The sequence below is a fragment of the Tachyglossus aculeatus genome, chromosome 1 (genome assembly GCF_015852505.1).
Source record: "Tachyglossus aculeatus isolate mTacAcu1 chromosome 1, mTacAcu1.pri, whole genome shotgun sequence".
Taxonomy (NCBI): domain Eukaryota; kingdom Metazoa; phylum Chordata; class Mammalia; order Monotremata; family Tachyglossidae; genus Tachyglossus; species Tachyglossus aculeatus.
The window spans coordinates 8330803-8402891 of NC_052066.1; the positions used below are offsets into that span (position 1 = coordinate 8330803).

General features: G+C 47.6%; 1 protein-coding gene across 1 annotated transcript; it reads left to right on the forward strand.

Annotated features, from left to right (window-relative positions):
• The first annotated feature begins 4388 nt into the window (after positions 1-4388).
• CFAP65 (cilia and flagella associated protein 65) lies at positions 4389-37821 on the forward strand. The gene is made up of 7 exons (XM_038754224.1): positions 4389-4508; positions 6551-6610; positions 9005-9219; positions 16851-16979; positions 26256-26642; positions 33992-34138; positions 37579-37821. Exons 1-7 carry the CDS (start codon positions 4389-4391, stop codon positions 37628-37630), a joined length of 1110 nt encoding a protein of 369 aa, XP_038610152.1. The 3' UTR covers positions 37631-37821.
• Positions 37822-72089: the final 34268 nt, after the last annotated feature.

Sequence of the window (72089 nt, forward strand, 5' to 3'; positions counted from 1 at the left end):
CCAATTGTCAGCTGTGTGACATTCATTCATTCATTCAGTCGTATTTATTGAGCGCTTACTGTGTGCAGAGCACTGGACTAAGCGCTTGGGAAGTCCAAGTCGGCAACATCTAGAGACAGTCCCTACCTGACAGCGGTCTCACAGTCTAGAAGGGGGAGACAGAGAACAAAACCAAACATATTAACAAATTAACAAAATAAAATAAATAGAATAAATATGTACAAATAAAATAAAATAAAATAAAATTTTCCCTTCTCTGTGCCTCATCTGTAAAGTGGAGATTGACTGTGAGCCCCCCGTGGGACAACCTGATCACCTTGTAACCTCCCCAGAGCTTAGAACAGTGCTTTGCACGTAGTAAGCACTTAATAAATGCCATTATTATTATTATTATTATTCATTCAATCATATTTATTGAGCACTTACTGTGTGCAGAGCACTGTACTAAGTGCTTGGAAAGTCCAAGTTGGCAACATATAGAGACAGTCCCTACCCGACAGTGGGCTCACAGTCTAGAAGGGGGAGACAGAGAACAAAACCAAACATATTAACAAATTAACAAAATAAATAGAATAAATATGTACAAATAAAATAAAATAAAATAAAATTTTCCCTTCTCTGTGCCTCGGTGACCTCATCTGTAAAATAGGGATTGACTGTGAGCCCCCTGTGGGACAACCTGATCACCTTGTAACCTCCCCAATGCTTAGAACAGTGCTTTGCACATAGTAAGCGCTTAATAAATGCCATCATTATTATTATTATTCATTCAATTGTATTTATTGAGTGCTTACTGTGTGCAGAGCACTGTACTAAGCGCTTGAGAAGTACAAGTTGGCAACACATAGAGACAGTCCCTACCCGACAGTGGGCTCACAGTCTAGAAGGGGAAGACAGAGAACAAAACAAAACATATTAACAACTTAACAAAATAAATAGAATAAATATGTACAAATAAAAGAAAATAAAATTTTCCCTTCTCTGTGCCTCAGTGACCTTATCTGTAAAATGGGATTGACTGTGAGCCCCCCGTGGGACAACCTGATCACCTTGTAACCTCCCCAGCGCTTAGAGCAGTGCTTTGCACATAGTAAGTGCTTAATAAATGCCATCATTATTATTATTATCATCATTCATTCAGTCGTATTTATTGAGCGCTTACTGTGTGCAGAGCACTGGACTAAGCGCTTGGGAAGTCCAAGTCGGCAACATCTAGAGACGGTCCCTACCCGACAAGGGGCTCACAGTCTAGAAGGGGGAGACGGACAACAAAACAAAACATGGAGACAGGTGACAAAATCGCCAGAACAAATAGAATTAAAGCTAGATGCACATCATTAACAAAGTAAATAGCATAGTAAATATGTACAAATAAAATAAATAGAGTGATAAATCGGTACAAATATATATATACAGGTGCGGTGGGGAGGGGAAGGAGGTAGGGGATGGGGAGGAGGAGAGGAAAAGGGGGGCTCAGTCTGGGAAGGCCTCCTGGAGGAGGCCCCCTCCCTCGTCTTACCTCCTTCCCCTCCCCATAGCACCTGTATATATGTATATATTTTTGTAGGTATTTATTACTCTTCATTTATTTTATTTGTACATATTTATTCTATTTATTTTATTTTGTCAATATGTGTTATTTTGTTCTCTGTCTCCCCCTTCTAGACTGTGAACCCACTGCTGGGTAGGGACCGTCTCTAGATGTTGCCAACTTGTACTTCCCAAGCGCTTAGTCCAGTGCTCTGCACACAGTAAGTGCTCCATAAATACGATTGAATGAATGAGAGAAGCAGCGTGGCTCAGTGGAAAAGAGCACAGGCTTTGGAGTCAGAGGTCATGGGTTCGAATGCTGGCTCCGCCCCATGTCTGCTGGGTGACCTTGGGCAAGTCACTCAACTTCTCTGAGCCTCAGTCACCTCATCTGTCAAATGGGGATTAAGACTGTGAGCCCCACGTAGGACAACCTGATCACCTCGTATCCCCCCAGCGCTTAGAACAGTGCTTCGCACATAGTAGGTGCTTAACAAATACCAACATGATTATTATTATTATTCAGTGCCTAGAACAGTGCTTTGCACATAGTAGGAGCTTAACAAATACCAAAATTATTATTATTATTATTATTATACAGTGCTTTGCACATAGTAAGTGCCTAATAAATACCATCATTATTATCATTATTACTATTGAATAATAATAATGAGCATTGAGCATTCAATTACTATTGAATAATGAGCACGGGCTTTGGAGTCAGAGGTCATGGGTTCAAATCCCGGCTCTGCCACTTGTCAGCTGGGTGACATTGGGCAAGTCACTTCACTTCTCTGGGCCTCAGTTCCCTCATCTGGAAAATGGGGATGAAGACTGCGCTCCCCCCGTGGGACAACCTGATCACCTTGTAAACTCCCCAGCACTTAGAACAGTGCTTTGCACATAGTCAGCGCTTAACAAATGCCATCATTATTATTATTATTGTGAATGGAAGGGGAAAGTGGGGGGTCTCTGTCGCGTGTCCGAGCAACAGCCCGACGTGGGAGGGGCAGCTGAAGTCTGTGGGTTTGAACTCATGGTTTTTGCATAAATGTTTTGAATATGTGTCTGTCACTAGCTGAACATCTAGATGTGTGCGTCAGCTGAAGAAGCCGCTAGGCCCTGGACTGTTTCTCTTGACCACAGCCTCACCCACAATGCCTTGGGGTTGTCTCCTCACAGTCCCACCCCACAATGGCTTGGGGCTGTCTCCTCACAGTCCCACCCGACAATGCCTTGAGGTTGTCTCCTCACAGTCCCACTCCACAATGCCATGGGGCTGTCTCCTCACAGTCCCACCCCTCAGTGCCTTGGGGCTATCTCCCCTCAGGCCCACCCCTCAATGCCTTGGGGCTGTCTCCTCCACAGTCCCACCCCTCAGTGCCTTGGGGCTGTCTCCTTACAGTCCCACCCCACAATGCCTTGAGGTTGTCTCCTCACAGTCCCACTCCACAATGCCATGGGGCTGTCTCCTCACAGTCCCACCCCTCAGTGCCTTGGGGCTGTCTCCCCTCAGTCCCACCCCTCAATGCCTTGGGGCTGTCTCCCCTCAGTCCCACCCCTCAATGCCTTGGGGCTGTCTCTTCACAGTCCCACCCCACAATGCCTTGAAGTTGTCTCTTCACAGTCCCACCCTACAATGCCATGGGGCTGTCTCCCCATAGTCCCACCCCCAAATGCCTTGGGGCTGTCTCCCCTCAGTCCCACCCCATAATGCCTTGGGGCTGTCTCCTCCACAGTCCCACCCCATAATGCCTTGGGGCTGTCTCCTCACAGTCCCACCCACAATGCCTTGGGGCTGTCTCCTCACAGTCCCACTCCACAATGCCATGGGGCTGTCTCCCCATAGTCCCACCCCCAAATGCCTTGGGACTGTCTCCCCTCAGGCCCACCCCTCAATGCCTTGGGGCTGTCTCCTCCACAGTCCCACCCACAATGCCTTGGGGCTGTCTCTTCACAGTCCCACCCGACAATGCCTTGAGGTTGTCTCCTCACAGTCCCACTCCACAATGCCATGGGGCTGTCTCCTCACAGTCCCACCCCTCAGTGCCTTGGGGCTGTCTCCCCTCAGTCCCACCCCTCAATGCCTTGGGGCTGTCTCCTCCACAGTCCCACCCACAATGCCTTGGGGCTGTCTCTTCACAGTCCCACCCCACAATGCCTTGAAGTTGTCTCTTCACAGTCCCACCCTACAATGCCATGGGGCTGTCTCCCCATAGTCCCACCCCCAAATGCCTTGGGGCTGTCTCCCCTCAGGCCCACCCCTCAATGCCTTGGGGCTGTCTCCTCCACAGTCCCACCCACAATGCCTTGGGGCTGTCTCTTCACAGTCCCACCCGACAATGCCTTGAGGTTGTCTCCTCACAGTCCCACTCCACAATGCCATGGGGCTGTCTCCTCACAGTCCCACCCCTCAGTGCCTTGGGGCTGTCTCCCCTCAGTCCCACCCCTCAATGCCTTGGGGCTGTCTCCTCCACAGTCCCACCCACAATGCCTTGGGGCTGTCTCCCCTCAGTCCCATCCCACAATGCCTTGGGGCTGTCTCCTCACAGCCCCACTCCACAATGCCATGGGGCTGTCTTCCCGTAGTCTCACCCCAAAATACCTTGGGACTGTCTCCCCACAGTCCCACCCCCAAATGCCTTGGGGCTGTCTCCCCTCAGGCCCACCCCTCAATGCCTTGGGGCTGTCTCTTCCACAGTCCCACCCACAATGCCTTGGGGCTGTCTCCCCTCAGTCCCACCCACAATGCCTTGGGGCTGTCTCCTCACAGTCCCACCCCACAATGCCTTGAGGTTGTCTCCTCACAGTCCCCCCCACAATGCCATGGGGCTGTCTCCTCACAGTTCCACCCCACAATGCCATGGGGCTGTCTCCTCCACAGTCCCACCCACAATGGCTTGGGGCTGTCTCCCCTCAGTCCCCCCCACAGTGCCTTGGGGCTGTCTCCTTACAGTCTCACCCCACAATGCCTTGAGGTTGTCTCCTCACAGTCCCACTCCACAATGCCATGGGGCTGTCTCCTCACAGTCCCACCCCCCAAATGCCTTGGGACTATCTCCCCTCAGTCCCACCCCTCAATGCCTTGGGGCTGTCTCTTCCACAGTCCCACCCACAATGGCTTGGGGGTGTCTCCCCTCAGTCCCACCCACAGTGCCTTGGGGTTGTCTCCTCACAGTCCCACCCCACAATGCTGAGACTGTCTCCTCACAGCCCCACTCCGCAATGCCATGGGGCTGTCTTCCCATAGTCCCACCCCAAAATGCCTTGGGACTGTCTCCCCACAGTCCCACCCCTCAGTGCCTTGGGGCTATCTCCCCTCAGGCCCACCCCTCAATGCCTTGGGGCTGTATCCTCCACAGTCCCACTCACAATGCCTTGGGGCTGTCTCCTTACAGTCCCACCCCACAATGCCTTGAGGTTATCTCCTCACAGCCCCACTCCACAATGCCATGGGGCTGTCTCCCCTCAGTCCCACCCCCAAATGCCTTGGGACTGTCTCCTCACAGTCCCACCCCTCAATGCCTTGGGGCTGTCTCCTCATAGTCCCACCCCTCAATGCCTTGGGGCTGTCTCCTCATAGTCCCACCCCATAATGCCTTGGGGCTGTCTCCTCACAGTCCCACCCGACAATGCCTTGAGGTTGTCTCCTTACAGTCCCACTCCACAATGCCATGGGGCTGTCTCCCTTTAGCCCCACCCCCAAATGCCTTGGGACTTTCTCCCCTCAGGCCCACCCCTCAATGTCTTGGAGCTGTCTCCTCACAGTCCCACCCGACAATGCCTTGAGGTTGTCTCCTCACAGTCCCACTCCACAATGCCATGGGACTGTCTCCTCTTAGTCCCACCCCTCAATGTCTTGGAGCTGTCTCCTCACAGTCCCACCCGACAATGCCTTGAGGTTGTCTCCTCACAGTCCCACTCCACAATGCCATGGGACTGTCTCCTCTTAGTCCCACCCCACAGTGCCTTGGGACTGTCTCTCCACAGTCCCACCCTTCAATGCCTTGGGGCTGTCTCCTCACAGTCCCACCCGCAATGTCTTGAAGTTGTCCCCTCACAGTCCCACTCCTCAATGCCATGGGGCTGTCTCCCCATAGTCGCACCCCCAAATTGCCTTGAGACTGTCTCCCCTCAGTCCCACTCCTCAATGCCTCAATGCCTCGGGCCGTCGACCCCCGGCCCACGTCCTCCCCCTGGCCCGGAATGCCCTCCCTCTGCCCATCCGCCAAGCTAGCTCTCTTCCTCCCTTCAAGGCCCTACTGAGAGCTCACCTCCTCCAGGAGGCCTTCCCACACTGAGCCCCCTCCTCCCCCTCGCCATCCCCCCCATCTTACCTCCTTCCCTTCCCCACAGCACCTGTATATATGTATATATGTTTGTACATATTTATTACTCTATTTATTTTACTTGTACATATCTATTCTATATATTTTATTTTGTTAATACGTTTGCTTTTGTTCTCTGTCTCCCCCTTCTAGGCTGTGAGCCCACTGTTGGGTAGGGACCGTCTCTAGATGTTGCCAACTTGGACTTCCCAAGCGCTTAGTCCAGTGCTCTGCACACAGTAAGCGCCCAATAAATACGATTGATTGATTGATTGATTGACTGTCTCCCCTAAGTCCAACCCCTCAGTGCCTTGGGGCTGTCTCCCCTCAGTCCCACCCCCCCCAATGCCTTGAAGTTGTCTCCTCACAGTCCCACCCTACAGTGCCATGGGGCTGTCTCCCCATAGTCCCATCCCCAAAATGCCTTGGGACTGTCTCCCCTCCGTCCCACCCCTCAATGCCTTGGGGCGGATTGCCCTAAAATGCCTGGGAGCGGTTGGCAGGAGGGGTTAACCCCCATCTTGGTGCCCGATAGGGTAAAGGAGGGGTACTCCTGCTTCCCTGCTCCCATCGTTTGTACTTCCCAAGCGCTTAATACAGTGTTCTGCACACAGTAAGCGCTCAATAAATACGATTGATTGATTGATTGATCGCCCCATTTGGCCCACTGAGGGGATCCCCTCTCTTTCTAGCAATCACCTGGTCTGCTGGGGAAGGTCTGCCAACCACCAGCTCCTGCTCGAATCTACAAGGTGAGACAAGACAACCACCCCACCCCGAGAAAATGGGGATGGAGACCGTGGGCCCCACGTAGGACAGGGATTGGGTCCAACCTGATTATTTTGTATCTCCCCCAGCACTTAGAACAGTGCTTGGTGCGTAGTAAGCGCTTAACAAGTACCATTACTATTATCATTATTATTATTATTATTATTATTTATTATTATTATTATTGAGAAACAGCGTGGCTCAGAGGAAAGAGCCCGAGCTTTGGAGTCAGAGGTCATGGGTTCAAATCCCAGCTCCACCAATTGCCAGCTGTGTGACCTTGGGCAAGTCACTTAATAATAATAAGAATAATGATAATAATGGCATTTGTTAAGCGCTTACTATGTGCAAAGCACTGTTCTAAGCGCTGGGGGGATACAAGGTGATCAGAATGTCCCATGTGGGGCTCGCAGTCTTCATCCCCATTGTACAGATGAGGGAACTGAGGCTCTGAGAAGTAAAATGACTTGCCCAAGGTCACACAGCAGACATGTGGTGGAGCTGGGATTCGAACCCATGACCTCTGACTCCAAAGCCGACGCTCTTTCCACTGAGCCACGCTGCTTCAGCTGCTTCACTTCTCTGTGCCTCAGTTACCACATCTGTAAAATAGGGATAAAGATGGTGAGCCCCCCCCCCCCCCGTGGGACAACCTGATCACCTTGTAACCTCCCCAGCGCTTAGAACAGTGCTTTGCACATAGTAAGCACTTAATAAATGCTATTATTATTATTATTGTTATTATTATTAAATGACCGGGGCAGCAGAGTGAAGTCTGGATTGGAGCGGGTAGAGGCAGGAGTCGGTCATCAGGGAGGATGAGACAGTAATCCAGGCGGGAGAGGATGATTGGATTAACGTGGTAGTACTTTGGATGGTCATGCCCCTCATCCCCTCCTTCCCCTCCCCATAGCACCTGTATATATGTTTGTACAGATTTATTACTTTATTTATTTTACTTGTACATATTTACTATTCTATTTATTTTGTTAATGATGTGCTTCTAGCTTTAATTCTATTTATTCTGATGACTTGACACCTGTCCACATGTTTTGTTTTGTCGTCTGTCTCCCCCTCCTAGCCAGTGAGCCCATTGTTGGGTTGGGACCGTCTCTAGATGTTGCCGACTTGTACTTCCCAACCGCTTAATCAATCAATCAATCAATCATATATATTGAGCACTTACTGTGTGCAGAGCACTGTACTAAGCGCTTGGGAAGTCCAAGTTGGCAACATATAGAGACGGTCCCTACCCAACAGTGGGCTCACAGTCTAGAAGGGGGAGACAGAGAACAAAACCAAACATATTAACAAAGTAAAATAAATAGAATAGATATGTACAAGTAAAATAAATAAATACAGTAATAAATATGCACAATTAATTCATTCATTCAATTCATTCAATCGTATTTATTGAGGGCTTTCTGTGTGCGGAGCACTGTACTAAGCGCTTGGTAAGGACAAGTTGGCAACACAGAGAGACGGTCCCTACCCAACAGCGGGCTCACAGACTAGAAGGGGGAGACAGACAACAAAACAAAACATATTAACAAAATAAAATCAATTCAATAAATATGTACAAGTAAAATAGAGTACTAAATACGTACAATTCATTCAGTCATATTTATTGAGTGCTTACTGTGTGCAGAGCACTGTACTAAGCACTTGGGAAGTACAAGTTGGCAACATAGAGGGACGGTCCCTACCCAACAGCGGGCTCACAGTCTACTAGGGGGAGACAGACAACAAAACAAAACATATTAACAAAATAAAATCAATTGAATACATATGTACAAGTAAAATAAATAGAGTAATAAATACGTACAATTCATTCATTCAATAGTATTTATTGAGCACTTACTGTGTGCAGAGCACTGTACTAAGCGCTTGGGAAGTCCAAGTCGGCAACATATAGAAACGGTCCCTACCCAACAGCGGGCTCACAGTCTAGAAGGGGGATACAGAGAACAAAACCAAACATATTAACAAAATAAAATAAATAGAATAGATATGTACAAGTAAAATAAATAGAGTTATAAATCCGTACAAACATATATACATGTATACAGGTGCTGTGGGGAAAGGAAGGAGGTAAGATGGGGGGGATGGAGAGGGGGACGAGGGGGAGAGGAAGGAGGGGGCTGAGTGTGGGAAGGCCTCCTGGAGGAGGTGAGCTCTCAGTAGGGCCTTGAAGGGAGGAAAAGAGCTAGCATGGCGGATGTGGGGAGGGAGGGAATTCCAGGCCAAGGGGATGACGTGGGCCGGGGGTCGACGGTGGGACAGGCGAGTCCAGTGCTCTGCACACAGTAAGCGCTCAATAAATCCGACTGAATGAACGATCGAATGAATCCCCCCTTCCTTTTCACCCCTCCCCGCAGACGCTGCCCCCCATCAAGAATCAGAGGCCCAGTTTCCAGCCAGCCAGCCGCAGCCGAGGGAAGGGCCGGCGGGAGCCCAAGAAGGAGGGATTTTGGGTCTGCCCTGAGCCCCCCGAACCGTTCCTGCTGCATCTGAGCCTCACTGCCCGCTCCCATGCCACAGATGACTTCCTGGCAGCCTTTTATCCAGACCTGCAGCACCATTTCCTGTCCTGGTGAGGCCCTGGGGGGCCGGGGGGACTCCCAAAATAGGGTGGGTCCTTGCCAACTTATACTTCCCAAGCGCTTAGTCCAGTGCTCTGCACACAGTGAGCGCTCAATAAATACGATTGAATGAATGAATGTTATTCTCTGGGCCTCAGTTACCTCATCTAGAAAATGGGGATTGAGACTGTGAGCCCCACATGGAACAGGGACCGTATCTGATGAGATTTGCTTGTATCCACCCCAGCGTTTAGTACAGTGCCTGGCATACAGTAAGCACTTAACAAATACCACAATTATTATTATTATTGTTATTATCAGTCAACCGTATTGATTGAGGGCTTACTGTGTGCAGAGCACTGTACTAAGCGCTTGGGAGAGTGTGAAGGCCTCCAGGAGGCCTTCCCAGACTGCGCCCCCTCCTTCCTCTCCCCTTCCTCCCCCTCCCCATCCCCTGCCTTACCTCCTTCCCCTCCCCACAGCACCTGTATATATATATATATATATGTTTGTACATATTTATTACTCTATTTTATTTGTATATATTTATTCTATTTATTTTATTTTGTTAATATGTTTTATTTTGTTCTCTGTCTCCCCCTTCTAGACTGTGAGCCCAATGTTGGGTAGGGACCATCTCTATATGTTGCCAACTTGGACTTCCCAAGTGCTTAGTCCAGTGCTCTGCACACAGTAAGCGCTCAATAAATACCTTTGAATGAATGAATGGGGGACCAGGAGTCCTCTCAGTCATTCATACTTCCCAAGTGCTTAGTCCAGTGCTCTGCACACAGTAAGCGCTCAATAAATACGATTGAATGAATGAATGGGGGACCAGGAGTCCTCTCAGTCATTCATACTTCCCAAGTGCTTAGTCCAGTGCTCTGCACACAGTAAGCGCTCGATAAATACGATTGAATGAATGAATGGGGGACCAGGAGTCCTCTCAGTCATTCATACTTCCCAAGCGCTTAGTCCAGTGCTCTGCACACAGTAAGCGCTCGATAAATACGATTGAATGAATGAATGGGGGACCAGGAGTCCTCTCAGTCATTCATACTTCCCAAGCGCTTAGTCCAGTGCTCTGCACACAGTAAGCGCTCGATAAATACGATTGAATGAATGAATTCGTTCATGCAGTCATTTATCGAGCACTCACTGTGTGCGAGGCGCTTGGGAGAGTCTTGTCTTCTGCCGTCGAGTCGTTTCCGACCCACGGCGACTCCATGGACACAGCTCAGAGCAGTGCTGGGCACATAGTAAGCGCTTAACAAATGCCATCATCATTATTATGGGAGAAGCAGCGTGGCTCCGTGGAAAGAGCCCAGGCTTGGGAGTCAGAGGTCATGGGTTCCAATCCCGGCTCCGCCAACTGTCAGCTGTGTGACTTTGGGCAAGTCGCTTAAATTCTCTGGGCCTCTGTTCCCTCATCTGTAAAGTGGGGATTAAAACTGTGAGCCCCCCGTGGGACAACCTGATCACCTTGTAACCTCCCCAGTGCCTAGAACAGTGCTTTGCACATAGTAAGCGCTTAACAAATACCATCATTATTATTGTTATCGCTCCCAAAACGCCCCACCTCCATCTGATGTGTATATATCCATAATTCCATTGATTCATTCATTCATTCAATCGTATTTATGGAGCGCTTACTGTGTGCAGAGCACTGTACTAAGCGCTTGGGAAGTACAAGTTGGCAACATATAGAGACGGTCCCTACCTAACAGCGGGATCACAGTCTAGAAAGGGTCCCTCCCTACTATGAAGGAAAGGACCCTTCTCTCCTACCAATAATTTCTTCTGGAGAAGCAGCATGGCTTAGTGGAAAGAGCCGGGGCTTGGGAGTCAGAGGTCATGGGTTCTAATCCCGGCTCCACCACTTTGGGCAAGTCACTTCACTTCTCTGTGCCTCAGTTCCCTCATTTGGAAAATGGGGATGAAGACTGTGAGCCCCACAGGGGACAGCCTGATTACCTTGTATTTACCCCGGTACTTAGAACAGTGCTTGGCACATAGTAAGCACTCAACAAATACTATTATTATTATTCTTTTTCATTTTCAGTGGTATTTGTTAAGCTACTTGCCAAGCACTGTGATGATAATGACCATAATAATGGTATTTGTAAAGCCCTTACTGTGTGCCAAGCACTGTTCTAAGCACTGGTATAGATTCAAGCTAATCAGGTTGGACACAGTCCCTGTCCCACGTAGGGCTCTCAGTGGAAAGAGCCTGGGCTTGGGAGTCGGAGGTCATGGGTTCGAATCCCAGCTCCACCACTTGTCAGATGTGTGACCTTGGGCAAGTCACTTCCCTTCTCTGTGCCTCAGTTCCCTCATCTGTAAAATGGGGATGAAGACTGTGAGCCCCACGTGGGACAACCTGATTACCTTGTATCTCCCCCAGCGCTTAGAACAGTGATCTATTTTGATGCTATTGACGCCTGTCTACTTGTTTTGTTTTGTTGTCTGTCTCCCCTTCTAGACTGTGAGCCCGTTGTTGGGTAGGGACCGTCTCTATACGTTGCCGACTTGGACTTCCCAAGCGCTTAGTACAGTGCTCTGCACACAGTAAGCGTTCAGTCAATACAATTGAATGAATGATTGGAAGAATGAATGCAATTGCTCTGGTAGTGGATCCACAGAGTTTTCTTGGGAAAAATCTGGAAGCAGTTTCCCATCGTCTCCTTCCGCGCAGTTATCTTGAGTCTCCGCCCTCGACTTTCTCCCATGCCTCTGCTGCCCAGTGTGGGAGAGGATAGTATGTATTCATTCATTCAATCGTATTTATTGAGCACTTACTGTGTGCAGAGCACTGTATTAAGCGCTTGGGAAGTACGAGTTGGATAGTAGAACGATAAGCAGACACATTCCCCGCCCACAACGAGCTGACAGTCTAGAGGGGAAGACGGACTTCAATAGAAATAAAATAATGAATTACAGATATATACATAAGAGCTGTGGAGCTGGGAGGGGGATTCATTCATTCATTCGTATTGATTGAGCATTTCATTCATTCATTCAGTTGTATTTATTGAGCGCTTACTGTGTGCAAAGCACTGGACTAAGCACTTGGAAAGTACAATTTGGCAACAAATAGAGACAATCCCTACCCAACAACGGGCTCACAGTCTAGAAGGGGAGACATACAACAAACCAAAACAAGTAGACAGGTTTCAATACCATGAGAATAGATAAAAAGAATTATAGGTATATACACATCATTAATAAAATAAATAGAATAAATGGAGCACTGTACTAAATGCTTGGGAGAAGACAGTTGAACAATAAACAGACACATTCCCTTCCCACAGCGAGTTTGCAGTCTAGAGGGGGGAGACAGACAACGAAACAAAACAAGTAGACAGGTGTCAATACCATCAGAATAGATAAATAGAATTATAGATATATACACATCATTAATAAAATAAATATAATAAATGGAGCCCTATACTAAATGCTTGGGAGAAGACAGTTGAACAGTAAACAGACACATTCCCTGCCCACAACGAGTTTGCAGTATAGAGGGGGGAGACAGACAACAAAACAAAACAAGTAGACAGGTGTCAATACCATCAGAATAGATAAATAGAATTATAGATATATACCCATCATTAATAAAATAAATAGAATAAATGGAGCCCTGTACTAAATGCTTGGGAGAAGACAGTTGAACAATAAACAGACACATTCCCTGCCCACAACGTGTTTGCAGTCTAGAGGGGAGAGACAGAAAACAAAACAAAACAAGTAGACAGGTGTCAATACCATCAGAATAGATAAATAGAATTATAGATATATACACATCATTAATAAAATAGAATAAATGGAGCCCTGTACTAAATGCTTGGGAGAAGACAGTTGAACAATAAACAGACACATTCCCTGCCCACAACGAGTTTGCGGTATAGACGGGGGAGACAGACAACAAAACAAAACAAGTAGACAGGTGTCAATACCATCAGAATAGATAAATAGAATTATAGATATATACACATCATTAGTAAAATGAATAGAATAAATACAGCGCTGTACTAAATGGGAAAGGACAATAGAGCAATAAACAGACACATTCCCTGCCCACAAGGAGCTTACAATCTAGAGGGGAGACAGACAACAAAACAAAACAAGTAGGTGTCAATATCATCAGAATAGATAAATAGAATTATAGATATATATACATCATTAGTAAAATGAATAGAATAAATGGAGCACTGTACTAAATGCTTGGGAGAGGAAAATAGAACAATAAACAGACACATTCCCTGCCCACAACGAGCTTACAGTCTAGAGGGGGGAGACAGACAACAAAACAAAACAAGGAGACAGGTGTCAATGCCATCAAATAGATAAATAGAATTATAGATATATACACATCATTAATAAAATAAATAGAATAAATGGAGCCCTGTGCTAAATGCTTGGGAGAAGACAGTTGAACAATAAACAGACACATTCCCTGCCCACAACGAGCTTACAGTCTAGAGGGGGGAGACAGACAACAAAACAAAACAAGTAGACAGGTGTCAATACCATCAGAATAGATAAATAGAATTATAGGTATATACACATCATTAATAAAATAAATGGAATAAATGGAGCCCTGTACTAAATGCTTGGAAGAAGACAGTTGAACAATAAACAGATGCATTCCCTGCCCACAATGAGTTTGCAGTCTAGAGGCGGGAGACAGACAACGAAACAAAACAAGTAGACAGGTGTCACTACCATCAGAATAGATAAATAGAATTATAGATATATACACATCATTAGTAAAATGAATAGAATAAATAGAGCACTGTACTAAATGCTTGGGAGAGGACAATAGAACAATAAACAGACACATTCCCTGCCCACAACAAGCTTACAGTCTAGAGGGGGGAGACAGACAACAAAATAAAACAAGTAGACAGGTGTCAATACCATCAGAATAGATAAATAGAATTATAGATAATATATACACATCATTGGTAAAATGAATAGAATAAATAGAGCGCTGTACTAAATGCTTGGGAGAGGACAATAGAGCAGTAAACAGACACATTCCCTGCCCACAAGGAGCTTACAGTCTAGAGGGGGGAGACAGACAACAAAACAAAACAAGTAGGTGTCAATACCATCAGAATAGATAAATAGAATTATAGATATATATACATCATTAGTAAAATGAATAGAATAAATGGAGCCCTGTACTAAATGCTTGGGAGAGGAAAATAGAACAATAAACAGACACATTCCCTGCCCACAACGTGTTTACAGTCTAGAGGGGTGAACAGAAATAAATAAAATGACAGATCTGAACATAAGTGGTGTGGGGCTGGGAGGAGGGATGAATAAAGGGAGCAAGTCAGGGCGACAGAGAAGGGAATGGGAGATGAGGAAAAGAGGAATTAGTCAACCGGTGCTATTTATTGAGCACCCCCAAGGGGCCGAGCACTGTACTGAGCACTGGGGAGAGTCTGGTAGTGTTTGTAGACATGGTTCCTGCCTTACATCATTCATTCATTCATTCAACCGTATTTATTGAGCGCTTACTGTGTGCAGAGCACTGTACTAAGCGCTTAGGAAGTACAAGTTGGCAACATAATCAGTGTTATTTATTGAGTGCTTAGGTAGACATGATCAGGCAGTCAGCTGACCAGCTGCAAAGGGAAGAGGAGGAGGAGGAGGAGGAGGAGGAGGAGGCTGAGGAGTTGTAGAATGGCGTACTGGGTAGAGCCTAGGCATGAGAGTCAGAAGGTCCTGGGTTCTAATCTGCCACTTGCCTGCCGTGTGACCTTAGAAGCAGCTTGGCTCGGTGGAAAGAGCCCGGGCTCTGGAGTCAGAGGTCATGGGTTCAAATCCTGGCTCCGCCAAGTGTCAGCTGGGTGACTTCGGGCAAGTCACTTCACTTCTCTGGGCCTCAGTGACCTCATCTGGAAAATGGGGATGAAGACTGTCAGCGCCCCCGTGGGACAACCTGTTCACCTTGTAACCTCCCCAGGGCTTGGAGCAGTGCTTTGCACGTCGTAAGCGCTTAATAAATGCCATCATTAATTAATTAATTAGTTCTTTGGGCCTCCGGTCCTTCATCTGTAAAATAGGGATTGAGACTGTGAGCCCCACGTGGGACAGGGACTGTGTCCACTGTTGGGTAGGGACTGTCTCTATATGTTGCCAACTTGTACTTCCCAAGCGCTTAGTCCAGTGCTCTGCACACAGTAAGCACTCAATAAATATGATTGATTGATTGATTAATAAAGGCCATCGTTAATTAATTAATTAATTCTTTGGGCCTCCGTTCCTTCATCTGCAAAACAGGGATTGAGACTGTGAGCCCCACGTGGGACAGGGACTGTGTCCACTGTTGGGTAGGGACCGTCGCTATACGTTGCCAACTTGTACTTCCCAAGCGCTTAGTACAGTGCTCTGCACACAGTAAGCGCTCAATAAATACGATTGATTGATTGATTGATTAATAAATGCCATCGTTAATTAATTAATTAATTCTTTGGGCCTCCGTTCCTTCATCTGTGAAACAGGGATTGAGACTGTGAGCCCCACGTGGGACAGGGACTGTGTCCACTGTTGGGTAGGGACTGTCGCTATATGTTGCCAACTTGTACTTCCCAAGCGCTTAGTCCAGTGCTCTGCACACAGTAAGCGCTCAATAAATACGATTGATTGATTGATTAATAAATGCCATCATTAATTAATTAATTCTTTGGGCCTCCGTTCCTTCATCTGCAAAACAGGGATTGAGACTGTGAGCCCCACGTGGGACGGGGACTGTGTCCACTGTTGGGTAGGGACTGTCTCTATACGTTGCCAACTTGTACTTCCCAAGCGCTTAGTCCAGTGCTCTGCACACAGTAAGCGCTCAATAAATATGATTGAATGATTGATTGATTAATAAATGCCATCGTTAATTAATTAATTAATTCTTTGGGCCTCCGTTCCTTCATCTGTAAAACAGGGATTGAGACTGTGAGCCCCACGTGGGACAGGGACTGTGTCCACTGTTGGGTAGGGACTGTCGCTATATGTTGCCAACTCGTACTTCCCAAGCGCTTAGTACAGTGCTCTGCACACAGTAAGCGCTCAATAAATACGATTGAATGATTGATTGATTAATAAATGCCATCGTTAATTAATTAATTCTTTGGGCCTCCGTTCCTTCATCTGCAAAACAGGGATTGAGACTGTGAGCCCCACGTGGGACAGGGACTGTGTCCACTGTTGGGTAGGGACTGTCACTATATGTTGCCAACTCGTACTTCCCAAGCGCTTAGTACAGTGCTCTGCACACAGTAAGCGCTCAATAAATACAATTGATTGATTAATAAATGCCACTATTAATTAATTAATTAATTCTTTGGGCCTCCGTTCCTTCATCTGTAAAACAGGGATTGAGACTGTGAGCCCCACGTGGGACAGGGACTGCGTCCACTGTTGGGTAGGGACCGTCTCTATATGTTGCCAACTTGTACTTCCCAAGCGCTTAGTCCAGTGCTCTGCACACAGTAAGCGCTCAATAAATACAATTGATTGATTGATTGATTGATTTGATCGGTTCCACCCCAGCGCTTAATACAGTCCGCGGCACACAGTAAGCGCTGAACAAGTACACAGTCGTCATTATTAACCCCGCTCCCTTCCTCCCCAGGGAGACCAGTAAGCAGCCAGCTTGGATGGACGGGCCTGGGGCGGACAGAGGTCGCTCCGCCCGACCAGATCTGGCTTCGGCCTGGCAGCACAAACAAATGCTGACCGATGTCTTGACCACAATCATCAGGTAATGTCCCTTCCCTAACCCCCATCCCCTCTAGCCCAGGGATGGGCAGAGAAGCAGCATGGCCTAGTGGGTAGAGCCTAAGCCTGGGATTCAGAAGGTCATGGGTTCGAATTCCGCTCCGCCACTCACCTGGTATGTGACTTGAGGCAAGTCACTTCGCTTCTCTGAGTCCTCAGTTACCTAATGTGTAAAAGCAGCCTAATTACCTAATGTGTGAAGCAGCAGCGTGGCTCAGTGGAAAGAGCCCGGGCTTTGGAGTCAGAGGTCATGGGTTCGAATGCCGACTCCGCCACATGTCTGCTGTGTGACCTTGGGCAAGTCACTTTACTTCTCTGAGCCTCAGTGACCTCATCTGTAAAATGGGGATTAAGACTGTGAGCCCCACATGGGACAACTTGATCACCTTGTATCCCCACCACTGCTTAGAACAGTGCTCTATTCTATTTATTTTATTTTGTTAGTATCAATCAATCAATCGTATTTATTGAGCGCTTACTATGTGCAGAGCACTGTACTAAGCGCTTGGGAAGTACAAGTGTTAGTATGTTTGGTTTTGTTCTCTGTCTCCCCCTTTTAGACTGTGAGCCCACTGTTGGGTAGGGACTGTCTCTATATGTTGCCAATTTGTACTTCCCAAGTGCTTAGTACAGTGCTCCGCACATAGTAAGCGCTCAATAAATACGATTGATGATGATGATGATGCTCTGCACATAGTAAGCGCTTAACAAATGCCATTATTATTATTATTATTATTATTATTATTATTAAAAGGGGGATTGAGGCAGTGAGCCCCACTTGCGACAGGGACTGTGTCCAGCCCGATTTCCGCGTATCCACCCCAGCACTTAGTCCAGTGCCTGACATAGTAAGCGCTTCACAAATACCACGATTATTATTACGATTGTGATTAATAATAATAATAATGTCAATTGTATTTATTGAGCGCTTACTGTGTGCAGAGCACTGTACTAATGTGGGGGTTAAGACTGGGATGAGGGACGGGACTGTCCCACATGGGACAAGGACCGTGTCCAAGCTTATTAGTTTGTATCCGAAGCAGCGTGGCTCAGTGGAAAGAGCACGGGCTTTGGAGTCAGGGGTCATCGGTTCAAATCCCAGCTCCGCCACTTGTCAATTAATCAATCAATCGTATTTATTGAGCGCTTACCGTGTGCAGAGCACTGTACTAAGCGCTTGGGAAGTACAAGTTGGCAGCATATAGAGACGGTCCCTACTCAATAGTGGGCTCACAGTCTAGAAGCTGTGTCAATCAATCAATCAATTGTATTTATTGAGCGCTTACTGTGTGCAGAGCACTGTACTAAGCGCTTGGGAAGTACAAGTTGGCAACATATAGATACTAATATATATTAATGGCATTTATTAAGCGCTTACTATGGGCAGAGCACTGTTCTAAGCGCTGGGGGGGGATACAAGGCGATCAAGCTGTCCCACGTGGGGTTCACGGTCTTAATCCCCATTTTACAGATGAGGGAACTGAGGCCCAGAGAAGTGACCAGAGAATAATACGCAACAGTGGGCTCACAGTGTCAGCTGTGTGACTTCGGGCAAGTCACTTCACTTCTCTGTGCCGCAGTTAAATCATCTGTAAAATGGGGATTAAGACTGTGAGACAACCTGTAAAGTCCCCTGAGCTTAGAACAGCGCATTGCACATAGTAAGCGCTTAATAAATGCCATCATTATTATTGTTATTATTATCCCAGCAGTTAGTACATAATAAGTGCTTAATAATCAATCAATCAATCAATCAATCGTATTTATTGAGTGCTTACTATGTGCAGAGCACTGTACTAAGCGCTTGGGAAGTACAAATTGGCAACACATAGAGACAGTCCCTACCCAACAGTGGGCTCACAGTCTAAAAGGGGGAGACAGAGAACAGAACCAAACATACCAACAAAATAAAATAAATAGGATAGAAATGTACAAGTAAAATAAATAAATAAATAAATAATAAATAATAATAAATAAATAATAAATACCATAAAAGAAAAGAAGGGGAGAAGGCTTCAGTGCTCAGGGAAGGTGGGTGGGACAGAAGCAGTTTGGGGAGCCCCGGGCCTGGCTGCGCCCCTCCAATCCTGCTCCCCCAAACCAACGGGTCGGGGGGCTGTGGAGAGGGCTGACTTGACATGGGCTTAGGGGTGGGGATCGGGCCTGCCCCTCGTCTCGAACCCCGGACTCAGTCCCCCCCCGAGCCTGCCAAAAGGCCCCTCGCCTTCCATCTGCCATCAACAACATCAACATCAATCGTATTTATTGAGCGCTTACTATGTGCAGAGCACTGGACCAAGCGCTTGGGAAGTACAAATTGGCAACATCTAGAGACAGTCCCTACCCAACAGCGGGCTCACAGTCTAAAAGGGGAAGACAGAGAACAAAACCAAACATACTAACAAAATAAAATAAATAGAATAGATATGTACAAGTAGAATAAATAAATAAATAAATAAATAAATAAATGAGTAATAAATATGTACAAACATATATACGTATAGACAGGTGCTGTGGGGAAGGGAAGGAGGTAAGAAGGGGGGGATGGAGAGGGGGACGAGGGGGATTTGGAGGTGGGGATTTGGGCCTGCTCCTCACGGACTCAGAGCCTTCCCGGCTCCGAAAAACCCCTCATTCATTCATTCAATCGTATTTATTGAGCACTTACTGTGTGCAGAGCACTGTACTAAGCGCTCGCCTTCCACCCACCGGCTTGGGGGTGGGGTTTGGGCCCCCTCCCATCTCAACTCCTCCATCCCATCTCCTCAACTTCCCCCCTCCACCTTGGGGGCAGGGACAGGCCTCCCCCTCATCTCAAGCCCTGGGCTGATTCATTCAGTTGTATTTATTGAGCACTTACTCTGTGCAAAGCACTGTACTATCAATCAATCAATCAATCCATCAATCATATTTATTGAGCACTTACTGTGTGCAGAGCACCGTACTAAGCGCTTGGGAAGTACAAGTTGGCAACATGTAGAGATGGTCCCTACCCAACAGTGGGCTCACAGTCTAGAAGGGAGAGACAGAGAACAAAACCAAATATGTTAACAAAATAAAATAAAATAAGCACTTAAGCACTGTACTAAGTGCTCGGGCATAGGCCCCAAGGCGGGGATTAATAATAGTAATAATTGTAATTGCGGAATTTTTAAGCGCTTACTGTGTGCCGGGCACTGTACTAAGCGCTGGGGTGGATACAAGCAAATCGGCTTGGACACGGTCCCCATCCCCCGTGGGGCTCGCAGCCTCCATCCCCATTTTACGGATGAGGTCACCGAGGCCCAGAGAAGTGAAGTGACTTTCCCAAGGTCACACCGCAGACAAGTGGCGGAGCCAGGATTAGAACCCATGCAGGGAAGCAGCGTGGCTCGGTGGAAAGAGCCCGGGCTTGGGAGTCCGAAGTCGTGGGTTCAAATCCCAGCTCCGCCACTTGTTCTTGTAACCTCCCCAGCGCTTAGAACAGTGCTTTTCACATAGTAAGCGCTTAATAAATGCCGTTATTATTATTATTATTCTCTGCGCCTCAGTTCCCTCATCTGTAAAATGGGAATTAAGACTGTGAGCCCCCCATGGGACAACCTGATCTCCTTGTAACGTGCCCAGTGCTTAGAACAGTGCTTTGCACATAGTAAGCGCTTAATAAATGCCATCATTATTCTTTCAGACTGTGAGCCCACTGTTGGGTAGGGACTGTCTCTATATGTTGCCAACTTGGACTTCCCAAGCGCTTAGTCCAGTGCTGTGCACACAGTAAGCGCTCAATAAATACGATTGATTGATTGATTCTCTGGGCCTCAGTTCCCTCATCTGTGAAATGGGGATTAAGACCGTGAGCCCCGTATGGGACAACCTGATCACCTTGTATCCTTCCCAGCGCTCAGCACATAGTAAGCGCTTAACAAATGCCATCATTTATTTATTTTTTTATTTATGACCTCCTGATTCCCAATCCCGGGCTCTCTCCTGTCCGCCGTGCCGGGCCTGTCCCTCATTTCACGCCCTGGATGTGGTTCCCACCCAAGTCTGTCCGGCCCCCAAAGGCTCCTCACCTTCCACCTTGGGGGTCAGGGTCGGGCCTCCGCCTCATCTCAATCAATCAATCAATCAATCAATCGTATTTATTGAGCACTTACTGTGCGCAGAGCACTGTACTAAGCGCTTGGGAAGTCCAAGTTGGCAACATCTAGAGACAGTCCCTACCCAACAGTGGGCTCACAGTCTAAAAGGGGGAGACGGAGAACAAAACCAAACATACTAACAAAGTAAAATAAATAGAATAGATATGTACAAGTAAAATAAATAGAGTAATAAATCTGTACAAACATATATACATCTATACAGGTGCTGTGGGGAAGGGAAGGAGGTAAGATGGGGGGGATGGAGAGGGGGGTGAGGGGGAGAGGAAGGAAGGGGCTCAGTCTGGGAAGGCCTCCTGGAGGAGGTGAGATCTCAAGCCCCAGACTCGGTTCGCCCCCAAACCTGCCCCTCACTTTCCACCATAATAATAGTAATAATGATGATGGCATGTGTTAAGCACTTACTACGTACCAACCACTGTTCTAACCGCTGGAGGGGGGATACAAGGTAATGAGGTTGTCGCACATGGGGCTCACCGTCTTCATCCCCATTTTACAGCTGAGGTAACTGAGGTCCAGAGAAGTGAAGCGACTCGCCCAAAGCCACACAGCAGACAAGTGGCGGAGTCGGGATTAGAACCCATGACCTCCGACTCATTCATTCATTCATTCAATCCTATCTATATGTTGCCAACTTGTACTTCCCGAGCGCTTAGTCCAGTGCTCTGCACACAGTAAGCGGTCAATAAATACGATTGATTGATTGATTGATTGATTGAGCGCTTATCGTGTGCAGAGCACTGTACTAAGCGCTTGGGAAGTACAAGTTGGCAACATAGAGAGACGGTCCCTACCCAACAGTGGGCTCACAGTCGAGAAGGGGGAGCAGCCTGTGCTCTTTCCACTGAGCCACGCTGCTTCTCTGTCGACCTTGGGGGCGGAGATCGGGCCTGCCCCTCATCTCAAGCCCCAGACTCAGTTTCCCCTGAGCCTGTCAGCCCCAAAAGGCCCCTCATCTTCCACCCGCCATCTTGGGGGTCGGCCTCGGGCCCGCTTCTCATCTCAAGCCCCGGACCTGAGCCCGCCTCGTCCCAAAAGGCCCCTCACCTTCCACCTGGGAAGCAGCGTGGCTCAGTGGAAAGCGCCCGGGCTCGGGAGTCGGAAGCCGTGGGTTCTAATCCCAGCTCCGCCACTTGTCTGCTGGGTGACTTTGGGCAAATCGCTTAACTTCTCTGTGCCTCAGTTCCCATGTGAGCCCACGGGGGACAACCTGATTACCTTGCATCTACCCCAGCGCTTAGAACAGTGCTCGGCACATAGTAAGCGCTCCCCTTCTAATAATAATAATAATGGCATTTATTAAGCGCTTACTATGTGCAAAGCGCTGTTCTAAACGCTGGGGAGGCTACAAGGTGATCAGGTTGTCCCTCATGGGGCTCACAGTCTCAATCCCCATTTTCCAGGTGAGGGAACTGAGGCCCAGAGAAGTGAAGTGACTTGCCCAAAGTCACACAGCTGACAAGTGGCGGAGCCGGGATTTGAACCCATGACCTCTGACTCCAAAGCCCGGGCTCTTTCCTACTGAGCCATGCTGCTTCTAGACTGTGTGCCCACTGTTGGGTAGGGACTGTCTCTATATGTTGCCAACTTGTACTTCCCAAGCGCTTAGTACAGTGCTCTGCACACAGTAAGCGCTCAATAAATACGATTGATTAACAAATACCATTATTATTATTATTCCACCCGCCATCTTGGGAGTGGGCCTCCGGCCTGACCCTCATATCAAGCCCCGGACTAAGTCGCCACCTGAGCCTGCCCGTCCCCAAAAGTCCCCTCACCCTCCACTCACCATCTCCTCCCGGGCAATAGTTAATAATAAGAAGAATGATGGCATTTATTAAGCGCTTACTATGTGCAAAGCACTGTTCTAAGCGCTGGGGAGTTTACAAGGTGATCAGGTTGTCCCATGGGGGGCTCACAGTCTTCATCCCCATTTTACAGATGAGGGAACTGAGGCACAGAGAAGTTAAGTGACTTGCCCAAAGTCACACAGCTGACAAGTGGCGGAGCTGGGATTTGAACCCATGACCTCTGACTCCAAAGCCCGGGCTCTTTCCACTGAGCCCCCACAGTCTCTCCCCCTTCTAGACTGTGAGCCCACTGTTGGGTAGGGACCGTCTCTATATGTTGCCAACTTGGACTTCCCAAGCGCTTAGTACAGTGCTCTGCACACAGTAAGCGCTCAATAAATACGATTGATTGATTGATTGATTGATTGATTGATTGAGCCACGCTGCTTCCCCTGCTTCACTAGTTGTTCCGGGCTGGTGTATTTTTTTGTTTCTTTATTTTTTTCCGGTGATTTTTAAGCTCTTACTCTGTGCCAGGCAGCATGGCTCGGTGGAAAGAGCCCGGGCTTTGGAGTCAGAGGTCATGGGTTCGAATCCCGGCTCCGCCACAAGTCAGCTGTGTGACCTTGGGCAAGTCACTTAACTTCTCTGAGCCTCAGTTCCCTCATCTGTAAAAATGGGGATTAAGACTGTGAGCCCTACGTGGGACAACTTGATCACATTGTATCCTCCCCAGCGCTTAGAACAGTGCTTTGCACATAGTAAGCGCTTAACAAATGCCATCATTATTATTATTATTATTACTGGGTTAGGCACTGGGGTAGATCCCAGCAAATCAGGTTGGACCGTCCCTGCCCCACATAGGGCTCACATTCTCGGTGCACATTTCGCAGATGAGGTAACTGAGGCCCAGAGAAGTGCGGTGACTTGCCCAAGGTCACGCAACAGGCAAGCGGCAGAGCTGGGATGAGAATCAATCAATCAATCAATCAATCATATTTATTGAGCGCTTACTGTGTGCAGAGCACTGGACTAAGCACTTGGGAAGTACAAGTTGGCAACATATAGAGACAGTCCCTACCCAACAGTGGGCTCACAGGCTATAAAGGGGAGACAGAGAACAAAACCAAATATACTAACAAAATAAAATAAATAGAACAGATATGTACAAGTAAAATAAATAAATAAATAGAGTAATAAATATTTACAAACATATATACGTATATACAGGTGCTGTGGGGAAGGGAAGGAGGTAAAATGAGGGGGATGGAGAGTGGGACGAGGGGGGCCACAACCTTCTGGTTCCCAGGCCTGGAAAATTTCCACTAGTTCACGCGGGACCTAGAAATTAGGACCGAGAAGCAGCGTCACAAGGACCCGGGTTCTAATTCCGGCCCCTCCACTCGGCCGCTGGTCGACCTTGGGCAAGCCACTTCACCTCAGAGAAGCAGCGTGGCTCGGTGGAAAGAGCCCGGGCTTTGGAGTCAGAGGTCACGGGTTCAAATCCCCGCTCCGCCAACTGTCAGCTGGGTGACTTTGGGCAAGTCACTTCACTTCTCTGGGCCTCAGTTGCCTCGTCTGTAAAATGGGGATGAAGACTGTGAGCCCCGCGTGGGACAACCCGATCACCTTGTAACCTCCCCAGGGCTTAGAACAGTGCTTTGCACATAGTAAGCGCTTAATAAATGCTACCGTTATTATTATACTCTGGCCGTCAGTTCCCTCATCTGCAAAATGGGGATTAAGACTGTGAGCCCGATGTGGGACAGGGACTGTGTCCAACCGCTGAAATAATAATAATAATAATAATAATAATAATAATAATAATGGCATTTATAAAGCGCTTACTATGTGCAAAGCACTGATTGTATCTACCCCAGCGCCCGGCACATAGTAAGCGCTTAACAAATACCATAATTCATTCATTCATTCAATCGTCTTTTATTGAGCACTTACGGTCTGCAAAGCACTGTACTAAGCGCTTGGGAGAGGACACTAAACAACAATAAACAGAGACATTCCCTGCCCCAGTATCATTAAGCAGCCGTGAGCTCCTCTCTAGACAGTGAGCTCATTGAGGCCGGGGAATGCGTCCGTTTGTGTTTATGTGTACTCTCCCGAGCGCTTAGTACAGCGCTTTGCCCGCAGTAAGCGCTCAATAAATACGATTGAATAGAATAGGCGGCGTGTCAGGCGCGTAGTACAGTGCTCTGCACACAGTAAGCGCTCAATAAATACGATTAATTGATTGATTGACCTCCGGGGACACAAGATGGGCCTCTATCATCAATCGTATTTATTGAGCGCTTACGGTCTGCAAAGCACTGTACTAAGCGCTTGGGAGAGGACACTAAAGAACAACAAACAGAGACATTCCCTGCCCCAGTATCATTAAGCAGCCGTGAGCTCCTCTCTAGACAGTGAGCTCATTGAGGCCGGGGAATGCGTCCATTTGTGGTTATGTGTCCTCTCCTGAGCGCTTAGTACGGCGCTTTGCCCGCAGTAAGCGCTCAATAAATACGATTGAATAGAATAGGCGGCGTGTCAGGCGCGTAGTACAGTGCTCTGCACACAGTAAGCGCTCAATAAATACGATTAATTGATTGATTGACCTCCGGGGACACAAGATGGGCCTCTATCATCAATCGTATTTATTGAGCGCTTACGGTCTGCAAAGCACTGTACTAAGCGCTTGGGAGAGGACACTAAACAACAACAAACAGAGACATTCCCTGCCCCAGTATCATTAAGCAGCCGTGAGCTCCTCTCTAGACAGTGAGCTCATTGAGGCCGGGGAATGCGTCCGTTTGTGTTTATGTGTACTCTCCCGAGCGCTTAGTACAGCGCTTTGCCCGCAGTAAGCGCTCAATAAATACGATTGAATAGAATAGGCGGTGTGTCAGGCGCGTAGTACACAGTAAGCGCTCAGTAAATACGATTGATTGATTGACCTCTGGGGACACAAGACGGGCCTCTATCATCAATCGTATTTATTGAGCGCCTACTGTGTGCAGAGCACTGGACTAAGCGCTTGGGAAGTACAAATTGGCAACATATATCTCCCCCCATTGGCAACTCTATCATCATCATCATCATCAATCGTATTTATTGAGCGCTTACCGTGTGCAGAGCACTGTACTAAGCGCTTGGGAAGTCCAAATTGGCAACATCTAGAGACAGTCCCTACCCACCAGTGGGCTCACAGTCTAAAAGGGGGAGACAGAGAACAAAGCCAAGCATACTGACAAAATAAAATAAATAGAATAGATATGGACAAATAAAATTAATAAATAAACTCTATCTCCCCCCTCCACTGTCCCTCCCCCCCAGGGGCCTGATGGATGACGGTCAGTTCCACGAAGCCGTGACCAGGAGCCTGCGGGAGCCCATACCCTTCTACTCGCAGCTGTGGAGCGAGGACTCGGCCTGGCTGATGGCCGAGAAGGCCAGCAAGGGCTACTTACTGGACGTATCCCCTCTGCTGGACGAACGGGAGGAGAGGGAAGAGGAGGAGGGTGGGGAGAAGGGGGAAGAAGTAAAGGAGGAGGAGGAAGTCCAGGTGGAGGAGGAGGAGGAAGAAAAGGAGGACGGGGCTTGGGAGAGAACATCGCCCCGGCTGAATGCGTCGCCGTCTTCGCTGGAAACCGAGTTATTAGAGAAGCTCAAAGCTGCTGGACTGGAGGAGCAGCAGAATGATGAGAAGGAAACCCTCACAAGGTGAGAGGGGACCCGTCGGTCATCATCATCAATCGTATTTATTGAGCGCTTACTATATAGCGCTTACTATATATATATACAGGTCTTGGGAAAGGGACCGCCTTGGGCCAGAGGGACGGGGGAAGGGGCCAAGGTGACCGGGATATCATCATCATCATCATCATCAATCGTATTTATTGAGCGCTTACTATATAGCGCTTACTATATCTATACAGGTCTTGGGAAAGGGACCGCCTTGGGCCAGAGGGACGGGGGAAGGGGCCAAGGTGACCGGGATATCATCATCGTCATCATCATCATCAATCGTATTTATTGAGCGCTTACTATATAGCGCTTACTATATCTATACAGGTCCTGGGAAAGGGACCGCCTTGGGCCAGAGGGACGGGGGAAGGGGCCAAGGTGACCGGGATATCATCATCATCATCATCAATTGTATTTATTGAGCGCTTACTATATAGCGCTTACTATATCTATACAGGTCCTGGGAAAGGGACCGCCTTGGGCCAGAGGGACGGGGAAAGGGGCCAAGGTGACCGGGATATCATCATCATCATCATCATCAATCGTATTTATTGAGCGCTTACTATATAGCGCTTACTATATCTATACAGGTCTTGGGAAAGGGACCGCCTTGGGCCAGAGGGACGGGGGAAGGGGCCAAGGTGACCGGGATATCATCATCATCATCATCATCATCAATCGTATTTATTGAGCGCTTACTATATAGCGCTTACTATATCTATACAGGTCTTGGGAAAGGGACCGCCTTGGGCCAGAGGGACGGGGGAAGGGGCCAGGGTGACCGGGATATCATCATCATCATCATCATCAATCGTATTTATTGAGTGCTTACTATATAGCGCTTACTATATCTATACAGGTCTTGGGAAAGGGACCGCCTTGGGCCAGAGGGACGGGGGAAGGGGCCAAGGTGACCGGGATATCATCATCATCATCATCATCAATCGTATTTATTGAGCGCTTACTATATAGCGCTTACTATATCTATACAGGTCTTGGGAAAGGGACCGCCTTGGGCCAGAGGGACGGGGGAAGGGGCCAAGGTGACCGGGATATCATCATCGTCATCATCATCATCAATCGTATTTATTGAGCGCTTACTATATAGCGCTTACTATATCTATACAGGTCCTGGGAAAGGGACCGCCTTGGGCCAGAGGGACGGGGGAAGGGGCCAAGATGACCGGGATATCATCATCATCATCATCAATTGTATTTATTGAGCGCTTACTATATAGCGCTTACTATATCTATACAGGTCCTGGGAAAGGGACCGCCTTGGGCCAGAGGGACGGGGAAAGGGGCCAAGGTGACCGGGATATCATCATCATCATCATCATCAATCGTATTTATTGAGCGCTTACTATATAGCGCTTACTATATCTATACAGGTCTTGGGAAAGGGACCGCCTTGGGCCAGAGGGACGGGGGAAGGGGCCAAGGTGACCGGGATATCATCATCATCATCATCATCATCAATCGTATTTATTGAGCGCTTACTATATAGCGCTTACTATATCTATACAGGTCTTGGGAAAGGGACCGCCTTGGGCCAGAGGGATGGGCGAAGGGGCCAAGGTGACCGGGATATCATCATCATCATCATCATCAATCGTATTTATTGAGCGCTTACTATATAGCGCTTACTATATCTATACAGGTCTTGGGAAAGGGACCGCCTTGGGCCAGAGGGACGGGGGAAGGGGCCAAGGTGACCGGGATATCATCATCATCATCATCATCATCAATCGTATTTATTGAGCGCTTACTATATAGCGCTTACTATATCTATACAGGTCTTGGGAAAGGGACCGCCTTGGGCCAGAGGGATGGGCGAAGGGGCCAAGGTGACCGGGATATCATCATCATCATCATCATCAATCGTATTTATTGAGCGCTTACTATATAGCGCTTCCTATATCTATACAGGTCTTGGGAAAGGGACCGCCTTGGGCCAGAGGGACGGGCGAAGGGGCCAAGGTGACCGGGATATCATCATCATCATCATCATCAATCGTATTTATTGAGCGCTTACTATATAGCGCTTACTATATCTATACAGGTCTTGGGAAAGGGACCGCCTTGGGCCAGAGGGACGGGGGAAGGGGCCAGGGTGACCGGGATATCATCATCATCATCATCATCAATCGTATTTATTGAGTGCTTACTATATAGCGCTTACTATATCTATACAGGTCTTGGGAAAGGGACCGCCTTGGGCCAGAGGGACGGGGGAAGGGGCCAAGGTGACCGGGATATCATCATCATCATCATCATCATCAATCGTATTTATTGAGCGCTTACTATATAGCGCTTACTATATCTATACAGGTCTTGGGAAAGGGACCGCCTTGGGCCAGAGGGACGGGGGAAGGGGCCAAGGTGACCGGGATATCATCATCATCATCATCATCAATCGTATTTATTGAGCGCTTACTATATAGCGCTTACTATATCTATACAGGTCTTGGGAAGGGGACCGCCTTGGGCCAGAGGGACGGGGGAAGGGGCCAAGGTGACCGGGATATCATCATCATCATCAATCGTATTTATTGAGCGCTTACTGTGTGCAGAGCACTGGACTAAGCGCTTGGGAAGTACAAATTGGCAACATATCGAGACAGTCCCTACCCAACAGTGGGCTCACAGTCTAAAAGGGGGGAGACAAAACCAAACATACTAACAAAATAAAATAGAGTAGATATGTACAAGTAAAATAAATAGAGTAATAAATATGTTCAAACGTATATATGTATATACAGGTGCTGTGGGGAAGGAGGTAAGATGGGGGAGAGGAGGGGGAGAGGAAGGAGGGGGCTTAGTCTGGGAAGGCCTCCTGGAGGAGGTGAGCTCTCAGTAATCACTCAATCAATCATATTTATTGAGCGCTTACTATGTGCAGAGCACTGTACTAAGCGCTTGGGAAGTACAAATTGGCAACATATAGAGACAGTCCCTACCCAACAGTGGGCTCACAGTCTAAAAGGGGGGGAGACAAAACCAAACATACTAACAAAATAAAATAAATAGAATAGATGTGTACAAGTAAAATAAATAAATAGAGTAATAAATATTTACAAACGTACATACATCTATACAGGTGCTGTGGGGAAGGGAAGGAGGTAAGATGGGGGAGAGGAGGGGGAGAGGAAGGAGGAGGCTCAGTGTGGGAAGGCCTCCTGGAGGAGTTGAGCTCTCAGTAATCACTCAATCAATCATATTTATTGAGCGCTTACTATGTGCACAGCACTGTACTAAGCGCTTGGGAAGTACAAATTGGCAACATCTAGAGACAGTCCCTACCCAACACTGGGCTCACAGTCTAAAAGGGGGAGACAGAGGAAAAAAAAAAACAAAAAACACCAAACATACAAAATAAAATAAATAGAATAGATATGTACAAGTAAAATAAATAAATAAATAAAGAGTAATAAATATGTACAAACATATATACATATATACAGGTGCTGTGGGGAAGGAGGTAAGATGGGGGAGCGGAGGGGGAGAGGAAGGAGGGGGCTGAGTGTGGGAAGGCCTCCTGGAGGAGGTGAGCTCTCAGTAGGGCCTTGAAGGGAGGAAGAGAGCGAGCTTGGTGGATGGGCAGAGGGATTGGGGGCATTCCGGGCCCGGGGGAGGATGTGGGCCGGGGGTCGATGGCGGGACGGGCGAGAATGAGGCCTAACGGTGAGGAGATTAGCAGCGGAGGGTGTGGGAGAAGGAGAAGGAGAAGGAGAGAAGGGAGGTGAGGTAGGAGGGGGTGAGGTGATGGATGGATGGACAGCCTGGAAGCCCAGGGTGAGGGGAGTGTGGAAAGGAGGCCCCGAGGATGGAGAGAAGAAGGAGGTGATGGGGGACGGTCTACTGAGGGTGGGGGGTCTCCCCTCCCCACTACACCGAGTCCGGACGGAGTTCCTGGAGGCCGGACCTTGGGGTTATTCCGGGCGGCGGGAGGTGGACACGGAAAACACGTGGTGGGCGGGGAACGTGGCTGCCCATTCTGTGCAGCGCTTAGTAATAATAATAATGTTGACATTTGTTAAGCGCTTACTCTGTGCAAAGCACTGTTCTAAGCGCTGGGGGGGTACAAAGTGATCAGGTTGTCCCATGTGGAGTTCACAGTCGTAATCCCCATTTTACAGATGAGGGAGCTGAGGCTCAGAGAAGTGAAGTGATTTGCCCAACATCACACAGCAGACATGTGGCAGAGCTGGGATTTGAACCCATGACCTCTGACTCCAAAGCCCGGGCTCTTCCCACTGAGCCACGCTGCAGTCCCTGGCACGTCCTAAGCGCCTGGCTCAATGGGAAGAGCCCGGGGTTGGGAGTCAGAGGTCATGGGTTCGAATCCCGGCTCCGCCAGTTGCCAGCCGCGTGACTTGGGGCAGGTCGCTTCACTTCTCTGGGCCTCGGTGACCTCATCTGGAAAATGGGGATGAAGGCTGTGAGCCCCCCGGGGGACAACCTGATCACCTTGTAACCTCCCCAGCGCTTAGAACAGTGCTTGGCCCATAGTAAGCGCTTTAATAAATGCCATCATTATTATTATTATTATGGGGCTCACCGTCTATGTAGGAAGGGCAACAGGGATTGAATCCCCATTTTGCAGTTGAGGAAAACAGGTTCAGAGAAATGAAGTGACTTACTCAAGGTCACGCAGCAGGAAAATAGGGAAGGCAGGATTCGATCCCAGGTCCTCCGGCTCCCAGGCCGGAGCTTTACTGCTGAGAACATAGTCTGTATGAAGCGATTCGGTGAGTACGGTTGAGTTAAGGCTCCTGCCCCCAAGAAATTTCCAGACCGGTTGGAGAGGCAAAAAGCAAATAAATGGGAAGCAGCGTGGCCTTGGGGAAAGAGCCCGGGCCTCGGAGTCAGAGGACCTGAGTTCTAATCCCGGCTCCTCCACTTGTCTGCTGTGTGACCTTGGGCAAGTTCCTTCCCTTCTCTGGACTTCAGATCCCTCATCTGTCAAATAATAATCTAGACTGTGAGCCCGTTGTTGGGTAGGGACTGTCCCTATATGTTGCCAACTTGGACTTCCCAAGCGCTTAGTACAGTGCTCTGCACACAGTAAGCGCCCAATAAATACGATTGAATGAATGAATATATATATACATCTGTATACATGTATATATGTTTGTACATATTTATTACTCTATTTATTTATTTATTTTACTTGTACATTTCTATCCTATTTATTTTATTTTGTTGGTATGTTTGGTTCTGTTCTCTGTCTCCCCCTTTTAGACTGTGAGCCCACTGTTGGGTAGGGACTGTCTCTAGATGTTGCCAATTTGGACTTCCCAAGCGCTTAGTACAGTGCTCTGCACATAGTAAGCGCTCAATAAATACGATTGATGATGATGATGATGATGATGAATGAATGAATAAATGCCATTAAAAAGCGCGTAACAAATACCATTATTATTAGCACTCTCCCAGGCTGTTAATGCAGTGCTCTGCACACAGTGAGCGCTGAATAAATGGTACTGATGAGAGGAGAAAGCCCGTGGGGAAGATGTTGGGGGTAAGACCCTCCGACCCCATCAGGGACCACCCAGCCCCCGAGCCCCCGCCCCTAATTCCCATTCCCATTAGAAAAGCAGCATGGCTCAGTGGAAAGAGCCCGGGCTTTGGAGTCAGGGGTCATGGGTTCAAATCCCAGCTCCGCCAATTGTCAGCTGTGTGACTTTGGGCAAAGCACTCCACTTCTCTGGGCCTCAGTGACCTCATCTGGAAAATGGGGATTAAGGCTGTGAGCCCCCTGTGGAACAACCTAATCACCTTGTAACATCCCCAGTGCTTAGAACAGTGCTTGGCACATAGTAAGCGCTTAATAAATGCCATTATTATTATTATTATTCTCTGGGCCTCAGTGACCTCATCTGCAAAATGGGGATTAAGGCTGTGAGCCCCCCACGGGGCAACCTGATCACCTTGTAACCACCCCAGCTCTTAGAACAGTGCTTGGCACATAGTAAGCGCTTAATGAATGCCATCATCATTATTATTATTATTCTCTGGGCCTCAGTGACCTCATCTGCAAAATGGGGATTAAGGCTGTGAGCCCGCTGCGAGACAACCTGATCACCTTGTAACCACCCCAGCTCTTAGAACAGTGCTTGGCACATAGTAAGCGCTTAATGAATGCCATCATTATTATTATTATTATTCTCTGGGCCTCAGTTCCCTCATCTGCAAAATGAGGATTAAGGCTGTGAGCCCCCCGTGGGACAACCTGATCACCTTGTAACCTTCCCAGCTCTTATAACAGTGCTTGGCACATAGTAAGCGCTTAATAAATGCCATTATTATTATTATTATTATTCTCTGGGCCTCAGTGACCTCATCTGCAAAATGGGGATTAAGGCTGTGAGCCTGCTGCGAGACAACCTGATCACCTTGTAACCACCCCAGCTCTTAGAACAGTGCTTGGCACATAGTAAGCGCTTAATGAATGCCATCATTATTATTATTATTATTATTGTTCTCTGGGCCTCAGTGACCTCATCTGTAAAATGGGGATTAAGGCTGTGAGCCCCCCGCGGGACAACCTGATCACCTTGTAACCTCCCCAGTGCTTAGAACAGTGCTTGGCACATAGTAAGCGCTTAATGAATGCCATCATTATTATTATTATTCTCTGGGCCTCAGTGACCTCATCTGCAAAATGGGGATTAAGGCTGTGAGCCCCCCGCGGGACAACCTGATCACCTTGTAACCACCCCAGCTCTTAGACCAGTGCTTGGCACATAGTAAGCGCTTAATGAATGCCATCATCATTATTATTATTATTATTATTCTCTGGGCCTCAGTGACCTCATCTGCAAAATGGGGATGAAGGCTGTGAGCCCCTCGCGGGACAACCTGATCACCTTATAACCCCCCCAGCTCTTAGACCAGTGCTCGGCACAAGCAGCGTGGCTCAGTGGAAAGAGCCCGGGCTTTGGAGTCAGAGGTCATGGGTTCGCATCCCGACTCCGCCAGGTGTCTGCTGTGTGACCTTGGGCCAGGCACTTAATTTCTCTGAGCCTCAGTGACCTCATCTGTAAAATGGGGATTAAGACTGTGAACCCCACATGGGACAGCCTGATCACTTTGTATCCCCCCCCAGCGCTTAGAACAGTGCTTGGCACATAGTAAGCGCTTAACAAATGCCATTATTATTATTAATAATAATAAATATATTAAATATTATTATTAGTAGTAGTAGTAGTAAGCGCTTAACAAATGCCAACATTATTATTAGTAGTAGTAGTAAGTGCTTAATGAATGCCATCATTATGTATGTGTTACTTATGATTTATCCTCCCCTCCCGCCGTCTCAGGATGCCGGCCTTCGGGCAGCTGGTGGAATCGCTGCTGGAGAACATCATCCGGAACATCATGGTGGAGGCCAGCCTGGGGGAGGTGGTGCTGACCGCCCAGCCCCGGATCGTCGCCCCGGCCCCCACACAGCCCAAGGATGAGGCCCGGTGAGGGTCGATGGGGGGCTACTGGGGGTCCAGGGTGGGTCGGGGGGCGAGGGGGCCGCCTCTCCATCCCTCTCCCTCAAGAGCGGCATCGTGGCCTAGTGGCTACAGCCCAGGCCTGGGAGCCTTCTATAATGATAATGATGGCATCCCCCGGGCATCCACATCCTCCCCCTGTCCCGGAATGCCCCCAATCCCTCTGCCCACCCGCCAAGCTCGCTCTCTTCCTCCCTTCAAGGCCCTGCTGAGAGCTCACCTCCTCCAGGAGGCCTTCCCACACTCAGCCCCTTTCATCGTCTCCGTCTCCATCCCCCCCATCTTACCTCCTTCCCTTCCCCACAGCACCTGTATAGATGTTTGTACGGATTTATTACTCTATTTATTTTACTTGTACATATCTATTCTATTTATTTTATTTTGTTAGTATGTTTGGTTTTGTTCTCTGTCTCCCCCTTTTAGCCTGTGAGCCCACTGTTGGGTAGGGCCCATCTCTAGATGTTGCCAATTTGTACTTCCCAAGCGCTTAGTACAGTGCTCTGCACGTAGTAAGCGCTCAATAAATACGATTGATGATTGATGATGCAAAGCACTGTTCTGAGCCCTGGGGGGGATACAAGGTGATCAGGTTGTCCCACGTGGGGCTCACAGTCTTAATCCCCATTTTACAGATGAGGGAACTGAGGCTCCGAGAAGTTAAGTGACTTGCCCAAGGTCACACAGCAGACATGTGATGCCAATTTGTACTTCCCAAGCGCTTAGTACAGTGCTCTGCACATAGTAAGCGCTCAATAAATACGATTGATTGATTGATTGATTGATTGATGTGGCAGAGCTGGGATGCGAACCCATGACCTCTGGCTCCAAAGCCCGGGCTCTTTTCCACTGAGCCACGCTGCTTCTAGACTGTGAGCCCACCGTTGGGTAGGGACCATCTCTCTATGTTGCCAACTTGGACTTCCCAAGCGCTTAGTCCAGTGCTCTGCACACAGTCAGCGCTCAATCAATACGATTGATCGATTGATTGGGAGTCAGAAGGTCATGGGTTCTAATCCCCCCTCCACCGCGTATCTGCTGTGTGACCTTAGGCAAGCCACCTCACTTCTCCGGGCCTCAGTTCCCTCTACTGTAAAATAATAATATAATTTACAGTAGTATTATTTAATAATAATAATAATAATGTTGGTATTTGTTTTGTTTTCAATCATATTTATTGAGCACTTACTTTGTGCAGAGCACTGTACTAAGCGCTTGGGAACTACAAGTTGGCAACATATAGAACAGTGCTCAGCGCTTAGAACAGTGCTTTGCACATAGTAAGTGCTTAACAAATGCCATCATTATTATTATTATTATCATCATCATCAATCGTATTTATTGAGCGCTTACTACGTGCAGAGCATTGTACTAAGCGCTTGGGAAGTACAAATTGGCAACATATAGAGACGGTCCCTACCCAACAGCGGGCTCACAGTCTAGAAGGGGGAGACAGAGAACAAAACCAAACATACTAACAAAATAAAATAAATAGAATAGATATGTACAAGCAAAATAAATAAATAAATAAATAGAGTAATAAATCTGTACAAACATCTATACATCTATACAGGTGCTGTGGGGAAGGGAAGGAGGTAAGATGGGGGGATGGAGTGGGGGGCGAGGGGGAGAGGAAGGAGGGGGCTGAGTGTGGGAAGGCCTCCTGGAGGAGGTGAGCTCTCAGTAGGGCCTTGAAGGGAAGAAGAGAGCGAGCTTGGCGGATGGGCAGAGGGATTGGGGACATTCCAGGCCAGGGGGAGGACGTGGGCCGGGGGTCGACAGCGCTTACTATGTGCAAAGCACTGTTCTCAGCGCTGGGGTAGATACAAGGTAATCAGGTTGTCCCACGAGGGGCTCACAGTCTTCATCCCCATTTTACGGATGAGGGAACTGAGGCCCAGAGAAGTGAACTGACTTGCCCAAAGTCCACAGCTGACAAGTGGCGGGGTCGGGATTTGAGCCCACGGCCCCTGACTCCAAAGCCCGGGCTCTTTCCACTGAACCACGCTGCTTCATACCTGTATATATGTTTATACATATTTATTACTCTATTTATTTATTTATTTTACCTGTACATATTTATTCTATTTATTTTATTTTGTTAATATGTTTGGTTTTGTTCTCTGTCTCCCCCTTCTAGACTGTGAGCCCGCTGTTGGGTAGGGACCGTCTCTAGATGTTGCAAATTTGTACTTCCCAAGCGCTTAGTACAGTGCTCTGCACACCGTGAGCGCTCAATAAATGCGATTGAATGAATGAATAATAATAATAATAATGATGATAGCATTTATTAAGTGCTTACTATGGGCACAGCACTGTTCTAAGCGCTGGGAAGGTTACAAGGTGATCAGGTTGTCCCACAGGGGAGTTGAATGAATGAATGAATAATAATAATAATAATGATGATGGCATTTATTAAGCGCTTACTATGGGCACAGCACTGTTCTAAGCGCTGGGAAGGTTACAAGGTGATCAGGTTGTCCCACAGGGGAGTTGAATGAATGAACAACAATAATAATAATGATGGCATTTATTAAGCGCTTACTATGTGTACAGCACTGTTCTAAGCGCTGGGAAGGTTACAAGGTGATCAGGTTGTCCCACGGGGGTCTCACAGCCTTAATCCCCATTTTACAGATGAGGGAACTGAGGCCCAGGGAAGTGAAGTGACTTGCCCAAAGTCACACAGCTGACAACTGGCAGAGCTGGGATTTGAACCCATGACCTCTGACATCAATCGTATTTATTGAGCGCTTACTGTGTGCAGAGCACTGTACTAAGCGCTTGGGAAGTCCAAATTGGCAACATATGGAGACAGTCCCTACCCAACAGTGGGCTCACAGTCTAAAAATCAAAGCCCGGGCTCTTTCCACTGAGCCACGCTGCTTCTCCAAAATGGGGATTGAGACTGTGAGCCCTACGCGGGACAGGGACTGTGCCCAATTCGATTTGCTTGTTCCCACCCCAGCGCTCAGTACAGTGCCGGGCACACAATAAATACAGCGCTTAATAAACGCCCTGATTATTATTACAGGAGCAGTTCGGCCTAGTGGCAAGAGCCGGGGCTTGGGAGTCTGAGGTCTATTTGTCCTTCCCAAGCGCTTAGTCCAGTGATCTGCGCACAGTAAGCGCTCAATAAATACGATTGAATGAATGAATGAATGAATGATCCCAGTTCTGCCACTCCGCTGTGTGACCTTGGGCAAGTCACTTCTCCGTGCCTCAGTTCCCTCCTCTGTAAAATGGGGATTGAGACTGTGAGCCCCACATGGGACAACCTGATAACTTTGTATCCCCCCTAGTGCTTAGAACAGTGCTTGGCACATAGTAAGCGCTTAACAAATGTTATTATTATTATTATTATTATTATTATTATTATTATTATTATTATTAATCATTATTTGTTCCAGAGCTCCCAGTTCGGGTCAGTCGCCCCGCAAGCCCTCGGAGCCGTTTCCGTAAGAAAGTCCAGGGGACGCCGGATCCCACCCCTCGCCCCTCAAGTTCTCCCGAGCCCCAAGCTCAACGACCCCCGACCCCTCGTCCAATAAAGCTCCGCTCACCCATTTCACAGTCTGACCCGACTCCCTCCGTTCTTGCTGCGCAGGCGGGAGGAGGAGGAAGGAGGAAAAGGAGAAAGATGAAGGAGGAATTGAAGGGCGGAAGATGGACTGCGGGGGAGATGGGATTGGGATAATAATAATAATAATGATGGCATTTATTAAGCGCTTACTATGTGCAAAGCACTGTTCTAAGCGCTGGTGAGGATACCAGGCGATCAGGTTGCCCCACTTGGGGCTCACAGTCTTTCTTAATCCCCATTTTCCAGATGAGGTAACTGAGGCCCAGAGAAGTGAAGTGACTTGCCCAAAGTCGCCCAGCTGACAGTTGGCGGAGCCGGGATTTGAACCCACGACCTCTGACTCCAAAGCCCGGGCTCTTTCCAGTGAAGCAGCATGGCTCAGTGGAAAGAGCCCGGGCTTACGAGTCGGACAGAGGTCATGGGTTCTAATTCCGGCTCCGCCACTTGTCAGCTGTGGGACTTTGGGCAAGTCACTTCACTCCTCCGGGCCTCAGTGACCTCATCTGTAGAAATGGGGGTGAAGACTGTGAGCCCCACGGGGGACAGCCTGATGACCCTGTATCTCCCCCAGTGCTTCGAACAGTGTTTGGCACATAGTAAGTGCTTAACAAATACCATCATTATTCATAATGATAATAATGATTCTGGTATATGCTAAGCACTTACAATGGGACTCTTTAGTTACTTGTTTACTTCCTTTAATAATAATGTTAATGTTGGTATTTGTTAAGCACTTACTCTGTGCAAAGCACTGTTCTAAGCGCTGGGGTAGATACAAGTTGATCAGGTTGTCCCACGTGGGGCTCACAGTCTTAATCCCCATTCTACAGATAGGGTAACTGAGGCACAGAGAAGTGAAGCGACTTGCCCAAAATCACACAGCTGACAATTCCTTTCTGGTATAGGAAAAGATTTTTCAGGGTGATTTGTTTAGCCCTTTGTTTTGAGGATGCCGAGAAGAGAGTACATCTCCTGGAGTTATTTTTTTAAAATCAGGCATTCGCCTGGTAGAAGCGCTTAGTACAGTGCTCTGCACATAGTAAGCGCTCAATAAATACGATTGATGATGATGATGATGAGACAGAGGGGCCGCTAGACGGTGAGCTCGTTGTGGGGCAGGGAATGTGCCTTCCGACTCTGTTGCACTGTACTTTCCCAAACACTTTGCTCTGCACACAGTAAGTGCGCGATGAATAATAATAATAATAATAATAATAATAATAATAATAATAATAATAATAATAATAATATAATGTTGGCATTTATTAAGGGCTTACTATGTGCAAAGCACTGTTCTAAGCTCTGGGGGGGATACAGAGTGATCAGGTTGTCCCACGTGGGGCTCACAGTCTTCATCCCCAGAATGAATCCCCAGATGAATCAATCAATCAATCAATCAATTGTATTTTTTGAGCGCTTACTGTGTGCAGAGCACTGGACTAAGCGCTTGGGAAGCACAAGTTGGCAACATCTAGAGACAGTCCCTACCCAACAGCGGGCTCACAGTCTACAAGGGGGAGACAGAGAACAAAACCAAACATACTAACAAAATAAAATAAATAGAATAGATATGTACCAGTAAAATAAATAAATAGAATAATAAATATGTACAAACATATATACATATATACCGGTGCTGTGGGGAAGGGAAGGAGGTAAGATGGGGGGGATGGAGAGGGGGACGAGGGGGAGAGGAAGGAAGGGGCTCAGTCTGGGAAGGCCTCCTGGAGGAGGTGAGCTCTCAGTAGGGCCTTGAAGGGAGGAATAATAATAATAATAATAATAATGGCATTTATTAAGCGCTTACTATGTGCAAAGCACTGTTCTAAGCGCTGGGGAGGTTACAAGATGATCAGGTTGTCCCACAGGGGGCTCACAGTCTTAATCCCCATTTTACAGATGAGGGAACTGAGGCACAGAGAAGTTAAGTGACTTGCCCAATAAATAGAGTAATAAATCAGTACAAGCATATATACATATATACAGGTGCTGTGGGGAAGGGAAGGAGGTAAGATGAGGGGGATAATAATAATAATAATAATAATGGCATTTATTAAGCACTTACTATGTGCAAAGCACCGTTCCAAGCGCTGGGGAGGTTACAAGGTGATCAGGTTGTCCCACGGGGGGCTCACAGTCTTCATCCCCATCTTCCAGATGAGGGAACTGAGGCCCAGAGAAGTGAAGTGACTTGCCCACAGTCACACAGCCGGCAAGCGGCGGAGCCGGGACTTGAACCCGTGACCTCTGACTCCCGAGCCCGGGCTTTTTCCACTGAGCCACGTTGCTTCCCCAATATAGAGTAAGAGAGCCAGCTTGGCGGATGGGCGGAGGGAGGGCATTCCGGGCCCTCGTGCAGAGTCTTATATTTCTCCGCATGAATTATTTCACACTGAAAATGATGAGAGGCTACGGCTACGGAAGAAAACCGGGCAATCAGCTTAATAAAGTGATTCGCTCAAGATGCCCTTCTTATTCCAAAATGATTTTCTCCTTCCCTTCCCCACAGCACCTGTATATATGTATATATGTTTGTACATATTTATTACTCTATTTATTTATTTATTTATTTTATTTGTACCTATCTATCCTATTTATTTTATTCTGTTAGTATGTTTGGTTTTGTTCTCTGTCTCCCCCTTTTAGACTGTGAGCCCACTGTTGGGTAGGGACTGTCTGTAGATGTTGCCAATTTGTGCTTCCCAAGCGCTTAGTCCAGTGTTCTGCACATAGTAAGCGCTCAATAAATACGATTGATGATGATGATGATGATATTTATTACTCTATTTATTTTACTTGTACATATCTGTTCTATTTATTTTATTTTGTTAGTGTGTTCGGTTTTGTTCTCTGTCTCCCCCTTTTAGACTGTGAGCCCACTGTGGGGTAGGGACTGTCTCTATGTGTTGCCAATTTGTGCTTCCCAAGCGCTTAGTCCAGTGCTCTGCACATAGTAAGCGCTCAATAAATTTGATTGATTGATTGATTTTGTTTTCTCATTAAGGGAAGCACAATAATGACGTTTAAAAGACAGCAGCACCCAATCCGTGACTGAAATTAAGATGAAGGCCACTGATTGATTGAGATCAGCAGGCTTTTTTAGGCCCGTCAACACAAACCATCGCCAATATGGGCGCTTAGTCCGGTGCTCTGCACACGGTAAGCGCTCAATAAATACGATCGATTGATTGATTCTGCCAAACAGCTCAGGCCCATTCCTTATTAGCCATAGGGTGTGCCTTTCCCCTCCTCTCCAAACCAAAAATTGAAGTCCTAGAAAACAGGGAAAACAGGGTCTTCGGGGCCTTTTTACCGAGAAAGTGACCGCAGAAGACTTGGACGTCACCGATGTCTGACCAGTGCTCACTTAAATGGTGAGGGCTATGACAGGATGGCTGACAAGTGGATTCAAGAGGCCCTAAGAGCTCTAAAAAGCCTGGAGGGCTGAGGGGTGGTGGTGGTCTTTAATTTCTAGAAGGTTCTGTTGAGGTGGAATTTCGACCCACCTCTGAGGCTTGTATTTTATTTATTTTTTTTGTCTACGGCTACCTCACCTGTAATGTCCAGGTCACTGCTCCTGGCTTTGATGGAACAGGAGTAAAAGCCTGATGTTTCGTATGTTCGTGCAGTTTTCTCTATATTACACATGTATATATGTTTGTACATATTTATTACTCTATTTATTTATTTATTTTACTTGTACATATCTATTCTATTTTATTTTGTCAGTATGTTTGGTTTTGGTCACTTCACTTCTCTGTGCCTTAGTTCCCCCAGACCTGTCCCCCCTACTTAGATTGTGAGCCCTGTGTGGGACAGGGATTGTGTCCAAACTGGTTATCCTGTATCTGTCCCAGCACTTAGAACAGTGCTTAAGACATACTAAGCGCTTAACAAATACCTCAATGACTGTTTTATTATTATTAATGAAACTGGGATGTAAGCCCTCCTCCACGGAGGGCTCAGGCTGTTTAGTTGTCATGAGGGTGCGTTTGCCACAGTTTAAGACAGAAAGGAAATTTCCCCTTCTGTTTCGCCCTCAGCACCGATATATGCCAAACAGAGGAAAGTAAGTTCAGCGTCTGGTAAAGATTTCATTTCAGTGCTGCTGTGCAGAGGGAAACAGGCCTCTGCTTTTTACAACTTCAGTCTTCAGCAATTGTGCTAAAAAAAAAATGAGACAGAGTGGATCTTACCTCCTTCCCTTCCCCACAGCACCTGTATGTATGTATATATGTTTGTACATATTTATTACTCTATTTATTTATTTTACTTGTACCTATCTATTCTATTTATTTTATTTTGTTAGTATGTTTGGTTTTGTTCTCTGTCTCCCCCTTCTAGACTGTGAGCCCACTGTTGGGTAGGGACTGTCTCTATATGTTGCCAGCTTGTACTTCCCAAGCGCTTAGTACAGTGCTCTGCACACAGTAAGCGCTCAATAAATACGATTGATTGATTGATTGATTCTCTGTCTCCCCCTTTTAGACTGTGAGCCCACTGTTGGGTAGGGACTGTCTCTATACGTTGCCAATTTGTACTTCCCAAGCGCTTAGTCCAGTGCTCTGCACATAGTAAGCGCTCAATAAATACGATGGATGATGATGATGATGATATTAGTTTCGGGAAGAAGCAAATTCATGGTATTCTTGAGGGGAGGGGGGGAAAAGGTTTCCAGGCAGCATAGCACGCACTAGGAATTTTGCTTCTGAGCGGGGATTGTCGTATCATCATCAACCATCAATCGTATTTATTGAGCGCTTACTGCGTGCAGAGCACTGGACTAAGCGCTTGGGAAGTCCAAGTTGGCAACATATAGAGACGGTCCCTACCCAACAGTGGGCTCACAGTCTAAAAGTAGTCATAGTCGTAGCCGTAGTCATGTTGTACTCTTTCAGGCGCTTAGTGCTGTGCTCTGTGCGTAAGAAGCTATCAATGAATACGATTGATTGGCGGCTGGGAAAGAAGGACAAGAGAATATTTAAGTCGTTAACTGGGGGAACGTACTTCTGACAGTGATAATAATAAATGTGGTATTTGTTAAGCGCTTGCTGCGTGCCACACAAGATTAATTGTTGTTATTAATAATACCATAATATATCATATAATATATCAATACATTAATATAATGTATAGTGTAACATTATTAATAATAGTATTAATGACATAATCATACATTATAATAAAACTATAAAAATATCTTAGCATAAAATGATTGTTAATAATACTAATAACACAATTATATAATATAATAAAATCATAATGATATGTTAATATTATATGATATAATATTATTGACAATGATATTATAATAATATGATATATTGATATGTTGATATGATATGCAATATAATACAATAATAATAATTAATTATCCTTCCTCTCCCCCTCCTCCCCCCTCCATCCCCCCCACCTTACCTCCTTCCCTTCCCCACTGCACCTGTACAGATGTATATATGTTTGTACATATTTATTACTCTATTTTACTTGTACGTCTTCTATTTATTTTATTTTGTTAATATGTTTGGTTTTGTTCCCTGTCTCCCCCTTCTATCCTGTGAGCCCACTGTTGGGTAGGGACCGTCTCTAGATGTTGCCAACTTGGACTTCCCAAGCGCTTAGTACAGTGCTCTGCACACAGTAAGCGCTCAATAAATACGATTGAATGAATGTGTCAGGTACTATTCTGAGCCCTGGGGGGGATACAAGTAAATTGGATTGGATAATAATAATGATGGCATTTGTTAAGCGCTTACTATGTGCCAAGCACTGTTCTAAGCGCTGGTGTGTGGGGGGTACAAGGTATTCAGGTTGTCCCACGTGGGGCTCACAGTTTTTTTCTTTTAATTCCCATTTTACAAATGAGGTAACTGAGGCCCAGAGAAGTCAAGTGACTTGCCCAAAGTCACACGGCTGACAAGTGGCGGAGCCGGGGTACATTCTTGGGGCTCTCAGTCTTAATCCCCATTTTACCATTGAGGAAACCGAGGCCCGTAGAATTTCATCCATTCAATCGTGTCTGCAAAGCACTGTACTAAGCGCTTGGGAGAACACAATATAACTGCGCCTCCTCCTTCCTCTCCCCCTTCTCCCCCTCCACATCCCCCCACCTTACCTCCTTCCCCTCCCCACAGCACCTGTATATATGTATATGTTTGTACATATTTATTACTCTATTTATTTTACTTGTACATATTTATTCTATTTATTTTATTGTGTTAATATCTCTCTTCCTCCCTTCAAGGCCCTACTGAGAGCTCACCTCCTCCAGGAGGCCTTCCCAGACTGAGCCCCTTCCTTCCTCTCCCCCTCATCCCTCTCTCCATCCCCCCATCTTACCTCCTTCCCATCCCCACAGCACCTGTATATATGGATATATTTTTGTACATATCTATTACTCTATTTATTTATTTATCTTGTACATATCTATTCTATTTATTTTATTTTGTTAGTATGTTTGGTTTTGTTCTCTGTCTCCCCATTCTAGACTGTGAGCCCACTGTTGGGTAGGGACTGTCTCTATGTGTTGCCGACTTGTACTTCCCAAGCGCTTAGTACAGTGCTCTGCACACAGTAAGCGCTCAATAAATACGATTGATTGATTGGTTGATTGATTTTGTTTTGTTGTCTGTCTCCCCCTTCTAGACTGTGAGCCCGCTGTCGGATAGGGACTGTCTCTATACGTTGCCAACTTGTCCTTCCCAAGCGCTTAGTCCAGTGCTCTGCACACAGTAAGCACTCAATAAATACGACTGAATGAATGAATGAATGAATGAATGAACAGACTCATTCCTGCCCATGATGAGGTCACAGTCTCGAGAAAGTGAAGTGACTTGTCCAAGGTCACACAGCAGGCAAGTGGCGGAGTTTGGGATTAGAAGCAATTAGTACAGTGCTCTGCACCCAGTAAGCGCTCAATAAATACGATTGATTGATTGATTAGAACCCACCACCTTCAGGAATCCCGGCCGGGCTCTAGCCACTGGGCCGTGCTGCTTCCCAGCATGAGGATGAGGAGGGAGGAAGGATTGGAGGAGGAAGATGAAGGGGATGGGGAGGAAGATGGGGAGGAGGGATGGGGGTGAAGATGGAGAGAGGTGGAAGGTATGGAGTGGGGAGAAGGGTCACCTAGACTGAAAGCTCGCTGTGGGCAGGGAATGTTTTTGTTTATTGTTAATAATAATAATGATAATGATAATAATAATAATAATAATAATGGCATTTGTTAAGCGCTTACTATGTGCAGAGCACTGTTCTAAGCGCTGGGGCGATACAAGGCATTTATTAAGCGCTTACTATCATCATCATCATCATCAATCGTATTTATTGAGCGCTTACTGTGTGCAGAGCACTGGGCTAAGCGCTTGGGAAGTACAAGTTGGCAACATCTTGAGACAGTCCCTACCCAGCAGTGGGCTCACAGTCTAAAAGGGGGAGACAGTGCTTACTATGTGCAAAGCACTGTTCTAAGCGATGGGGAGGTTACAAGGTGATCAGGTTGTCCCACGGGGGGCTCACAGGCTTCACCCCCATTTTACAGATGAGGGAACTGAGGCCCAGAGAAGTGAAATGACATCAATCGATCAATCAATCGTATTTATTGAGCGCTTACTGTGTGCCGAGCACAGTACTAAGCACTTGGGAAGTCCAAGTTGGCAACATATAGAGACAGTCCCTACCCAACAGTGGGCTCACAGTCTAAAAGGGGGAGACAGAGAACAAAACCAAGCATACTAACAAAATAAAATAAATAGAATAGATATGTACAAATAAAATGAATAAATAAATAAATAAAATAAATAGAATAGATATGTACAAGTAAAATAAATCAATAAATAGAGTAATAAATATGTACAAACATATATACATCTATACAGGTGCTGTGGGGAAGGGAAGGAGGTAAGATGGAGGGGTGGAGAGGGGGACGAGGGGGAGAGGATGGAAGGGGCTCAGTCTGGGAAGGCCTCCTGGAGGAGGTGAGCTCTCAGTGGGACATGCCCAAAGTCCCACAGCTGACACGTGGCGGAGCCGAGATTTGAACCCATGACCTCTTTCATTCATTCATTCATTCAATCGTATTTATTGAGCGCTTACTGTGTGCAGAGCACTGGACTAAGCGCTTGGGAAGTACAAGTTGGCAGCAGATAGAGACGGTCCCTACCCAACAGCGGACCTCTGACTCCAAAGCCCGGGCTCTTTCCACTGAGCCACGCTGCTTCATTGTTCCAGTGTCCTCTCCCAAGCGCTTAGTACAGTGCTGTGCACACAGTAAGCGCCCAATAAATGCGACTGAATGGATGAGTTGGAGGAGGATGGATAAGGGAGGAAAATGGAGAGGGAAGAGGCAAGGGGAAGGAAGATGAGAAGGATCGGGGTTCAAAAGGTCATGGGCTCTAATCCCGGCTCCTCCACCTGTCTGCTGTGTGACCTTGGACAAGTCACCTTCCCTTCAAGGCCCTGCTGAGAGCTCACCTCCTCCAGGAGGCCTTCCCAGACTGAGCCCCTTCCTTCCTCTCCCCCTCGTCCCCCTCTCCATGCCCCCCACCTTACCTCCTTCCCTTCCCCACAGCACCTGTATATATGGATATATGTTTGTACAGATTTATTACTCCATTTATTTATTTATTTATTTATTTATTTTACTTGTCCATATCTATTCTATTTATTTTATTTTGTTAGTATGTTTGGTTTTGTTCTCTGTCTCCCCCTTTTAGACTGTGAGCCCACTGCTGGGTAGGGACTGTCTCTATATGTCACCAACTTGTACTTCCCAAGCGCTTAGTCCAGTGCTCTGCACACAGTAAGCGCTCAATAAATACGATTGATGATGGTGACGTCACTTCGCAGTAAGCGCTCAATAAATACGATTGATTAATTGATTGATTGATTGATTGATTCTCTGGGCCTCAGTTCCCTCTTCTGCATCACGAGCCCCCGGCTCCTACCAACCGGGACTTTCCCGGACCGGGGGAGCCGCAGTGACCCGTAATAAAATCAGACCGCACTGACCGCCAAAATTACTGTGAGCCCACTGTTGGGTAGGCACCGTCTCTATATGTTGCCAACTTGTACTTCCCAAGCACTTAGTACAGTGCTCTGCACACAGTAAGCGCTCAATAAATACGATTGATTGATTGATTGAACTTCCCAAGCTCTTTTAGACTGTGAGCCCACTGTTGGGTAGGGACTGTCTCTATGTGTTGCCAATTTGTACTTCCCAAGCGCTTAGTACAGTGCTCTGCACATACTAAGCGCTCAATAAATACGATTGATTGATTGATTGATTGGCACAGTGCTCTGCACGCAGTAAGCGCTCAGTAAATACGATTGATTGATTGATTGATAGGGACCATCACTTATATGTTGCCAACTTGTACTTCCCAAATGCGTAGTCCAGTGCTCTGCACACAGTAAGCGCTCAATAAATACGATTGAATGAATGAATGAACAAATACTATAACAATAATAATTATTATAATCATAGTGATTAGAACAGCGAGCCCACTGTTGGGTAGGGACCGTCTCTCTATGTTCCCAACTTGGACTTCCCAAGCGCTTAGTCCAGTGCTCTGCACACAGGAAGCGCTCAATAAATACGATTGAATGAATGAATGAAAGCGCTTACTATGTGCCAAGCACTGTTCTAAGCGCTGGGGGGGATACAAGGTGATGAGGTTGTCCCAGCTCACAGTCTTCATCCCCATTTTACTTCTAGACTGTACACTTCATCCCCATTCTTCTAGACTGTGAGCCCACTGTGGGGTAGGGACCGTCTCTATATGTTGCCAACTTGTACTTCCCAAGCGCTTAGTACAGTGCTCTGCACACAGTAAGCGCTCAGTAAATACGATTGATTGATTGATCGATTGGGGAAAGTTTTTTTACTTAGTTTTTACCAACCTGCAAGGGAGTGACACATACACCCCCTTTTAGACTGTGAGCCCACTGTTGGGTAGGGACTGTCTCTATATGTTGCCAATTTGGACTTCCCAAGCGCTTAGTACAGTGCTCTGCACATAGTAAGCGCTCAATAAATACGATTGATGATGATGATACACACATGCGCTCACTCCACTCCACCAGGCGTCCATCCAGTGCCAGTCTTAGAACAGTGCCCAGCGCTTAGAACAGTGCTTGGCCCACAGCACTTAACAAATGCCATCATTATTATTATCACCAGGCTTGGGAGTCAGAAGTCATGGGTTCAAATCCCGGCTCCGCCTGCCCAGCGCTTAGAACAATGCTTGGCCCACAGCGCTTAACAAATGCCATCATTATTATTACCACCAGACTTGGGAGTCAGAAGTCATGGGTTCAAATCCCGACTCCGCCTGCCCAGCGCTTAGAACAATGCTTGGCCTACAGCGCTTAACAAATGCCGTCATTATTATCATCACCAGGCTTGGGAGTCAGAAGTCATGGGTTCAAATCCCGCTCCGCCTGCCCAGCGCTTAGAACAATGCTTGGCCCTCAGCGCTTAACAAATGCCATCATTATTATTACCACCAGACTTGGGAGTCAGAAGTCATGGGTTCAAATCCCGGCTCCGCCTGCCCAGCGCTTAGAACAATGCTTGGCCCACAGCGCTTAACAAATGCCATCATTATTATTACCACCAGACTTGGGAGTCAGAAGTCATGGGTTCAAATCCCGACTCCGCCTGCCCAGCGCTTAGAACAATGCTTGGCCCACAGCGCTTAACAAATGCCGTCATTATTATCATCACCAGGCTTGGGAGTCAGAAGTCATGGGTTCAAATCCCGCTCCGCCTGCCCAGCGCTTAGAACAATGCTTGGCCCTCAGCGCTTAACAAATGCCATCATTATTATTACCACCAGACTTAGGAGTCAGAAGTCATGGGTTCAAATTCCGGCTCCGCCTGCCCAGCGCTTAGAACAATGCTTGGCCCACAGCGCTTAACAAATGCCATCATTATTATCATCACCAGGCTTGGGAGTCAGAAGTCATGGGTTCAAATCCCGGCTCCGCCTGCCCAGCGCTCAGAACAGTGCTTGGCCCATAGCACTTAACAAATGCCGTCATTATTATCATCACCAGGCTTGGGAGTCAGAAGTCATGGGTTCAAATCCCGGCTCCGCCTGCCCAGCGCTTAGAACAATGCTTGGCCCACAGCGCTTAACAAATGCCATCATTATTATTATCACCAGGCTTGGGAGTCAGAAGTCATGGGTTCAAATCCCGGCTCCGCCTGCCCAGCGCTTAGAACAATGCTTGGCCCACAGCGCTTAACAAATGCCATCATTATTATTACCACCAGACTTGGGAGTCAGAAGTCATGGGTTCAAATCCCGGCTCCGCCTGCCCAGCGCTTAGAACAATGCTTGGCCCACAGCGCTTAACAAATGCCGTCATTATTATTACCACCAGACTTGGGAGTCAGAAGTCATGGGTTCAAATCCCGGCTCCGCCTGCCCAACGTTTAGAACAATGCTTGGCCCATAGCGCTTAACAAATGCCGTCATTATTATCATCACCAGGCTTGGGAGTCAGAAGTCGTGGGTTCAAATCCCGGCTCTGCCGCTTGTCAGCTGGGTGACTTTGTTCTTTGACTTTGTGACTTCTGTATGTTGCCAATTGGTACTTCCCGAGCGCTTAGTACAGTGCTCTGCACGCAGTAAGCGCTCAATAAATACTAAATAATATATAATTAATATAATAATAAATAATAGATTTATTTATAAATAAATTATAATTTAATTAATTATATAATTATAATTTATAAATAAATATGTAATATTAATATTTATAAATAAATATTTATTTAGATAAATAGAGAAGCGTGGCTCAGTGGAAAGAGCACGGGCTCTGGAGTCAGAGGTCATGGGTTCAAATCCCGACTCCGTCAATTGCCAGCTGCGTGACTTTGGGCAAGTCACTTCACTTCTCTGGGCCTCAGTTACCTCATCTGTAAAATGGGGATGAAGACTGTGAGCCCCCCGTGGGACAACCTGATCACCTTGTAACCGCCCCAGCGCTTAGAACAGTGCTTTGCACATAGTAAGCGCTTAATAAATGCCATCATTATTAAATACGATTGATTGACTTTGGGCAAGTCGCTTCTCTGTGCCTCAGTTCCCTCATCTGTAAAATGGGGATTAAGACTGTGAGCCCCCCGTGGGACAACCTGGTCACCTTGTAACCTCCCCAGTGCTTAGAACAGTGCTTTGCACATAGTAAGCGCTTAATAAATGCCATCATTATTAAATACGATTGATTGATTGACTTTGGGCAAATCGCTTCTCTGTGCCTCAGTTCCCTCATCTGTAAAATGGGGATTAAAACTGTGAGCCCCAGGTGGGACAACCTGATCACCTTGTATCCCCCCCAGCGCTTAGCACATAGTAAGTGCTTAACAAATGCCATCATTATCATTATTATTATTAGAGGACGAGTTTAGCACTGGGGTAGGTCCAAGCTAATCAGGTTGGACACAGTCCGTCTCACACGGGGCTCACACTCTTAATCCCCATTTCCCAGATGAGGTCACTGAGGCCCAGAGAAGTGAAGGGATTTGCCGACGGTCACACAGTAGACAAGAGGCAGATCCGGGATTCATTCATTCAGTCGTATTTATTGAGCACTTACTGTGTGCAGAGCACTGGACTAAGCGCTCGGGAAGTCCAAGTTGACAACATCTAGAGACGGTCCCTACCCAACAGTGGGCTCCCAGTCTAGAAGGAGGAGACAGACAACAAAACCAAACATATTAAACAAAATAAAATAAATAGAATAATCAGTCAATCAATCAACTGTATTTATTGAGCGCTTACTGTGTGCAGAGCCCTGTACTAAGCGCTTGGGAAGTACAGGTTGGCAGCATATAGAGACAGTCCCTACCCAACAGTGGGGTCAAAGTCTAGAAGGGGGAGACAGACAACAAAACCAAACATATTAAACAAAATAAAATAAATAGAATAATCAATCAATCAATCAATTGTATTGAGCGCTTACTGTGTGCAGAGCACTGTACTAAGCGCTTGGGAAGTACAGGTTGGCAACATATAGAGACAGTCCCTACCCAACAGTGGGCTCACAATCTAGAAGGGGGAGACAGACAACAAAACCAAACATATTAAACAAAATAAAATAAATAGAATAATCAATCAATCAATCAATTGTATTTATTGAGTGCTTACTGTGTGCAGAGCACTGTACTAAGCGCTTGGGAAGTACAGGTTGGCAACATCTAGAGACAGTCCCTACCCAACAGGGGGCTCACAGTCTAGAAGGGGGAGACAGAGAACAAAACCAAACATATTAACAAAATAAAATAAATAGAATAGATATGTACAAGTAAAATAAATAGAGTAATAAATAAATAAATGTGTACAAATAAAATAGATTAATCAATTCATTCTTAGAACCCAGGTCCTTCCGATTCCCAGGCCTGGGCGCTACCCACTGGACTGCGCTGCTTCCAGTCAGATTGGAATCAATCCCTGCCCCACATGGGGCTTCCGTTCTAATGGGAGAGCGGGTACCTTATCCCCATTTTACAGTTGAGGAAACTGAGGCCCAGAGGGCTCTTTCCACTGAGCAACGCTGCTTCTCTAGACTGTCAGCTCGTTGTGGGCAGGGAATGTGTCTGTTTATTGTTGTACTGTCCTCTCCCAAGCGCTTAGTCCAGTGCTCTGCACACAGTAAGCGCTCAATAAATAAGATTGAATGAATGAATGAATGAATGAATGCCCTCCTCTGTAAAATTGTTGCCAATTTGTACTTCCCAAGCGCTTAGTACAGTGCTCTGCACATAGTAAGCGCTCAGTAAATACGATTGATTGATTGATTGATTGATTGATTAAGACCATAGTGTAGTGGTTAGAGCCCGGGCCTATGAGTCAGAGGGTCATGGGTTCAAATCCCAGCTCCGCCACTTGCCTGCTGGGAGATCTTGGGCGAGTCAAAGCAGCGTGGCTCAGTGGAAAGAGCCCGGGCTTGGGAGTCAGAAGTCGTGGGTTCTAATCCCGGCTCTGCCGCTCATCAGCTGGGTGACTCTGGGCAAGTCACTTCACTAGAGAAGCAGCGTGGCTCAGTGGAAAGAGCCCGGGCTTTGGAGTCAGAGGTCATGGGTTCAAATCCTGGATCTGCGAATTGTCAGCTGGGTGACTTTGGGCAAGTCACTGTGCTTAGAACAGTGCTTTGCACATAGTAAGCGCTTAATAAATGCCATTATTATTATTATTATTATTATTATTATTATTCTCTGGGCCTCAGTGACCTCATCTGTAAAAATAGGGATGAAGACTGTGAGCCCCCCGTGGGACAACCTGATCACCTTGTAACCTCCCCAGCGCTTAAAACAGTGCTTTGAACATAGTAAGCGCTTAATATGTTGCCAACTTGTACTTCCCAAGCGCTTAGTACAGTGCTCTGCACACAGTAAGCGCTCAATAAATATGATTGATTGATTGATTGATAAATGCCATTATTATTATTCTCTGTGGCTCAGTTACTTCATCTGTAAAATGGGGATTAAAACTGTGAGCCCCACTTGGGACGTGATCACCTATATATATATATAATTTTATTCAACTATTTTGCTGCTATTGATGCCTTTCTACTTGTTTTGTTTTGCTGTCTGTCTCCCCCCTTCTAGACTGTGAGCCCGCTGTTGGGTGTAGGGACCGTCTCTATCTGTTGCCTAATTGTACTTTCCAGGCATTTAGTCCAGTGCTCTGCACACAGTAAGTGCTCAATAAATATGATCGATTGATAGGCCCTACTGAGAGCTCACCTCCTCCAGGAGGCCTTCCCAGACTGAGCCCCTTCCTTCCTCTCCCCCTCGTCCCCCTCTCCATCCCCCCATCTTACCTCCTTCCCTTCCCCACAGCACCTGTATATATGTATAGATGTTTGTACATATTTGTTACTCTATTTATTGATCGATTTATTTTACTTGCACATATCTATTCTATTTATTTCATTTTGTTAGTATGTTTGGTTTTGTTCTCTGTCTCCCCCTTTTAGACTGTGAGGCCACTGTTGGGTAGGGACTGTCTCTATATGTTGCCAACTTGTACTTCCCAAGCGCCTAGTACAGTGCTCTGCACACAGTAAGCGCTCAATAAATACGATTGATGATGATGATGATGAATGAATGAATGAATGAATATACATAAATTAATAGATCTATTTGCCATGTATTCCTGTTTCTCCCTCCTTCTTCTCTCTGTCTTATTAAGGTGGGAAAGAGGCAGGGGTTGGATGGTTTCTTTGGGGAGGGATTGTCTCTATCCGTTGCCGAAGTGCACTTTCTAGGTGCTTAGTCCAGTGCTCTGCACACAGTAAGCGCTCAATAAATAAGATTGATTGAATGAATGAATATACATAAATAAATAGATCTATTTGCCATGTATTCCTGTTTCTCCCTCCTTTCCTCTCTTTCTTTCTTATTTAGGTGGGAAAGAGGCAGGGGTTGGATGGTTTCTTTAGGGTGGGATTGTCTCTATCCGTTGCCGAATTGTACTTCCCAGTGCTTAGTCCAGTGCTCTGCACACAGTAAGCACTCAAAAAATATGATTGATTGAATGAATGAATATACATAAATAAGTAGATCTATTTGCCATGTATTCCTGTTTCTCCCTCCTTTCCTCTCTTTCTTTCTTATTTAGGTGGGAAAGAGGCAGGGGTTGGATGGTTTCTTTGGGGAGGGATTGTCTCTATCCGTTGCCGAACTGTACTTCCCAGGCGCTTAGTCCAGTGCTCCGCACACAGTGAACACTCAATACATCCGATTGAACGAATGAATAGTTGTCCTATAGCCCCTCAGCGTTCAGCACAGCGCCTAGGCCCCGAGGAAACGCTGAGGAACGAAAATAAAGAGAGAACTAAGGAGCCTCAATCCCCCTGCAACCACAAGAGTGCGTGTGTGAATCACTGGAAACCGAGTTCCGGGTGTGGCTGCGTGGGGGGGGGCAGAGGGATTGGGGGCGTGCTGGTGCCCCCCCGGGCCCCCCCTTCCCCTTAGTCGAGGCCCACCCCCTCCTCCCACAGTGGCAGAGATGTCTTCCACAAGGCGGGTGGTCTTCCCCCCCAAACCCATCCCTTCTCGAGGCCTCAACCTACAGGGAGCCCCCCAACTTTCCCCCGCGCCTCTTCCCCACCAGCCCCCCAAGCCCCCCTCTCCCAAACCCATCCCTTCCCGATGCCTCAACCTACAGGGAGCCCCCCAACTTTCCCCCGCGCCCCTTCCTCACCAACCCCCCAAGACGGCCTCCCCCAAACCCATCTCTTCCCGGTGATTCGTCCTACAGGGAGCCCCCCAACTTTCCCCCGCGCCCCTAACCCACCAAGACCCCCTCTCCCAAGCCCATCCCTTCCCGGTGACTCGTCCTACAGGGAGCCCCCCAACCTTTCCCCACCAGCGCCCCAGGACCCCCTCTCCCAAACCCATCTCTTCGCGGTATCTCAACCTACAGGGAGCCCCCCAACTTTCCCCCGCGCCTCTTCCCCACCAGCCCCCCAAGACGCCCTCCCCCAAACCCATCCCTTCCCGGTGATTCGTCCTACAGGGAGCCCCCCAAATTTTCCCCACCAGCGCCCCAAGACCCCCTCTCCCAAACCCATCTCTTCGCGGTGTCTCAACCTACAGGGAGCCCCCCAACCTTCCCCCTCTCCCCTTCCCCACCAGCCCCCCAAGACCCCCTCTCCCAAACCCGTCTCTTCCCGGTGATTCGTCCTACAGGGAGCCCCCCAGCTTTCCCCCTCGCCCTTTCCCCACCAGCCCCCCAAGACCCCCTCTCCCAAACCCATCTCTTCGCGGTATCTCAACCTACAGGGAGCCCCCCAACTTTCCCCCTCGCCCCTTCCCCACCAGGCCTCCAAGACCCCCTCTCCCAAACCCATCTCTTCCCGGTGATTCCTCCTACAGGGAGCCCCCCAACTTTTCCCCACCAGCGCCCCAAGACCCCCTCCCCCAAACCCATCTCTTCCCGGTGATTCGTCCTACAGGGAGCCCCCCAACTTTTCCCCACCAGCGCCCCAAGCCCCCCTCTCCCAAAGCCCATCTCTTCCCGATGCCTCCACCTACGGGGAGCCCCCCACCTTTCCCCCTCTCCCCTTCCCCCCCAACCCCCCTCGACCCCCTCCCCCCAACCCATCCCTTCCCGGCGATTCGCCCTACAGGGAGCCCCCCCAACTTCCCGGGGGCCCCTCCAGCCCCCTCCCCTCGTGGCGCCAGGTGTGGAAGAAGACCACCTGCTGTTATCCCACCGGCCCCCCACCTCCGTCGGGCCTCCCCTCCCCACCGAGACCCTCCAGGGCCTCCGGGGGACCCCGGGAGGGGAGGGGGAGAGGGAGGGGGGGGAAGCTCCGCCTCTCCTCGGTCAATATTTGCCCCGAGCTGCCTGCGGCAGGTGTTTGCGGGGGAGAGGAGGGGGCGGCCCAAGGGGGAGGGACCCCCCGGCTGCTGGTATAAAAGGGGGAGCCCAGTTGGGGCTGGGGCCACTTGGCAACCTTAGGCCGGGCCTAGCTTGCCGGTGGGCCAACGACCGGTCCTGGGGGGGGGGGGGGGCAGGGGGCGGCCACACCAGTGCCACCAACGACGTGTCCCCCCCCCCCAAGGGGACCGAAGAGGGGGCTCCCACCAGCCCCCCAACCCCGCCAGGCCCCGGCCAGAAGAGGAGGAGGGAAACCCACCACGTGGCTTCGAAGGCCCGAGCTGCCCGGACTCCCTGGGGGGCGTCCACTACGTCCTGGGGTGGTGGTGGGGGTGACCAGTCTTTTATTTGGGTGGGGGGCGTCCCCCCAATAGCCCTCCGCCTGGCGCCCAGCGCCCTCGCCCCGCGCCAGCCCCTCGCACAAACCGGTCCTCAGCGATTTGTTCGTTCGGCTCGCGTGAGGCGGGGGCGGCCTCTCCGCGCCCCCCCCCGTCCCCCCCCCCCCCCACCTCGGAAGGCGTCCAAGACACTCCCCCGCCCGGAGATCCGGCTCCCCCGCCTCCTCCGGCCCCGACACACGGGACGGGAGAAGGGCCGGGCCACAGTGACCCGCCCAAGTGCGGGCTGGGGAGGGAGGGTGGCAAGGCCTGGGTGGGCAACCGGTGGTTTTGTGTGGGTGTGTGGGTGTGTGGGTGTGTGTGTTGGGGGGGGCTTCGGATGGGGTGAGTGTGCGGGCCAACGGTTGGGGGGCCGGGGGAGACACACACACACACACACACACACACACACACACACAGGTCGGGGCTGGGCTTAGGGTTGTGAGGGTGTGCGGCACTGGCTGGCTGGGGGTGAGCATATGATTGTGTGACTGCGAGGAGCCCCGGTTGTGTGGGGGGACATGGGCTGGGGGGGGGGCATATGGCTGCGTGAGGGGGTGTGGCAGTGGTTGTGTGTCAGGAGGGGTGGGGGCATGTGGATGTGTGGGGGGGGTGGCGTTGGTTGTGTGTCAGGAGGGGTGGGGGCATGTGGATGCGTGAGGGGGGTGGCATTGGTTGTGTGTCAGGATGGGTGTGGAGCATTGGTTGTGTGTCAGGATGGGTGGGGGCATGTGGCTGTGCGAGGGTGTGTGGCACTGGTTGTGTGTCAGGATGGGTGGGGGCATGTGGATGTGTGAGGGGGGGTGGCGTTGGTTGTATGTCAGGAGGGGTGGGGGCATGTGGATGCGTGGGGGGGTGGCATTGGTTGTGTGTCAGGATGGGTGTGGAGGATTGGTTGTGTGTCAGGATGGGTGGGGGCATGTGGCTGTGCGAGGGTGTGTGGCACTGGTTGTGTGTCAGGATGGGTGTGGAGCATTGGTTGTGTGTCAGGATGGGTGTGGGCATATGGCTGTGCGAGGGTGTGTGGCACTGGTTGCGTGTCAGGATGGGTGTGGGCATATGGTTGTGTGAGGGTGTGTAGCATTGGTTGTGTGACAGGATGGGTGTGGGCATGTGGCTGCATGAGGGTGTATGGCACTGGCTGTGTGTCAGGATAGGTGTGGGCATATGGCTGTGTGAAGGTGTGTAGCACTGGTTGTGTGTCAGGATGGGTGTGGGCTTATGGCTGTGTGAGGGTGTGTGGCACTGGTTGTGTGTCAGGATGGGTGTGGGCATATGGCTGCGTGAGGTTGTGTGGCACTGGCTGTGTGTCAGGATGGGTGTGGGCATATGGCTGTGTGAGGGTGTGTAGCACTGGTTGTGTGTCAGGATGGGTATGGGCATATGGCTGTGTGAGAGTGTGTAGCATTGGTTGTGTGTCAGGATGGGTGTGGGCATATGGCTGTGTGAGGGTGTATAGCACTGGTTGTGTGTCAGGATGGGTGTGGGCGTATGGCTGTGTGAGGGTGTATAGCACTGGTTGTGTGTCAGGATAGGTGTGGGCATATGGCTGTGTGAGAGTGTGTAGCATTGGTTGTGTGTCAGGATGGGTGTGGGTGTATGGCTGTGTGAGGGTGTATAGCACTAGTTGTGTGTCAGGATGGGTGTGGGCATATGGCTGTGTGAGGGTGTCTAGCACTGGTTGTGTATCAGAATGGATGTGGGCATATGGATGTGAGGGTGTGTAGCACTGGTTGTGTGTCAGGATGGGTGTGGACATATGGCTGTGTGAGGGTGTGTAGCACTGGTTGTGTGTCAGGATGGGTGTGGGCATATGGCTGTGTGAGGATGTGTGGCACTGGTTGTGTGTCAGGATGGGTGTGGGCATATGGCTGCAGGAGGGTGTGTGGCACTGGCTGTGTGTCAGGATGGGTGTGGGCATATGGCTGTGTCAGTGTGTGTGTGGCACTGGTTGTGTGGCAGGATGGGTGTGGGCATATGGCTGTGTGAGGTTGTGTGGCACTGGCTGTGTGTCAGGATGGGTGTGGGCATATGGCTGCGTGAGGGTGTCTAGCATTGGTTGTGTGTCAGGATGGGTGCGGGCTTATGGCTGTGTGAGGTTGTGTGGCACTGGCTGTGTGTCAGGATGGGTATGGGCGTATGACTGTGTGAGGGTGTATAGCACTGGTTGTGTGTCAGGATGGGTGTGGGCATATGGCTGCGTGAGGGTGTGTAGCACTGGTTGTGTGTCAGCCTGGGTGTGGGCATATGATTGTGTGACTGTGTAGTACCAGTTGTGCGTGAGACACAGGCTGTGCGTGTGCATATAATAATAATAATAATGACATTTATTAAGCGCTTACTATGTGCAAAGCACTGTTCTAAGCGCTGGTATAACTGTGTGAGTATGTGTGGGGCTGGTTGTGTGTCAGGCTGGGTGTGTGCATATGGCTGTGTGAGTGTGTTTAGCACTGGTTGTGTGTGAAACGAGGCTGGGTGTCTGCATACGACTGTGAGTCTGTGTAGCACTGGTTGTGTGCCGGACTGGGTGTGTGCATACGATTGTATGAGTGTGTATAGCACTGGTTGTGTGTGGGACACAAGCTGGGGGTGTGTATATGACTGTGTGTGAGTGTGTGTAGGGCTGGGTGTGTGCCTATGGCTGTGTGAGTGTGTGTAGCACTGGTTGTGTGTCAGGCTGTGTGAGTGTGTGTAGCACTGGTTGTGTGTCAGGCTGTGTGTGCATATGACTGTGTAGCACTGGTTGTGTGTCAGGCTGTGTGCGCATATGACTGTGTGTGTGTGTAGCACTGGTTGTGTGTCAGGCTGCGTGTCTGCATATGACTGTGTGAGTGTGGGTAGCACCAGTTGTGCGTGAGACACAGGTTGGGTGCGTGCATATGTTTGTGTGTGGGTAGCACCGGTTGTGTGTGAGACACAGGCTGTGTGTGTGTGTGCATATGACTCTGTGAATGTGGGTAACACTGGTTGTGTGTCAGTCTGGGTGTGTGCATATGGCTGTGTGAGTGTGTGTAGCACTGTTTGTGTGCCAGGCTGGGGGTGTGCATATGATTGTGTGAGTGTGTATAGCACCGGTTGTATGTGGGACACAGGCTTGTGTCCATTGAGTGTAGCACTGCTTGTGTTTGTGGCCCAGACTGTGTATGTGTGTATATGTTAAAGTATGTGTATACCCCAGCGCTTGGCACACAGTGAGCACTTTTAACAAATACCACAATTATTATTGTGTGTATGTATGGCAAAGGCTCTATGTGTGTGTGAACGACCCTCTGTGAGTGTGTGTGTGTTTGTGTAACACTGGTTGTGCTGGTGACACAGGCCACGGGTGTGCATTTGACTGTGTGAGTGTGTGAAAATGACACGTATGTGTGCGACAGTACACGTGGGTTTTGTAAGTGCATGTGACACATATAGTGGCACACAGTGAGCGCTTAACAAATACCACAATGATTATTGTGTGTATGTATGGCAAGGCTCTATGTGTGTGCAAACGACCCTCTGTGAGTGTGTGTGTGTTTGTGTAACACTTGTTGTGCTGGTGACAGGCTACGGGTGTGCATTTGACTGTGTGTGTGAAAATGGCACTATGTGTGAGACAGTACACGTGGGTTTTGTAAGTGCATGTGACACATATAGTGGCACGCAGTGAGCACTTTTAACAAATACCACAATTATTGTTGTGTGTATGTACGGCACAGGCTCTATATGTGTGCAAACTTTGTGAGTGTGTGTGTGTGTTTGTATGGCACTGGTTGTGCTGGTGACACAGGCCACGGGTGTGCATTTGACTGTGTGAGTGTGTGAAAATGACACTGAGTATGTGTGCGACAATACACGTGGGTTTTGTAAGTGCATGTGACACATATAGTGGCACAAAGTGAGCACTTAACAAATACCACAATGATTATTGTGTGTATGTACGGCACAGGCTCTATGTGTGTGCAAACGACCCTCTGTGAGTGTGTGTGTGTGTTTGTGCATTTGACTGTGTGAGTGTGTGAAAATGACAATATGTGTGAGACAGTACACGTGGGTTTTGTAAGTGCATGTGACACATATAGTGGCACACAGTGAGCGCTTAACAAATACCACAATTATTATTGTGTGTATGTACGGCACAGGCTCTATGTGTGTGCAAACGACCCTCTGTGAGTGTGTGTGTGCTTGTGTAACGCTGGTTGTGCTGGTGACACAGGCCACGGGTGTGCATTTGACTGTGTGTGTGTGTGAAAATGACACTGAGTATGTGTGAGACAGTACACGTGGGTTTTGTAAGTGCATGTGACACATATAGTGGCACACAGTGAGCGCTTAACAAATACCACAATGATTATTGTGTGTATGTACGGCACAGGCTCTATGTGTGTGCAAACGACCCTCTGTAAGTGTGTGTGTGTGTTTGTGTAACACTGGTTGTGCTGGTGACACAGGCCACGGGTGTGCATTTGACTGTGTGAGTGTGTGAAAATGACACTTACTGGGTTTTGTAAGTGTGTGAGTGCAACACAAGCTATGCGTGTGTCTTAGGATAGGCTACGAGTGTGTGTATACGTGGCTCCGTGGAAAAAAAAATAATAATAATGCCATTTGTTAATAATAATAATAATAATAATGGCATTTATTAGGTGCTTACTATGTGCAAAGCACTGTTCTAAGCGCTGGGGGGGATACAAAAGGTGATCAAGTTGTCCCACGTGGGGCTCACAGTCTTCATCCCCATTTTACAGATGAGGAAACTGAGGCTCCGAGAAGTGAAGTGACTTGCCCAAAGTCACACAGCAGACATAATAATAATAATAATGGCACTTGTTAAGCGCTTACTATGTGCAAAGCACTGTTCTAAGCGCTGGGGGGGATATAAGGTGATCAAGTTGTCCCACGTGGGGCTCACAGTCTTCATCCCCATTTTACAGATGAGGAAACTGAGGCTCCGAGAAGTGAAGTGACTTGCCCGAGGTCACACAGCAGACATAATAATAATAATAATAATAATAATAATGGCACTTGTTAAGTGCTTACTATGTGCCAAGCACTGTTCTAAGCGCTGGGGGGAGGGGGGGGATACAAGGTGATCATGTTGTCCCGCATGGGGCTCACAGTCTTCATCCCCATTTTACAGATGAGGTCACTGAGGCTCCGAGAAGTGAAGTGACTTGCCCAAGGTCACACAGCAGACACGTGGCGGAGCCGGGATTCGAACCCACGACCTCTGACTCCAAAGCCCGGGTTCTTTCCACCGGGCCACGCGGGAGTCCGAGGTCGTGGGTTCGAATCCCGGCTCCGCCGCTTGTCAGATGGGTGACTTTGGGCAAGTCGCTTCACTTCTCTGGGCCTCAGTGACCTCAGCTGGAAAATGGGGGTGAAGACTGGGAGTCCCCCGTGGGACAACCCGATCACCTTGTATCCCCCCCAGCGCTTAGAACAGTGCTTGGCACATAGTAAGCGCTCAACGAATGCCATCGTTATTATTACAAAACACTGTGTGGGTGTGGTGACAAGGGTCTTGTGTGTCTGTGTGTGTCTGTGTGTGTTCACACCCTGCCTGAGAGTCCCAATCAATCAATCAATATCAATCAATCAATCGTATTTATTGAGCGCTTACTGTGTGCAGAGCACTGGACTAAGCCCCAGGGCCTGGTTCTCTGAGAGCATGTGGGGAAGTCCAGTGCTCTGCACATAGTAAGCGCTCAATAAATACAATTGAATGAATGAAATGATAATAATAATTATGACAATAATCTATAATAAAATAAAATAACAATACATATAATAATCATAAGTATAACACATAACACAATCAAATGATATTATATTATATAAAATAATCACAACATAATAATATATAATTATGATATGATATTTATAATATGTAGTGATCATATCATTTATTATCATTAAGCACTTAACAATTAAGCACATAGTAAGCGCTTAATAAATGCCATTATTATTATTATTAACAAATACCGCAATTCTTATCATTGTTAATCGCTTCGTAGTAACAAATGCCATTATTATTATTATTAATAATAAATACCGCAATTCTTATCATTGTTAATCGCTTCGTAATAACAATCATTATTGTTATGGTGTTTGATAAGCACTTACTATGTGCCAAGCACTGTGAGCCCGCTTTTGGGTAGGGACTGTCTCTATATGTTGCCAACTTGTACTTCCCAAGCGCTTAGTACAGTGCTCTGCACACAGTAACCGCTCAATAAATACGATTGAATGAATGAAATGATAATAATAATTACGATAATAATATATAATAAAATAAAATAACAGTACATAACATAGTAATCATAATTATAACACATAACACAATCAAATGTTATATTATATAAAAGAATTATAATAATATATAATTATGATATGATATTTACAATATGTAGTGATTATATAATTTATTATCATTAAGCACTTAACAATTAACAATTAAGCACATAGTAAGCGCTTAATAAATGCCATTATTATTATTATTAACAAATACCGCAATTCTTATCATTGTTAATCGCTTCGTAATAACAATCATTATTGTTATGGTGTTTGATAAGCACTTATGTGCCAAGCACTGTGAGCCCACTTTTGGGTAGGGACTGTCTCTATATGTTGCCAACTTGTACTTCCCAAGCGCTTAGTCCAGTGCTCTGCACACAGTAAGCGCTCAATAAATACAATTGAATGAATGAAATGATAACAATAATTATGATCATAATATATAATATAATGAAATAATAATACATAATATAGTAATCATAAGTATAACACATAACACAATCAAATGATATATTATATAAAAGAATCATAACATAATAATATATAATTATGATGTGATGTTTATAATATGTAGTGATTATATAATTTATTATCATTAAGCACTTAACAATTAAGCACATAGTAAGCGTTTAATAAATGCCATTATTATTATTATTAACAAATACCGCAATTCTTATCATTGTTAATCGCTTCGTAATAACAATCATTATTGTTATGGTGTTTGATAAGGACTTACTATGTGCCAAGCACTGTGAGCCCGCTTTTGGGTAGGGACTGTCTCTATATGTTGCCAACTTGTACTTCCCAAGCGCTTAGTACAGTGCTCTGCACACAGTAAGTGCTCAATAAATACGATTGATGATGTACTAAGCGCTGGAGGAGATACAAGGCAATCAGGTTGAACACAGTCCCTGTCCCACGTGGGGCTCCCCGTCTCAATCCCCATTTTACAGATCGTCATCATCATCATGATGGCATTTATTAAGCGCTTACTATGTGCCAAGCACTGTTCTAAGCGCTGGGGTAGAAACAAGGTGATCAGGTTGTCCCACGGGGGGCTCACAGTCTTCATCCCCATTTTCCAGATGAGGGAACTGAGGCCCAGAGAAGTGAAGTGACTGGCCCAAAGTCCCACAGCTGACAATTGTTACTTTGTTAATATTCATTCCTTCATTCAATCGTATTTATTGGGCGCTTACTGTGTGCAGAGCACTGGACTAAGCGCTTGGGAAGTCCAAGTTGGCAACATACAGAGACGGTCCCTACCCAACAGCGGGCTCACAGTCTAGAAGGGGAAGACAGTGCTTTGCACATAGTAAGCGCTTAATAAATGCCATTACTATATTATATTATTCATTCATTCAATCGTATTTATTGAGTGCTTACTAGACTGTGAGCCCACGGTTGGGTAGGGACCGTCTCTAGATGTTGCCAATTTGTACTTCCCAAGCGCTTAGTACAGTGCTCTGCACACAGTAAGCCCTCAATAAATACGACTGAATGAATGAATGAATGAATGCAGAGCACTGTACTAAGCGCTTGGGAAGTACAAGTCACTCATTCATTCAATCGTATTTATTGAGCGCTTACTGTGTGCAGAGCACTGGACTAAGCGCTTGGGAAGTCCCAGTTGGCAACCTACAGAGACGGTCCCTACCCAACAGCGGGCTCACAGGCTAGAAGGGGGAGACAGACAACAAAACAAAACATATTAACAAAATAAAATCAATAGAATAAATATGTACAAATAAAATAGAGTAATAGAGTATTATAATAATATATTATCTATAATCAATCAATCGTATTTATTGAGCGCTTCCTGTGTGCAGAGCACTGTACTAAGCAGCGTGGCTCAATGGAAAGAGCACGGACTTTGGAGTCAGAGGTCATGGGTTCAAATCCCGGCTCTGCCACTTGTCAGCTGTGTGACTTTGGGCAAGTCACTTCACTTCTCTGTGCCTCAGTTACCTCCTCTGTAAAATGGGGGTTAAGACTGTGAGCCCCCTTGGGACAACCTGATCACCTTGTAACCTCCCCAGCACTTAGAACAGTGCTTTGCACATAGTAAGTGCTTAATAAATGCCATTATTATTATTATTATTAAGCGCTTGGGAAGTACAAGTTGGCAACATTAGAGACAGTCCCTACCCAACAGTGGGCTCACAGTCTAAAAGGGGGAGACAGAGAACAAAACCAAACATACTAACAAAATAAAATAAATAGAATAGATATGTACAAGTAAAATAAATAAATAAAAATAAATAATACATAATATAATATATAATAATATAATAATATATAACATATAATAATATATCTTATATAATGTAATTGTTATATATTATTATAACATACAGAACATAATTACAGTATATAAGATATTATCAATCGTATTTATTGAGCGCTTACTGTGTGCAGAGCACTGTACTAAGCGCTTGGGAAGTCCAAGTCGGCAACATCTAGAGACGGTCCCTACCCAACAGTGGGCTCACAGTCTAAAAGGGGGAGACAGAGAACAAAACCAAACATGCTAACAAAATAAAATAAATAGAATAGATATGTACAAGTAAAATAAATAAATAAAATAGAAAATATATTTTATATATATTATATAATATATAATAATATATAACATAATAATATCATATCTTATATAATGTAATTATGTTATATGTTATAACACAATTACATTATATAAGATATATTATTGTTATATATTATAATACAATAATAATGGCATTTATTAAGCACTTACTACGTGCAAAGCACTGTTCTAAGCGCTGGGGAGGTTAGAAGGTGATCAGGTTGTCCCACGGGGGGCTTCCCCCCCCCATAAATTGCCAATAATTGGCTTTCCCCCCCCCAATTGCCAATAAATTGGCAATTATGTTGCCAATTTGTACTTCCCAAGCGCTTAGTACAGTGCTCTGCACATAGTAAGCGCCCAATAAATACGATTGATTGATTGATTTTCCTCCAGCCCTGCTCCTAATTTCGTCTTTTGGGGGTCAGACACGCCGGACCCGAGGTTCCCCGCAGAAACATAAAATGAGAGAGCAGAGTAATCACGGGGCTATTTGCCAAGCGCTTACGTGGCCTAGTAGAAAGAGCCCGGGTTTGGGAGTCAGAGGTCACGGGTTCTAATCCCGCCCCCGCCACTTGTCTGCTGTGTGACTTTGGGCGAGCCACTTCACTTCTCTAGGCCTCAGTGACCCCCTCTGGAAAATGGGGGTGAAGACTGTGAGCCCCACGGGGGACAACCTGATCACCTTGTCTCTAATAATAATAATGGCATTTTGTTAAGCGCTTACTAGGTGCAAAGCACTGTCCTAAGCGCTGGGGAGGTGACAAGGTGATCAGGCTGTCCCACGGGGGGCTCCCAGTCTTCATCCCCATTTTCCAGATGAGGTCGCTGAGGCCCAGAGAAGTGAAGTGACTCGCCCACAGTCACACAGCTGACAGTTGGCAGAGTCGGGATTTGAACCCATGACCTCTGACTCCAAAGCCCGGGCTCTTTCCATTGAGCCATGCTGCTTCTCTAAACATGTTTTGTTGTCTGTCTCCCCCTTCTAGACTGTGAGCCCAATGTTGGGTAGGGACCATCTCTATCTGTTGCCGACTTGTCCTTCCCAAGCGCTTAGTCCAGTGCTCCGCACACAGTAGGCGCTCAATAAATACGATTGAATGAATGAATGAAAAGTGTGCAGAGCATTCATTCATTCGATCGTATTTACTGAGCGCTTACTGTGTGCAGAGCACTGGACTAAGCCCCTGGGAAGTATAATTCAGCAACAAATAGGGACAATCCCTGCCCGCAGTGGGCTTACACTGTAGTAAGCGCTTGGGAGAGCCCGATACAAGGTTCTCAGGACCTCTGCAAGTCCCCACTCCCCACTGAAGCGCCCCGGCCCAGAATGACCCCACCTTCCCCTCCAGCTGCCCAAGCCCCAGGCCTCAGTTTCCCCAGGTGAGGCCTTTGGAGGGCCCTTCTCCTCTCCCGCCTTCCTATCTTTGTCTCTTTCTCCCCCATCTCTCTCTCCGTTTCCGTCTCTCTCCCCTGCCTCCCTGTCTCTGTCTCTCTTCCCTCCCCTATCTCCTTGTCTCCCTGTGTCTCTCCCCCCTCTGTCTCTCTCCCTGTTTCTGTCTCTCTCCCCTGCCTCCGTCTCTGTCTCTCTTTCCCTGTCTCTCTTTCCGTCTCTCTCTCCCCCTGTTTGTCTCTCTCCCCTGCCTCTGTCTCTCTCTCCCCTCCCCCGCCTCCATGTCTCTGTCTCTCTTCCCTCCCCTGCCTCCTTGTCTCTCTGTCTCTCTCCCCCTCTGTCTCTCTCCCTGTTTTTGTCTCTCCCCTGCCTCCTTGTCTCCCTGTCTCTCTCCCCCTCTGTCTCTCTCCCTGTTTCTGTCTCTCTCGCCTGCCTCTGTCTCTCTCTCCCCTCCCCCGCCTCCTTGTCTCTCTGTCTCTTTCCCCCGCTGTCTCTCTCGCTGTTTGTCTCTCCCCTGCCTCCTTGTCTCTCTGTCTCTCTCCCCCGCTGTCTCTCGCTGTTTGTCTCTCCCCTGCCTCTTTGTCTCCCTGTCTCTCCCCCTGTTTCTGTCTCTCTCCCCTACCTCTGTCTCTCTCTCCCCTCCCCCGCCTCCATATCTCTGTCTCTCTTCCCTCCCCTGCCTCCTTGTCTCCCTGTCTCTTTCCCCCTCTGTCTCTCTCCCTGTTTCTGTCTCTCTCCCCTACCTCTGTCTCTCTCTCCCCTCCCCCGCCTCCATATCTCTGTCTCTCTTCCCTCCCCTGCCTCCTTGTCTCCCTGTCTCTTTCCCCCTCTCCCTATCTCTGTCTCTCTCCCCCATCTCTGTATCGAATGGTATTTGTTAATAATAATAATAATAATAATAATAGAACAGTGCTCAGCGCTTAGAACAGTGCTTGGCACATAGTAAGCGCTTAGCAAATGCCATCATTATTATTATATTATATTATTATATATTATATTATAATAAATAATAATAATGATGGCATTTGTTAAGCGCTTACTGTGTGCCAAGCACTGTTTCAAGCGCTGGAGTAGATACAAGGTAATCGGGTTGTCCCATGTGGGGCTCATAGTCTTAATCCCCATTTTACAGATGAGGTCACTGAGGCCCGGAGAAGTCGCTCCCTCTTCCCCCTCCCCATCCCCCCGCCTTACCTCCTTCCCCTCCCCACAGCACCTGTATATCTGTATATGTGTTTGTACGGATTTATTACTCTATTTATTTATTTTACTTGTACATATTTATTCTATTTATTTTATTTTGTTAATATGTTTTGTTTTGTTGTCTGTCTCCCCTGTCTAGACTGTGAGCCCGCTGTTGGGTAGGGACCGTCTCTATAGGTTGCCAACTTGTACTTCCCAAGCGCTTAGTACAGTGCTCTGCAATCAATCAATCGTATTTATTGAGCGCTTACTGTGTGCAGAGCACTGTACTAAGCGCTTGGGAAGTACAAGTCGGCAACATATAGAGACAGTCCCTACCCAACAGCGGGCTCACAGTCTGAAAGGGGGAGACAGACAACAAAACAAAACTTGTATCCGGGCTGGATAATCAGGGGGTCTGGGATCCCTCATTCATAGAGAAGCAGCGTGGCTCAGTGGAAAGAGCCCGGGCTTTGGAGTCAGAGGTCATAGGTTCGAATCCCGGCTCCGCCACATGTCTGCTATGTGACCTTGGGCAAGTCACTTCACTTCTCTGAGCCTCAGTTACCTCATCTATAAAATGGGGATTAAGACTGGGAGGGCCCCCCCCATGGGACAACCTGATCACCTTGTATCCCCCACAGCGTTTAGTAAGTGCTTAACAAATGCCATCATTATTATGTGGACAGGTGCCAAAGTCGTCAGAAGAAATAAAATTAAAGCTATAGGCACATCATTAACAAAATAGAATAGTAAATATGCATTCATTCAATCGTATTTATTGAGCGCTTACTGTGTGCAAAGAGCTTGGGAACATATGTTCATATGGCAACATATGTACAATATGTTGTACAAATCTGTACAAGTAAAATAGAGTAATAAATCTGTACAAATATATATCCAGTGCTTAGAACAGTGCTTTGCACATAGTAAGTGCTTAACAAATACCATTATTATTATTAAGTGCTGAGGGGAGGGGAAGGAGGTAGGGCGGGGGGATGGGGAGGAGGAGAGGAAAAAGGGGGCTCAGTCTGGGAAGGCCTCCTGGAGGAGGTGATCCAGAGACCCTGGCCCAGGAGGACCTGCTCCGTGGCAGGGCTGGGTCTGGGGGACCAGGGGGCTGAGGACGCCGGGGTCCGGCCTAGATAATCACGGGGGAGGGGGCCAGTCCTGAGAATCCGCGGGCTGAGGATGCCGGGGTCCGGGCCGGATAATCAGGGGGTCTGGGGTCCCTCATTCATGCTCTGCACACAGTAAGTCTTCATCCCCATTTTCCAGATGAGGGAACTGAGGCACAGAGAAGTGAAGTGACTTGCCCAAAGTCACCCAGCTGACAATTGGTGGAGGCTGGATTTGAACCCATGACCTCTGACTCCAAAGCCCGGGCTCTTCCACTGAGCCACGCTGCTTCACGCTGCTTCCTGTGTGCAGAGCACTGTATTAAACTCTTGGGAAGTATAACCAGGGAGTCTGGGGTCCCTGGAGGAGGGAGGAGTCCAGGCCCAGAAAACCAGGGGGTTGAGGACGCCGGGGTCCGGCTTGGTCCTGTATATATGTATATATGTTTGTACATATTTATTACTCTATTTATTTATTTATTCATTTATTTATTTATTTATTTATTTTACTTGTACATATCTATTCTATTTATTTTATTTTGTTAGCATGTTTGGTTTTGTTGTCTGTCTCCCCCTTTTAGACTGTGAGCCCACTGTTGGGTAGGGACTGTATATGTTGCCAACTTGTAATTCCCAAGCGCTTAGTCCAGTGCTCTGCACACAGTAAGCGCTCAGTAAATACGATTGATTGATTGATTGACTAAGCGCTTGGGAAGTACAAGTCTGACCAGGGCTGCTTCTATTTGTTGTGACGATTTTGACACCTGTCTACATGTTTTGTTTTGTTGTCTGTCTCCCTCTTCTAGACTGTGAGCCCGTTGTTGGGTAGGGACCGTCTCTATATTGCCAACTTGTACTTCCCAAGCGCTTAGTACAGTGCTCTGCACACAGTAAGCGCTCAATAAATGAAGACTGTGAGCCCCCTGTGGGACAACCTGATCACCTGTATCCCCCCAGGGCTTAGAACAGTGCTTTGCACATAGTAAGTGCTTAACAAATGCCATTATTATTATTATTATTATTAATAATAAATATGATTGATTGATTGATTGATTGATTAATTAATTGGATAATCAGGGAGGAGGGGGCCAGTCCTGAGAATCCGGGGGTCCCTTGGGGTCGGGCCCAGAGAAGCAGGGTTGGAGTCAGAAGTCATGGGTTCAAATCCCCGCTCCGCCAATTGTCAGCTGGGTGACTCTGGGCAAGTCACTTCACTTCTCTGGGCCTCAGTGACCTCATCTGGAAAATGGGGATGAAGACTGTGAGCCCCCCCCGGGGGACAACCTGATCACCTTCTCCTCTAGACAGTGAACCCGCTGTCGGGTCGGGACCGTCTCTAGATGTTGCCGACTTGGACTTCCCAAGCGCTTAGTACAGTGCTCTGCACACAGTAAGCGCTCAATAAATGAAGACTGTGAGCCCCCTGTGGGACAACCTGATCACCTGTATCCCCCCAGGGCTTAGAACAGTGCTTTGCACATAGTAAGTGCTTAACAAATGCCATTATTATTATTATTATTATTAATAATAAATATGATTGATTGATTGATTGATTGATTAATTAATTGGATAATCAGGGAGGAGGGGGCCAGTCCTGAGAATCCGGGGGTCCCTTGGGGTCGGGCCCAGAGAAGCAGGGTTGGAGTCAGAAGTCATGGGTTCAAATCCCCGCTCCGCCAATTGTCAGCTGGGTGACTCTGGGCAAGTCACTTCACTTCTCTGGGCCTCAGTGACCTCATCTGAAAAATGGGGATGAAGACTGTGAGCCCCCCCCGGGGGACAACCTGATCACCTTCTCCTCTAGACAGTGAACCCGCTGTCGGGTCGGGACCGTCTCTAGATGTTGCCGACTTGGACTTCCCAAGCGCTTAGTACAGTGCTCTGCACACAGTAAGCGCTCAATCAATAGGATTGAATGAATGAATGAATGAATGAATGAATGAATGAATGAATGAATGAATGAATGAATGAATGAAGTCTCCCAGCCCCTCCCCCTGCCCTCGGGAGGGGGCGGGCTCCCTCCCAGCCAATCAGAGCGCGCCCTGACCCCCCCCTCCCGCCCTCCGGGGGGTGACGTCACCGTTTCCATGGGAACGGGCCCGGGCCCCCGCCCCTCCACCTGCCCTCGGGAGGGGGCGGGTTCCCTCCCAGCCAATCAGAGCACGCCCTGCCCCTCCCTCCCTCCCTCCCGCCCCCCTTGGTGACGTCACCGTTTCCATGGGAACGGGCCCGTGCCCCGCCCTCCACGTGGGCCGCCGCGATGCTCCGATAAGGGACAGCAGGTGCACCGTTGGGTGTGGGGAGCGGGGGGGACGCCTCTCCCCACCCCCACACCGCCCATTACGTCACATCCCAACACCTGGCGCCATTCGTCATTCAATCAATAAATCAATCGTATTTATTGAGCGCTTACCGTGTGCAGAGCACTGGACTAAGCGCTTGGGAAGTCCAAGTTGGCAACATATAGAGACAGTCCCTACCCCACGTCATTCATTCAATCGTATTTATTCGTAATAGTAATCATAATGATGATGATGGCATTAGAGAAGCAGCGTGGCTCAGTGGAAAGAGCAGGGGCTTTGGAGTCAGAGGGCATGGGTTCAAATCCCGGCTCCGCCAACTGTCAACCGTGTGACTTTGGGCAAGGCACTTCACTTCTCTGTGCCTCAGTTACCTCATCTGTAAAATGGGGATTAAGACTGTGAGCCCCCCGTGGGACAACCTGATCACCTTGTAACCTCCCCAGCGCTTAGAACAGTGCTTTGCACAGAGTAAGCGCTTAATAAGTGCCATCGTAATTTATCCTTCTAGATTGTAAGCCCACTGTTGGGTAGGGACCTTCTCTATATGTTGCCAACTTGTACTTCCCAAGCGCTTAATACAGTGCTCTGCACACAGTAAGCGCTCAATAAATACAATTGAATGAATGAATGAATTTATTAAGCACTTACTATCATCATCAGCAATCGTATTTATTGAGCGCTTACTGTGTGCAGAGCACTGTACTAAGCGCTTGGGAAGTACAAGTTGGCAACATATAGAGACAGTCCCTACCCAATAGTGGCTCACAGTCTAAAAGGGGGAGACAGAGAACAAAACCAAACATACTAACAAAATCAAAATAAATAGAATAGATATGTACAAGTAAAATAAATAGAGTAATAAATATGTACAAACATATATACAGGTGCTGTGGGGAAGGGAAGGAGGTAAGATGGGGGGATGGAGAGGGGGCACTTACTATGTGCAAAGCACTGTTCTAAGCTCTGGGGAAGTTACAAGGTGATCAGCTTGTCCCACGGGGGGATCGCTGTCTTCATCCCCATTTTACAGATGAGGGAACTGAGGCACAGGGAAGTGAAGTCACTTGCCCAAAGTCACCCAGCTGACACGTGGTGGGGACGGGGTTTGAACCCATGACCTCTGACTCTAAAGCCCAGGCTCTTTCCACTGAGCCACGCTGCTTCTCTATTCGTAGTGGAAAGAGCCCGAGCTTGGGAGTCAGAGGTCATGGGTTCAAATTCCGGCTCTGCCACGTGTCAGCTGGGTGACTTTGGGCAAGCCACATCACTTCTCTGTGCCTCAGTTCCCTCATCTGTAAAATGGGGATGAAGACTGTGAGCCCCCGTGGGACAAGCTGATCACCTTGTAACCTCCCCAGCTCTTAGAACAGTGCTTTGCACCTAGTAAGTGCTTAATAAATGCTATTATTATTATTATTTTATATTCATTCATTCGATCGGGTTTATTGAGCCAGTTGTTGGGTAGGGACCATCTCTCTATGTTGCCAACTTGTACTTCCCAAGTTCTTAGTACAGCGCTCAATAATAGTGATGGCATTTGTTAAGCGCTTACTATGTGCAAAGCACTGTTCTAAGCGCTCAATACTATGGAATGAATGAATGAATGAATTGAGCACTTACTGTGTGCAGAGCACTGGGCTAAGCGCTTGGGAAGTAGAAATCGGCAACATCTAGAGACGGTCCCTGCCCAACAACGGGCTCACAGC

Bases quoted from the DNA above. Each gene is read 5' to 3' on its own strand.
- CFAP65 (XM_038754224.1), top strand. From the start codon at position 4,389: ATGCCATGGGGCTGTCTCCTCCACAGTCCCACCCACAATGGCTTGGGG. The intron at 4,509-6,550 runs GTTGTCTCCTCA...CTCTCTTTCTAG, and splicing joins TCACCCCACAATGCCTTGAG to CAATCACCTGGTCTGCTGGG. The intron at 26,643-33,991 runs GTGAGAGGGGAC...CCGCCGTCTCAG, and splicing joins GAGAAGGAAACCCTCACAAG to GATGCCGGCCTTCGGGCAGC.